We start from the raw sequence: 60,948 nt of genomic DNA, 5'->3' as shown, positions 1-60,948 counted from the left end.
AGTTGCTTATTTAGGTTATCTTATTTCTAATTTTGATTTTTCTCATAATTTATTTTCTTTAAGTATACTTTCTTTTGTTAGATTTGCTGGTTCTATATGATTTATACCTTTTCTTTCAACTAAGTTTATTAGATATATTCCTTTAAAAATAGGTTATTATTCATCTAAGTCATTTGATTATGGTTGAGGTGAATTACTTGGTGGTCAAGGTTTATATAGATTATTTATTTATTTAATTGGTTATATTCAAGGTTGATATGATTCTAATTTCAAGATTTATCTTTTAACTTTTATTTTTTGAATATTTATTTTGGTAATATTGTTTTTCGTTTACTTAAATAGCTTATAATTAGAGCGTGACACTGAAGATGTTAAGGAAGTATTTTTACTTTTAAGTATTTATAAATATAGATATATTATTTTTACAGTTAAAATGAAATGTTTTATTTAAACTATATAAATTTTAGAAATGTTAACGGAGTTTAACCGCTAATATAAAAAGTTAGCAGCTTTCATATTGGCTTTACATTTCCTTAATTGGAACTATTATAGTTCAATTATATTATTAACAGTAATACGCCTCTTTTTGGCTTCAATTAATAAGAATAAGGGTAGTACATACCAATCTTCCAGGTCGAAACTGACTGCAATATTTCGCTTCTTATTCTATTTAAGGTTGATTGATAATATCAATACTTTTTGAATGCAACCCAAATGTTATATTTAACTACAACCCTTTATTCTGCTCATTGTAATGCTCCTTGGTTTCATTCATGGTATAGTCCTCCTAATAGAACTAGAATAAAAAATATTGTTGATACTGTTCAGATTATAATGTCTGAAGTTTTAAAAATAATTACAATTGGTAGAATTAGTGCAATTTCTACATCAAAAATTAAAAAGATTACTGCGATTAGGAAGAATCGTATTGAGAATGGTATTCGTGCTGATCTTTTTGGATCAAACCCACATTCAAATGGTGATCTTTTTTCTCGATCATTAATTAATTTTTTTGATAGTGTTGTTGCCAGGATTATAACAATTATTGGAATAATAAATCTAATGAAAACTCTTGTTGATAGAATTAGAATTGTTTTTCTTGATTTATATCAAGCTTTCTGATTGGAAGTCAAATGTACTATTTATACTAGAAAAACAATTATCTACCTCATCAATAAATAGAGATATATAAGAATAATCATACTACATCTACGAAGTGTCAGTATCATGCTGCTGCTTCAAATCCAAAGTGATGTCTTGGTGAAAATTGATTTATTGAGTGTCGAAGTAGACATGTTGATAAAAAGATTGTTCCAATAATTACGTGTAAACCATGGAATCCTGTTGCAACAAAGAATGTTGATCCATAAACTGCATCTGCAATGGTAAAAGGTGCTTCTCAATATTCATATGCTTGAAGTATTGTAAAGTATAGTCCTAATAACACTGTGAAGAATAATCCTTGTAGTGCTTGAGTATGATTAGATTCCATTAAACTATGATGTGCTCATGTTACTGTTACTCCTGATGCTAAAAGAATAGCTGTATTAAGTAATGGAATTTGTATAGGGTTAAAGGGTTGAATTCCTATTGGATATAAATAATTATATTAATTATAATATTTTATATTTAAATTAATAATTTTATTTATTATATCCAATTATAATAATATTAAATATCAAATTACATATTATTATATATATTATATTATAATAACCTATTTTAAGCTAAAAACATAACTAGCTATAATCCTAGGTAAATAATTGCATTAAAATAATCAATTGATAATGGTAAGATGAACTTATAATACTTTAATTTCAATTAAATGTAATATATTAATATAAATTATTTATTATATATATATATATATATATATAAATAAAATAAAATGAGCAGGATAAATTAATCCTAATTAAACAAAATAATACATAAAAGAATTTCAAAAAAAAAAATTTCGATTTATATATTAAATAAATGAAGTGCCTGATTAAAGGGTTACCTTGATAGGGTAAATAAAGTAAATAAAATTACCTTCATTAAAATTACATAAGATAGAATTAAACTACCTCCTTTAGTATCAAAAACTAACGTGCATCATACACCTTAATGTAAAAAGGTAAGCTAAACAAGCTAATGGGTTCATACCCCATTTATAGAGGTATCAATCCTCTCCTTTTTAATGACCAACAACTCTACAAAACTTCTCTTCCTATCAACATTAATGATAGGAACGATCCTGTCCATTTCATCAAATTCCTGATTTGGGGTTTGAATAGGACTTGAGATCAACTTACTTTCATTTATTCTGCTCCTAACAAGAAATAAAAATATAATAATAAATGAATCATCAATTAAATATTTTATTGTCCAAGCAATAGCATCGACAATATTATTATTTTCAATTTTGCTGATTCAAATAAAATATCCCATGGGATGGGAAACAGAAATTATCCCATCAATAATAATTAGATCTAGACTATTATTAAAGATTGGAGCTGCACCTTTCCATTTCTGATTTCCTGAAGTTATAGGAGCATCAAGATGAAATAATTGTTTAACATTAATAACATGACAAAAAATCGCCCCAATAATGGTCTTATCTTATTGTATTCAATTAAGAACTTTTATTTGAACAATTATTATCTTAAGAATTATTATTGGGGCAATAGGAGGTTTAAATCAAACATCCTTACGACAACTTTTAGCATATTCATCAATCAGACATCTAGGTTGAATAATTAGATCATTAACAGTCAGAGAAAACATCTGAGAACTATACTTCATTATTTACTCACTATTAAGATTAATTATAGTTTTATTATTTAAGCAAATAAATTTATTTTTCATAAATCAAATTTATTCAGCCAGAAATATAAAAACCGAAATTAAATTCATAATATTCTTATCTTTATTATCTTTAGGTGGACTACCACCATTCCTTGGATTCTTACCAAAATGAATTGTAATACAATCATTAATAGAAAACAATATAACAACTATTATAACTATTATAGTTGTATTAACTACAATTACACTCTACTACTATATACGTATTAGATTCTCAGCTCTAATTATATCATACACAGAAAATTCGTGATCTATAAAGATAAAGTCCCAAAAATCAAGAATCATTCTTCCTATAACAGTAATAATTTCAACAATAGGATTGATTTCAACATCAACCTTAATTTCATTATACTAAGGACTTAAGTTAATCAAACTAATAACCTTCAAAGTTATAATTAAAAGAATAATCTTTTAGGCCTTAGTAAAATTTTACACCTCTAGAATTGCAGTCTAGAATCATAATTGAATATAAGACCTAAATATGATAAGAGAGAAAACATCTCATAAGTAGATTTACAGTCTACCACCTAAAATTCAGCCATCTTACCGCAAAAATGATTATTCTCAACAAACCATAAGGACATTGGTACTTTATACTTAATATTTGGAGCATGAGCAGGAATAGTAGGAACATCAATAAGAATACTTATTCGTGCTGAACTTGGCCAACCCGGATCTCTAATTGGGGATGACCAGATTTATAATGTTATTATTACAGCTCACGCATTCGTAATAATTTTCTTTATAGTAATACCTATTATAATTGGTGGATTTGGTAATTGACTTGTTCCACTAATAATTGGTGCACCAGATATAGCATTTCCACGAATAAATAATATAAGTTTTTGATTACTACCACCTTCACTTACCCTTCTTCTTACATCTTCTATAGTAGATAATGGTGCTGGTACAGGATGAACAGTTTACCCTCCTCTAGCAGGAGCTATTGCACACGGGGGTGCATCTGTAGATCTAGCTATTTTTTCACTGCACTTAGCAGGTGTATCATCTATTCTTGGTGCAGTGAATTTCATTACAACAGCAATTAATATACGATCAGAAAGTATAACTTTAGATCAAACACCTTTATTTGTATGATCTGTAGCTATTACAGCGTTACTTCTCCTTCTTTCACTTCCAGTTTTAGCAGGAGCTATTACTATATTATTAACAGATCGAAATTTAAATACATCATTCTTTGACCCTGCAGGAGGGGGTGACCCAATTCTATATCAACATCTATTTTGATTCTTTGGACACCCAGAAGTTTATATTTTAATTCTACCGGGGTTCGGAATTATTTCACATATTGTATGTCAAGAAAGAGGAAAAATTGAATCATTTGGAACATTAGGTATAATTTATGCTATACTATCAATTGGACTAATAGGATTTATTGTATGAGCACATCATATATTTACAGTAGGAATGGATGTTGACACACGAGCATATTTTACATCAGCAACAATAATTATTGCTGTACCTACAGGAATTAAGGTATTTAGATGATTAGCTACATTATATGGAACTAAATTCAAGTTCAATCCACCATTATTATGAGCTCTAGGATTTATTTTCCTATTTACAATTGGTGGATTAACAGGATTAGTATTAGCAAATTCATCACTTGATATTGTATTACATGATACATATTATGTAGTAGCCCTCTTTCATTATGTATTATCTATAGGAGCAGTATTTGCAATTATAGGAGGTGTCATTCAATGATATCCACTATTTACAGGATTAACTATAAATAATACATGATTAAAAATCCAATTTACAATTATATTCATTGGAGTAAATTTAACATTCTTTCCTCAACACTTCCTAGGATTAGCAGGAATACCTCGACGATACTCTGACTACCCAGACGCATATACATCATGAAACGTAGTATCAAGAATTGGGTCTACAATTTCTATTGTAGGAATCATTATATTCATTGTAATTATATGAGAAAGAATGATTACAAACCGAGCAATTATATTTAGAGCTAACATAAGAAGATCAACAGAATGACTACAAAATAACCCTCCTGCAGAACATAGTTACTCAGAATTACCATTAATCTCTAGATTCTAATATGGCAGATTAGTGCAGTAGATTTAAGCTCTACAAATAAAGGTTTGACCTTTTATTAGAAAATATTTATTAATGGCAACATGATAAAATTTATCTCTTCAAGATGGAGCTTCACCATTAATGGAGCAATTATCATTCTTTCATGATCATACTATGGTGGTATTATTATTAATTACAGTAATTGTAGGTTATGCCCTAAGTTATATATTATTTATTGCCTATACTAACCGTAATATACTTCATGGACATTTAATTGAAACAATCTGAACAGCTTTACCAGCAATTACATTAATTTTTATTGCCCTTCCATCATTACGACTATTATATTTACTTGATGATTCAGTAGATGCAATAATTACAATTAAAACCATTGGACGACAATGATATTGAAGATAGGAATATTCAGACTTCATAGACGTAGAATTTGACACTTATATAACACCAGAACAAGACCTAGAAAATGATGGATTCCGACTACTAGATGTAGATAACCGAACAATCCTACCAATAAATACAGAAGTACGAGTATTAACAAGAGCATCAGATGTTCTACACTCATGAGCAGTTCCTGCATTAGGGGTTAAAATTGATGCAACGCCAGGTCGGTTAAATCAAGGAACATTCACAATAAATCGACCTGGATTATTCTTTGGACAATGCTCAGAAATCTGTGGAGCAAACCACAGATTTATACCAATTGTAATTGAAAGAACTTCAGTAAATTTATTTATTAAGTGATTATCTAAGATAATTTAAGGAGTTAGTTAAAATAAATAACATTAGAGTGTCAATCTAAAGTAACTAAAAAAAATTAGTACACCTTGAAATTCATCAGATGACTGAAAGTAAGTAATGGTCTCTTAAACCAAATAATAGTAAATTAACGACTACTTCTGATGGGGAAATTATATCCAAATCCCTCAAATATCCCCTCTTATATGATTCTCACTATTCATTATATTTTCAGCTACATTAATCTTGTTTAATCAAATAAACTTCTTCTCATTTAAACCTAACCTTATTAAAAGAGCAGAAAAAGGAACAATTGAAATAAAAAACTTAAATTGAAAATGATAACAAATCTATTCTCAACATTTGACCCATCAACTAACATCTTTAATTTATCATTAAATTGAACTAGAACATTTCTAGGACTATTATTAATCCCATCACTATTTTGACTTACACCATCACGAATTAACATTATCTGAAATAAACTAAATTTAACCTTACATAATGAATTTAAAACACTTCTTGGACCAAAATCATTTAATGGAACAACATTCATTTTCATCTCAATTTTTATTATAATATTATTTAACAATTTCATAGGATTATTCCCTTATATTTTTACTAGAACAAGACATTTAGCATTAACATTTGCAATTGCCCTACCTATATGGCTAAGATTTATTCCACTTAGTAGACTATAGACCTTGACCATTAACAGGAGCAATTGGAGCAATAGTCCTAGTATCAGGACTAGCAAAATGATTCCACCTATTTAATATTAACTTATTCATAATTGGATTTGGAATTACCCTACTAACTATAATTCAATGATGACGAGATGTAGTACGAGAAGGAACATATCAAGGATTACATACAGGATTTGTATCAATTGGATTACGATGAGGAATAATTTTATTTATTGCATCAGAGGTATTATTTTTCGTTTCTTTTTTTTGAGCATTCTTTAGAAGAAGATTAGCACCAACAATTGAACTAGGAATACTATGACCTCCAATTGGAATTCAACCCTTTAACCCTATACAAATTCCATTACTTAATACAGCTATTCTTTTAGCATCAGGAGTAACAGTAACATGAGCACATCATAGTTTAATGGAATCTAATCATACTCAAGCACTACAAGGATTATTCTTCACAGTGTTATTAGGACTATACTTTACAATACTTCAAGCATATGAATATTGAGAAGCACCTTTTACCATTGCAGATGCAGTTTATGGATCAACATTCTTTGTTGCAACAGGATTCCATGGTTTACACGTAATTATTGGAACAATCTTTTTATCAACATGTCTACTTCGACACTCAATAAATCAATTTTCACCAAGACATCACTTTGGATTTGAAGCAGCAGCTTGATACTGACACTTTGTAGACGTAGTATGATTATTCTTATATATCTCTATTTATTGATGAGGTAGATAATTGTTTTTCTAGTATAAATAGTACATTTGACTTCCAATCAGAAAGCTTGATATAAATCAAGAAAAGCAATTCTAATTCTATCAACAAGAGTTTTCATTAGATTTATTATTCCAATAATTGTTATAATCCTGGCAACAACACTATCAAAAAAATTAATTAATGATCGAGAATAAAGATCACCATTTGAATGTGGGTTTGATCCAAAAAGATCAGCACGAATACCATTCTCAATACGATTCTTCCTAATTGCAGTAATCTTTTTAATTTTTGATGTAGAAATTGCAAAGTTCTATTAGGAGGACTATACCATGAATGAAACCAAGGAGCATTACAATGAGCAGAATAGAGGGTTGTAGTTTAATATAACATTTGTGTTGCATTCAAAAAGTATTGATATTATCAATCAACCTTAAATAGAATAAGAAGCGAAATATTGCAGTCAGTTTCGACCTGGAAGATTGGTATGTACTACCCTTATTCTTATTAATTGAAGCCAAAAAGAGGCGTATTACTGTTAATAATATAATTGAACTATAATAGTTCCAATTAAGGAAATGTAAAGCCAATATGAAAGCTGCTAACTTTTTATATTAGCGGTTAAACTCCGTTAACATTTCTAAAATTTATAGAGTTTAAATAAAACATTACATTTTCACTGTAAAAATAATATATCTATATTTATAAATACTTAAAAGTAAAAATACTTCCTTAACATCTTCAGTGTCACGCTCTAATTATAAGCTATTTAAGTAAACGAAAAACAATATTACCAAAATAAATATTCAAAAAATAAAAGTTAAAAGATAAAATTTGAAATTAGAATCATATCAACCTTGAATATAACCAATTAAATAAATAAATAATCTATATAAACCTTGACCACCAAGTAATTCACCTCAACCATAATCAAATGACTTAGATGAATAATAACCTATTTTTAAAGGAATATATCTAATAAACTTAGTTGAAAGAAAAGGTATAAATCATATAGAACCAGCAAATCTAACAAAAGAAAGTATACTTAAAGAAAATAAATTATGAGAAAAATCAAAATTAGAAATAAGATAACCTAAATAAGCACCTAAAATAACAACTGTAATAGTTAAAAACTTTAAATAATAAGGTAAAGCAATCACATGAGGAATAGGAAAAATTAATCAAGATAAAAGACTACCACCAAAAACAGCAACAAACAATAGACCAATTATTCCAAATGAAATATAATAACCCTTATCATCAAAAGAAAATCTAGAATAAAAATTATTATCACCAGATATTGAATAATAAAACAAACGAAAAGAATAAGAAGCAGTTAAACCAGTAGAAAAAAAATAAAGAAAAAAATTAAACAATTAATTCATCTTAAACAAACCATCTCAAGAATTAAATCCTTTGAATAAAATCCCGCTAAAAAAGGTATTCCACACAAAGATAAACTAGAAACATTAAAACAAACTGAAGTTAAAGGTATGAAATTAACAATTGATCCTATAAAACGAATATCCTGAGAATCCTTCAAATTATGAATTATTGAACCTGCATATATAAATAATAATGCCTTAAATAAAGCATGAGCCAATAAATGAAAAAATGCAAGCTTTGGATAACCTATAGCCAAAATTCTTATTATTAAACCAAGTTGTCTTAAAGTAGAAAGAGCAATAATCTTCTTTAAATCAAACTCAAAATTAGCGCCCAATCTATAATAAATCTATAATAAATAACCAAAGAAGAAATATATATAACAAAAGATATAAAAATAAGAGATATTCAATCCAAAATTAAAGCTATAACAACTATAGAATCATTTAAATTGAAAAGCTCTCACTCAACAAAAACTCTATAATCAATTATTAAATAATAAATACCTAAAATAAAAATTATAGTTCTCGAAATAAACAAAGAAAAAAACTCAAAGAACAAATAGAAAATAAATATACGGCCTAAGATGAAAAACTTCATATCATTGATTGCACAAAACAATATTTTTAATTAAAATACTTAAGCAAACTAAACAAAGAAATATTCACCCTGTAAACAGAGAATATTTAAAGGCAATCAATGTAAAAGTAAAAGATGATATTCACGAAAATAACCAAGAGAACAAGTATAAACACCAGAATAATAATTCCCATGCTGAGAATAAGAATATATATACAAAGTATAAACAGCTCTAAAAAAAAGATAAAAAAATCAAAGCAAAGAATCTAAAAGAAGATCAAGATATAATTCTATTTAATAATCTAATTTCACCTACCAAATTTAAAGAAGGAGGAGCAGCTATATTTGATGATCTTAAAAGAAATCATCATAAAGCCATTCTTGGCATCAAATTAATTATACCCTTGTTAATTAATAATCTTCGTCTACCTAAACGTTCATAAATAATATTAGATAAACAAAATAAACCAGAAGAACATAAACCATGACCAACCATTAGAGAAAGAGAACCTACACAACCTCATCAATTCATAGTCATCAATCCACCAATAACCATTCTTATATGAGCAACAGAAGAATATGCAATTAAAGACTTTAAATCAACCTGACGAAAACAAATAAATCTTACAATAACACCCCCAGATAAACCTAAAGACAATCAAAAGAATTATTCTACCTGAAATAGGGGCCTCTACATGAGCCTTAGGAAGTCATAAATGAACGAAAAACATAGGTATCTTAACTAAAAAAGCCAAAATTATAAATACATAAAACATAAAATAATAAGAACCAAAATCAACCAATAAAGGAAAATATAAAGTATTAGAAAAATCATAAACCTTAAATAAAACTAATAATAAAGGTAATCTAGCAACCAAAGTATAAAAAATTAAATAAACACCAGCCTGCAAACGCTCAGGTTGATAACCCCAACCCAAAATTAAAAGTAAAGTAGGAACTAATCTAGCCTCAAAAAAAATATAAAAAGAAAGAAGACTTAATCTAGCAAATGAACAATAAAGCATAATTATTATAATCAAAACCATAAAAACAAAAAAAATAGAATGATATGAACTTAAATAAACTGAACCTCTAGCAGTGATTATTAAAGAACAAATCCAAAAACTAAGTAAAATTAAACTAAAAGAAAAATAATCAATACCAAAATAATATCTAATTATATTCAAATCAGCATATGAATAAACACAAATTATAAAAACAAAACCCGACAGAAACATTAAAGAATGAACCAACCATCAACAATTATTTAATAAACAAAGAGGGATCAAAAAAATAGTTATAAATAAATACTTTAACATAAAGATAAACCAAAAGAATTAAAAAAATCATTACCATGAGAACGAATTATTGACACTAAAATAGAAAGACCTAAAGCACCCTCACAAACAGAAAAAACTAAAAAAATAACAGGAAAAAATAATCATAATCAAACTCAATAAGAAAACAATAACTAACATAAATAAAGAAAGAACAATATATTCTAATCTCAAAAGAACCATTAATAAATGTTTATGTTTAGAAGAAAAAACATAAACACCAGCAAAATAAATCAATAAAGAAGTAAAAATAGAGAATATAAACATTAGTTTTAATAGTTTAAAAAAAACGCCGGTCTTGTAAACCGGAAATAAGTCCAGCCCCCACTTTTAAAACTTCAGAGGTGGAAAAGCTTCCATCATCGGTCCCCAAAACCGGTATTTTAAATAAACTAACCCCTGAAATGATCAAAATAATAATTATATCATTATCAAATGTAATAAATATTAATTTTATTAAATTAAGACACCCAATATCAATAATGCTTTTTATTATCCTTCAAACCTTCCTAGTTGGATTAATAACAGGAACAATAATAGAAAGATATTGATTATCATATATTTTATTTTTAACATTTCTTGGTGGTATACTAGTATTATTTATTTACATTACAAGAATTGCATCAAACGAAATATTTCAGCCTAAATCAATCACTATAATTATTACATTAATAATGTGAGTATTTATCATATTAATATTAATTATTCTAGATATATCTATATTTATAGACATTTTCAAAAACACCGAAACTATAAATATTGATAATTCAATCAATTATCAAGAAATAACAATGTCTTTAGAAAAATTATATAATAGACCAACATTCATTATTACAATAATAATAATAATTTATTTATTTTTAGCACTACTAGCAGTTGTTAAAATCACCAATATTAATCAGGGACCTATTCGTAAAATAAGATAATTACTAATGAATAAACCCTTACGATTAAGACATCCTTTAATTAAAATTATTAATAACTCTTTAATTGACTTACCTGCCCCAACAAATATTTGATTTTGATGAAATTTTGGATCCCTATTAGGGTTATGTTTGGTAATTCAAATCGTAACTGGACTATTTTTAGCTATACATTATACATCAAATATTGAAATAGCATTCAGTAGTGTAGTACACATCTGCCGAGACGTAAATAATGGTTGAATTATCCGAACCTTACACGCAAATGGAGCATCTATATTTTTTATTTGTATTTACTTACATGTAGGACGGGGAATTTACTATGGATCTTATATATATATACATACCTGAATAATTGGTACAGTGATTTTATTTTTAGTTATAGCAACTGCATTTATAGGATATGTCTTACCCTGAGGCCAAATATCTTTTTGAGGTGCAACAGTAATTACTAATTTATTATCAGCAATCCCATACTTAGGAACAGATTTAGTCCAATGAGTATGAGGAGGATTCGCTGTTGATAATGCAACATTAAATCGATTCTTCACATTCCATATTGTATTACCATTTATTATTGCTGCTATAGCAGCAATTCATTTATTTTTTCTTCACCAAACAGGATCTAATAATCCTCTTGGACTAAATGGAGATATTGAAAAAATTCCATTCCATCCATACTTTACCTTTAAGGATTCTGTTACATTTGTAATAATAACATCATTATTAATTATACTATGTTTAATTAATCCTTACCTATTAGGAGATCCAGATAACTTTGTACCTGCCAACCCATTAGTAACACCAGTTCACATTCAACCAGAATGATATTTCCTATTTGCATATGCAATTCTACGATCTATCCCTAATAAGTTAGGAGGTGTTATTGCATTATTTTTATCAATTAGAATCTTAATAATTTTACCATTTTATAATAAAACACCATTCCGAGGCATTCAATTTTACCCTATTAATCAAATTTTATTCTGAATTATAGTAGTTGTTGTATGCTTACTAACGTGAATTGGTAAACGACCTGTTGAAGAACCTTATATTATAACAGGTCAAATCTTAACAATTATTTACTTCACATATTTCTTAATTAATGTCCATGTCGCAAACGCATGAGATTAATTAATTAAGGAATAAAGTTAATTAGCTTAGGAAAAGCATATGTTTTGAAAACATAAAATTAGAAGTTTAACTCTTCTATTAACTTTTCTCAAAAAATTTCACTAAACAAATGAGATAAATAAAATCTTTAAACCAACAAAGAAAATAAAAAAATTCAAAGATAAAGGTAAAAAACTTTTTCAAGCTAAGTACATTAATTTATCATAACGGAACCGTGGTAATGTTCCACGAACCCAAATAAAACCAAAAGATATAATAGCAAGCTTAATAAAAAATATAAAAGAATAAAAATCACCGCCCAAAAAAATTAAAGCCAATAACATTCTTATGAAGACAATTCTAGTATATTCAGCTAAAAAAATTAAAGTAAAACCACCCACACCATACTCAATATTAAATCCTGAAACTAACTCAGATTCCCCTTCAGCAAAATCAAAAGGAGTACGATTAGTTTCAGCTAAGCAAGAAGCAAAACAAGCTAAAGCTAAAGGAAAAGAAATAATAATAAATCAACAATAAAGCTGATAGTTTATAAAATCAAACATATTAAAACTACCAATTAAAATAATTAAAGACAATAAAATTAAAGCTAAACTAACTTCATAAGAAATTGTTTGAGCAACAGAACGAAGAGAACCTAATAATGAATAATTTGAATTAGAAGATCAACCAGCAATTATAACAGTATAAACACCTAATCTAGTACACCCTTAAAAAAAATAAAAATCCATAAGAAAAAGAACACACATAAGTTAAATAAGGAAAAATTACTCAAACGGCTAAAGAAATCATTAAATTAAAAACAGGGGAAAAATAATAAAGTAGGTAATAAGATATAATAGGAATTGGCTGCTCCTTACAAATTAACTTAATAGCATCTCTAAATGTCTGAGGAATTCCAACAAAACCTACCTTATTTGGACCCTTTCGAATCTGAATATAACCTAAAACCTTACGCTCTAATAAAGTTAAAAAGGCAACAGTAATTAAAACACAAATAACCAGTAAAAGAAAATTCAAAATAAATATAAATAAATCATAAAGTATCAATACTATTTGTAGAAAAAATCTACATAAATGAATTCTAAATTCAACACATTAATCTGTCAAATAGTAAATAAATTAATATTAATCAATATAACAAAAAATATTTTAACCATATGGTCCTTTCGTACTAATATGGATTAACAATCTTAGGATAGAAACCGACCTGGCTCACGCCGGTCTGAACTCAGATCATGTAAGAATTTAAAGGTCGAACAGACCTAATCATTGGGCTCCTGCACCCAAAATTTTTCTTAATCCAACATCGAGGTCGCAATCTGCTTTGTCGATATGAGCTCTCAAAAACAATTACGCTGTTATCCCTAAGGTAACTTAATCTTATGACCATAAATTATGGATCAAAATAACAAACATAAATAAATGATATAATAATGAAGAGTTTATCTATTCTTCATGTCACCCCAACAAAACATCATCATTAAATATAGAAAGACAAACAAAAAACTATATAAAAGTAAAATGTCAAGCTCTATAGGGTCTTCTCGTCCTAAAGAAGAATTTAAGCCTTTTGACTCAAAAGTTAAATTCAAAAATTTATTAAGAGACAGTTGATTTCTCGTCAAGCCATTCATTCCAGCCACTAATTAAGAGACTAATGATTATGCTACCTTTGCACAGTCAAAATACCGCGGCTCTTTAAAAATACGCTCAGTGAGCAGGCCAGACCTCAAAATATAAACAAGAGGACATGTTTTTGATAAACAGGCGGAAATCAATTTTGCCTAGTTCCTTATAATAAGTTCACAAGGTAAAAATTTCATACAAATAAATATACTAATTCTATCATTATTACAAAAATTTTAAAATTAAATTAATAATCTTAATAAAAAACCTAAAATATTTATAAAATCAAAATAAAAAATAATGAACTAAAACGTAATCTTAAAGATAGCTGGTTTAAAGCTTACTATTATATTTCTATAAAATAAATTATAGGTTATTAACTTCAAAGCTTATCCCTTAAAGAATAAATAAGTTAATATTTTTACTTAAAAAATTAAATAAAAACAAATAACTTTAAAAAATTAAATTTTTTCTTAAGAAACTAGATATCTTGGGAAACGATTAACATCTCATTTCTATAAATAATTTAATAATAATTATGATACATTAACTATAAATTATTTATAAATCAACCCAAATCGAGACAAGAAAAATAAATACTAAAATTTTGATAAACCCTGATACAAAAGGTACAATAAATAAAATCAACTTAAAAAAATTTAAAATAATATTTCATAAAACACTTACATTACCAATAAACTATAATTTAAAAAATCAATTCTATAAAATATACTAAGACAAAAATACAATAAAATTATTTATATTAAATAATTAAATAAACAAAAAATAAATATAATAAAACAAATAATCAAGATATCCTGATTTGCACAGAAAAATTTTCAGTGTAAATGAAACACTTTACTAATAAGTTATATCTTGAAACTCTTCCTAGATACACTTTCCAGTACATCTACTATGTTACGACTTATCTCATCTAAATTGAAGCTACATTAAAATAAAATAGAATAATCAATAATGAGAGCGACGGGCGATGTGTACACATCTCAGAGCCAATATCAGTTAAATTAAATAAATTAAATTACTATCAAATCCACCTTCATTAACAGTATTTCACTATCAAATCCGTTATAAACAAAAATCTATTGTAACCCACCTCCTCTTAACTATAAGCTGCACCTTGACCTGAAATATTTTATAATTATAAATCTTGAGAATTATAACTCTAAAAAGATTCTCTGATAACGGAGATATACAAACAAATAAATTAAGTAGAGTAAATCGTGTATTATCAATCATGGGGTAGGTTCCTCTGAATGGAATGAGATACCGCCAAATTCTTTGGGTTTAAAGACCTTAACTAATAGTACCCTGGTAAATATAATTAACATTTAAAATAATAGGGTATCTAATCCTAGTTTATTATTTAAATTTCACAGATTCATAAAAAGGGCCACAAATAAATTTTAACATTTCACCTTACAAATTTATATTTCAACCCTAATTATATAAACAACTGTTTTAACCAATAATATTCACTTGTATCAATCGTATAACCGCGGCTGCTGGCACGAATTATGCCGATACTAAATCAATTGCTAAATCCAAAATCACTTGATAATTAAATCAAATTACTGCAAAAAGAACATTTAGTCTAACAAAACTTACATATAATACAAAGAAAAAGTGAATAAACAAGCAAGAATGAAACTTTTAAAAATAAAAAATAAGAAAATTTTAAATCTATTAATTCAGGGAAAAATAAAAGATACAAATATTTAAAGAAAAAAAAAGAAAAAAACCACAAACATTAACAAAAAAAAAGAAACGCCCCTATGTATGACCACAACAACTTCTCTATTATATATAATTAAAGATTAATATGGAACATGTATAGCAATAAATGTATTATATTCTTTCTTATTTAATCTTTCTTTTCACTAATAAATAAAGAAAGATTAATTAATATAATAAATATATGATTAGTATGGTTAATTCATCCAAATAATATAAATCTTAGCCATATAGGTAGGGCAATTGCAAATGTTAATGCTAAATGTCTTGTTCTAGTAAAAATATAAGGGAATAATCCTATGAAATTGTTAAATAATATTATAATAAAAATTGAGATGAAAATGAATGTTGTTCTATTAAATGATTTTGGTCCAAGAAGTGTTTTAAATTCATTATGTAAGGTTAAATTTAGTTTATTTCAGATAATGTTAATTTGTGATGGTGTAAGTCAAAATAGTGATGGGATTAATAATAGTCCTAGAAATGTTCTAGTTCAATTTAATGATAAATTAAAGATGTTAGTTGATGGGTCAAATGTTGAGAATAGATTTGTTATCATTTTCAATTTAAGTTTTTTATTTCAATTGTTCCTTTTTCTGCTCTTTTAATAAGGTTAGGTTTAAATGAGAAGAAGTTTATTTGATTAAACAAGATTAATGTAGCTGAAAATATAATGAATAGTGAGAATCATATAAGAGGGGATATTTGAGGGATTTGGATATAATTTCCCCATCAGAAGTAGTCGTTAATTTACTATTATTTGGTTTAAGAGACCATTACTTACTTTCAGTCATCTGATGAATTTCAAGGTGTACTAATTTTTTTTAGTTACTTTAGATTGACACTCTAATGTTATTTATTTTAACTAACTCCTTAAATTATCTTAGATAATCACTTAATAAATAAATTTACTGAAGTTCTTTCAATTACAATTGGTATAAATCTGTGGTTTGCTCCACAGATTTCTGAGCATTGTCCAAAGAATAATCCAGGTCGATTTATTGTGAATGTTCCTTGATTTAACCGACCTGGCGTTGCATCAATTTTAACCCCTAATGCAGGAACTGCTCATGAGTGTAGAACATCTGATGCTCTTGTTAATACTCGTACTTCTGTATTTATTGGTAGGATTGTTCGGTTATCTACATCTAGTAGTCGGAATCCATCATTTTCTAGGTCTTGTTCTGGTGTTATATAAGTGTCAAATTCTACGTCTATGAAGTCTGAATATTCATATCTTCAGTATCATTGTCGTCCAATGGTTTTAATTGTAATTATTGCATCTACTGAATCATCAAGTAAATATAATAGTCGTAATGATGGAAGGGCAATAAAAATTAATGTAATTGCTGGTAAAGCTGTTCAGATTGTTTCAATTAAATGTCCATGAAGTATATTACGGTTAGTATAGGCAATAAATAATATATAACTTAGGGCATAACCTACAATTACTGTAATTAATAATAATACGACCATAGTATGATCATGAAAGAATGATAATTGCTCCATTAATGGTGAAGCTCCATCTTGAAGAGATAAATTTGATCATGTTGCCATTAATAAATATTTTCTAATAAAAGGTCAAACCTTTATTTGTAGAGCTTAAATCTACTGCACTAATCTGCCATATTAGAATCTAGAGATTAATGGTAATTCTGAGTAACTATGTTCTGCAGGAGGGTTATTTTGTAGTCATTCTGTTGATCTTCTTATGTTAGCTCTAAATATAATTGCTCGGTTTGTAATCATTCTTTCTCATATAATTACAAAGAATATAATGATTCCTACAATAGAAATTGTAGACCCAATTCTTGATACTACGTTTCATGATGTATATGCGTCTGGGTAGTCAGAGTATCGTCGAGTATTCCTGCTAATCCTAGGAAGTGTTGAGGAAAGAATGTTAAATTTACTCCAATGAATATAATTGTAAATTGGATTTTTAATCATGTATTATTTATAGTTAATCCTGTAAATAGTGGATATCATTGAATGACACCTCCTATAATTGCAAATACTGCTCCTATAGATAATACATAATATGTATCATGTAATACAATACCAAGTGATGAATTTGCTAATACTAATCCTGTTAATCCGCCAATTGTAAATAGGAAAATAAATCCTAGAGCTCATAATAATGGTGGATTGAACTTGAATTTAGTTCCATATAATGTAGCTAATCATCTAAATACCTTAATTCCTGTAGGTACAGCAATAATTATTGTTGCTGATGTAAAATATGCTCGTGTGTCAACATCCATTCCTACTGTAAATATATGATGTGCTCATACAATAAATCCTATTAGTCCAATTGATAGTATAGCATAAATTATACCTAATGTTCCAAATGATTCAATTTTTCCTCTTTCTTGACATACAATATGTGAAATAATTCCGAACCCCGGTAGAATTAAAATATAAACTTCTGGGTGTCCAAAGAATCAAAATAGATGTTGATATAGAATTGGGTCACCCCCTCCTGCAGGGTCAAAGAATGATGTATTTAAATTTCGATCTGTTAATAATATAGTAATAGCTCCTGCTAAAACTGGAAGGGAAAGAAGGAGAAGTAATGATGTAATAGCTACAGATCATACAAATAAAGGTGTTTGATCTAAAGTTATACTTTCTGATCGTATATTAATTGCTGTTGTAATGAAATTCACTGCACCAAGAATAGATGATACACCTGCTAAGTGCAGTGAAAAAATAGCTAGATCTACAGATGCACCCCCGTGTGCAATAGCTCCTGCTAGAGGAGGGTAAACTGTTCATCCTGTACCAGCACCATTATCTACTATAGAAGATGTAAGAAGAAGGGTTAGTGAAGGTGGTAGTAATCAAAAACTTATATTATTTATTCGTGGAAATGCTATATCTGGTGCACCAATTATTAGTGGAACAAGTCAATTACCAAATCCACCAATTATAATAGGTATTACTATAAAGAAAATTATTACAAATGCGTGAGCTGTAATAATAACATTATAAATCTGGTCATCCCCAATTAGAGATCCGGGTTGGCCAAGTTCAGCACGAATAAGTATTCTTATTGATGTTTCTACTATTCCTGCTCATGCTCCAAATATGAAGTATAAAGTACCAATGTCCTTATGGTTTGTTGAGAATAATCATTTTTGCGGTAAGATGGCTGAATTTTAGGTGGTAGACTGTAAATCTACTTATGAGATGTTTTCTCTCTTATCATATTTAGGTCTTATATTCAATTATGATTCTAGACTGCAATTCTAGAGGTGTAAAATTTTACTAAGGCCTAAAAGATTATTCTTTTAATTATAACTTTGAAGGTTATTAGTTTGATTAACTTAAGTCCTTAGTATAATGAAATTAAGGTTGATGTTGAAATCAATCCTATTGTTGAAATTATTACTGTTATAGGAAGAATGATTCTTGATTTTTGGGACTTTATCTTTATAGATCACGAATTTTCTGTGTATGATATAATTAGAGCTGAGAATCTAATACGTATATAGTAGTAGAGTGTAATTGTAGTTAATACAACTATAATAGTTATAATAGTTGTTATATTGTTTTCTATTAATGATTGTATTACAATTCATTTTGGTAAGAATCCAAGGAATGGTGGTAGTCCACCTAAAGATAATAAAGATAAGAATATTATGCATTTAATTTCGGTTTTTATATTTCTGGCTGAATAAATTTGATTTATGAAAAATAAATTTATTTGCTTAAATAATAAAACTATAATTAATCTTAATAGTGAGTAAATAATGAAGTATAGTTCTCAGATGTTTTCTCTGACTGTTAATGATCTAATTATTCAACCTAGATGTCTGATTGATGAATATGCTAAAAGTTGTCGTAAGGATGTTTGATTTAAACCTCCTATTGCCCCAATAATAATTCTTAAGATAATAATTGTTCAAATAAAAGTTCTTAATTGAATACAATAAGATAAGACCATTATTGGGGCGATTTTTTGTCATGTTATTAATGTTAAACAATTATTTCATCTTGATGCTCCTATAACTTCTGGAAATCCGAAATGGAAAGGTGCAGCTCCAAACTTTAATAATAGTCTAGATCTAATTATTATTGATGGGATAAATTCTGTTTCCCATCCCATGGGATATTTTATTTGAATCAGCAAAATTGAAAATAATAATATTGTCGATGCTATTGCTTGGACAATAAAATATTTAATTGATGATTCATTTATTATTATATTTTTATTTCTTGTTAGGAGCGGAATAAATGAAAGTAAGTTGATCTCAAGTCCTATTCAAACCCCAAATCAGGAATTTGATGAAATGGACAGGATCGTTCCTATCATTAATGTTGATAGGAAGAGAAGTTTTGTAGAGTTGTTGGTCATTAAAAAGGAGAGGATTGATACCTCTATAAATGGGGTATGAACCCATTAGCTTGTTTAGCTTACCTTTTTACATTAAGGTGTATGATGCACGTTAGTCTTTGATACTAAAGGAGGTAGTTTAATTCTATCTTATGTAATTTTAATGAAGGTAATTTTATTTACTTTATTTACCCTATCAAGGTAACCCTTTATTCAGGCACTTCATTTATTTAATATATAAATCGAAAGTTTTTTTTGAAATTCTTTTATGTATTATTTTGTTTCATTAGGATTAATTTATCCTGCTCATTTTATTTTTTTTATATATATATATAATAAATAATTTATATTAATTTATTACATTTAATTGAAATTAAAGTATTATAAGTTCATCTTACCATTATCAATTGATTATTTTAATGCAATTATTTACCTAGGATTATAGCTACTTATGTTTTTAGCTTAAAATAGGTTATTATAATATAATATATAAAATAATATGTAATTTAATATTTAATATTATTATAATTGGATATAATAAATAAAATTATTAATTTAAATATAAAATATTATAATTAATATAAATAATTATATTAATTATAATAATATAATTATGTAAATTATCTATAATTAGATTATTTAACTAATATATATGAAAGTTAACTTAATATAAAAAAAAGAATTCATATTAATAACATATTATATTAAATTACATAATTGTATAAAATATATTTATTATATTATTTAATCTTTCTTTATTTATTAGTGAAAAGAAAGATTAAATAAGAAAGAATATAATACATTTATTGCTATACATGTTCCATATTAATCTTTAATTATATATAATAGAGAAGTTGTTGTGGTCATACATAGGGGCGTTTCTTTTTTTTTGTTAATGTTTGTGGTTTTTTCTTTTTTTTTCTTTAAATATTTGAATCTTTTATTTTTTCCTGAATTAATAGATTTAAAATTTTCTTATTTTTTATTTTTAAAAGTTTTATTCTTGCTTGTTTATTCACTTTTTCTTTGTATTATATGTAAGTTTTGTTAGACTAAATGTTCTTTTTGCAGTAATTTGATTTAATTATCAAGTGATTTTGGATTTAGCAATTGATTTAGTATCGGCATAATTCGTGCCAGCAGCCGCGGTTATACGATTGATACAAGTGAATATTATTGGTTAAAACAGTTGTTTATATTATTAGGATTGAAATATAAATTTGTAGGGTGAAATGTTAAAATTTATTTGTGGCCCTTTTTATGAATCTGTGAAATTTAAATAATAAACTAGGATTAGATACCCTATTATTTTAAATGTTAATTATATTTACCAGGGTACTATTAGTTAAGGTCTTTAAACCCAAAGAATTTGGCGGTATCTCATTCCATTCAGAGGAACCTACCCCATGATTGATAATACACGATTTACTCTACTTAATTTATTTGTTTGTATATCTCCGTTATCAGAGAATCTTTTTAGAGTTATAATTCTCAAGATTTATAATTATAAAATATTTCAGGTCAAGGTGCAGCTTATAGTTAAGAGGAGGTGGGTTACAATAGATTTTTGTTTATAACGGATTTGATAGTGAAATACTGTTAATGAAGGTGGATTTGATAGTAATTTAATTTATTTAATTTAACTGATATTGGCTCTGAGATGTGTACACATCGCCCGTCGCTCTCGTTATTGATAATTCTATTTTATTTTAAAGTAGCTTCAATTTAGATGAGATAAGTCGTAACATAGTAGATGTACTGGAAAGTGTATCTAGGAAGAGTTTCAAGATATAACTTATTAGTAAAGTGTTTCATTTACACTGAAAATTTTTCTGTGCAAATCAGGATATCTTGATTATTTATTTTATTATATTTATTTTTTGTTTATTTAATTATTTAATATAAATAATTTTATTGTATTTTTGTCTTAGTATATTTTATAGAATTGATTTTTTAAATTATAGTTTATTGGTAATGTAAGTGTTTTATGAAATATTATTTTAAATTTTTTTAAGTAGATTTTATTTATTGTACCTTTTGTATCAGGGTTTATCAAAATTTTAGTATTTATTTTACTTGTCTCGATTTGGGTTGATTTATAAATAATTTATAGTTAATGTATCATAATTATTATTAAATTATTTATAGAAATGAGATGTTAATCGTTTCCCAAGATATCTAGTTTCTTAAGAAAAAATTAAATTTTTTAAAGTTATTTGTTTTTATTTAATTTTTTAAGTAAAAATATTAACTTATTTATTCTTTAAGGGATAAGCTTTGAAGTTAATAACCTATAATTTATTTTATAGAAATATAATAGTAAGCTTTAAACCAGCTATCTTTAAGATTACGTTTTAGTTCATTATTTTTTATTTTGATTTTATAAATATTTTAGGTTTTTTATTAAGATTATTAATTTAATTTTAAAATTTTTGTAATAATGATAGAATTAGTATATTTATTTGTATGAAATTTTTACCTTGTGAACTTATTATAAGGAACTAGGCAAAATTGATTTCCGCCTGTTTATCAAAAACATGTCCTCTTGTTTATATTTTGAGGTCTGGCCTGCTCACTGAGCGTATTTTTAAAGAGCCGCGATATTTTGACCGTGCAAAGGTAGCATAATCATTAGTCTCTTAATTAGTGGCTGGAATGAATGGCTTGACGAGAAATCAACTGTCTCTTAATAAATTTTTGAATTTAACTTTTGAGTCAAAAGGCTTAAATTCTTCTTTAGGACGAGAAGACCCTATAGAGCTTGACATTTTACTTTTATATAGTTTTTTGTTTGTCTTTCTATATTTAATGATGATGTTTTGTTGGGGTGACATGAAGAATAGATAAACTCTTCATTATTATATCATTTATTTATGTTTGTTATTTTGATCCATAATTTATGATCATAAGATTAAGTTACCTTAGGGATAACAGCGTAATTGTTTTTGAGAGCTCATATCGACAAAGCAGATTGCGACCTCGATGTTGGATTAAGAAAAATTTTGGGTGCAGGAGCCCAATGATTAGGTCTGTTCGACCTTTAAATTCTTACATGATCTGAGTTCAGACCGGCGTGAGCCAGGTCGGTTTCTATCCTAAGATTGTTAATCCATATTAGTACGAAAGGACCATATGGTTAAAATATTTTTTGTTATATTGATTAATATTAATTTATTTACTATTTTGACAGATTAATGTGTTGAATTTAGAATTCATTTATGTAGATTTTTTCTACAAATAGTATTGATACTTTATGATTTATTTATATTTATTTTGAATTTTCTTTTATTGGTTATTTGTGTTTTAATTAGTGTTGCCTTTTTAACTTTATTAGAGCGTAAGGTTTTAGGTTATATTCAGATTCGAAAGGGTCCAAATAAGGTAGGTTTTGTTGGAATTCCTCAGCCATTTAGAGATGCTATTAAGTTAATTTGTAAGGAGCAGCCAATTCCTATTATATCTAATTACCTACTTTATTATTTTTCCCCTGTTTTTAATTTAATGATTTCTTTAGCCGTTTGAGTAATTTTTCCTTATTTAACTTATATGTGTTCTTTTTCTTATGGATTTTTATTTTTTTATGTTGTACTAGATTAGGTGTTTATACTGTTATAATTGCTGGTTGATCTTCTAATTCAAATTATTCATTATTAGGTTCTCTTCGTTCTGTTGCTCAAACAATTTCTTATGAAGTTAGTTTAGCTTTAATTTTATTGTCTTTAATTATTTTAATTGGTAGTTTTAATATGTTTGATTTTATAAACTATCAGCTTTATTGTTGATTTATTATTATTTCTTTTCCTTTAGCTTTAGCTTGTTTTGCTTCTTGCTTAGCTGAAACTAATCGTACTCCTTTTGATTTTGCTGAAGGGGAATCTGAGTTAGTTTCAGGATTTAATATTGAGTATGGTGCGGGTGGTTTTACTTTAATTTTTTTAGCTGAATATACTAGAATTGTCTTCATAAGAATGTTATTGGCTTTAATTTTTTTGGGCGGTGATTTTTATTCTTTTATATTTTTTATTAAGCTTGCTATTATATCTTTTGGTTTTATTTGGGTTCGTGGAACATTACCACGGTTCCGTTATGATAAATTAATGTACTTAGCTTGAAAAAGTTTTTTACCTTTATCTTTGAATTTTTTTATTTTCTTTGTTGGTTTAAAGATTTTATTTATCTCATTTGTTTAGTGAAATTTTTTGAGAAAAGTTAATAGAAGAGTTAAACTTCTAATTTTATGTTTTCAAAACATATGCTTTTCCTAAGCTAATTAACTTTATTCCTTAATTAATTTATCTCATGCGTTTGTGACATGGACATTAATTAAGAAATATGTGAAGTAAATAATTGTTAAGATTTGACCTGTTATAATATAAGGTTCTTCAACAGGTCGTTTACCAATTCACGTTAGTAAGCATACAACAACTACTATAATTCAGAATAAAATTTGATTAATAGGGTAAAATTGAATGCCTCGGAATGGTGTTTTATTATAAAATGGTAAAATTATTAAGATTCTAATTGATAAAAATAATGCAATAACACCTCCTAACTTATTAGGGATAGATCGTAGAATTGCATATGCAAATAGGAAATATCATTCTGGTTGAATGTGAACTGGTGTTACTAATGGGTTGGCAGGTACAAAGTTATCTGGATCTCCTAATAGGTAAGGATTAATTAAACATAGTATAATTAATAATGATGTTATTATTACAAATGTAATAGAATCCTTAAAGGTAAAGTATGGATGGAATGGAATTTTTTCAATATCTCCATTTAGTCCAAGAGGATTATTAGATACTGTTTGGTGAAGAAAAATAAATGAATTGCTGCTATAGCAGCAATAATAAATGGTAATACAAAATGGAATGTGAAGAATCGATTTAATGTTGCATTATCAACAGCGAATCCTCCTCATACTCATTAGACTAAATCTGTTCCTAAGTATGGGATTGCTGATAATAAATTAGTAATTACTGTTGCACCTCAAAAAGATATTTGGCCTCAGGGTAAGACATATCCTATAAATGCAGTTGCTATAACTAAAAATAAAATCACTGTACCAATTATTCAGGTATGTATATATATATATAAGATCCATAGTAAATTCCCCATCCTACATGTAAGTAAATACAAATAAAAAATATAGATGCTCCATTTGCGTGTAAGGTTCGGATAATTCCACCATTATTTACGTCTCGGCAGATGTGTACTACACTACTGAATGCTATTTCAATATTTGATGTATAATGTATAGCTAAAAATAGTCCAGTTACGATTTGAATTACCAAACATAACCCTAATAGGGATCCAAAATTTCATCAAAATGAAATATTTGTTGGGGCAGGTAAGTCAATTAAAGAGTTATTAATAATTTTAATTAAAGGATGTCTTAATCGTAAGGGTTTATTCATTAGTAATTATCTTATTTTACGAATAGGTCCCTGATTAATATTGGTGATTTTAACAACTGCTAGTAGTGCTAAAAATAAATAAATTATTATTATTATTGTAATAATGAATGTTGGTCTATTATATAATTTTTCTAAAGATATTGTTATTTCTTGATAATTGATTGAATTATCAATATTTATAGTTTCGGTGTTTTTGAAAAAGTCTATAAATATAGATATATCTAGAATAATTAATATTAATATGATAAATACTCACATTATTAATGTAATAATTATAGTGATTGATTTAGGCTGAAATATTTCGTTTGATGCAATTCTTGTAATGTAAATAAATAATACTAGTATACCACCAAGAAATGTTAAAAATAAAATATATGATAATCAATATCTTTCTATTATTGTTCCTGTTATTAATCCAACTAGGAAGGTTTGAAGGATAATAAAAAGCATTATTGATATTGGGTGTCTTAATTTAATAAAATTAATATTTATTACATTTGATAATGATATAATTATTATTTTGATCATTTCAGGGGTTAGTTTATTTAAAATACCGGTTTTGGGGACCGATGATGGAAGCTTTTCCACCTCTGAAGTTTTAAAAGTGGGGGCTGGACTTATTTCCGGTTTACAAGACCGGCGTTTTTTTTAAACTATTAAAACTAATGTTTATATTCTCTATTTTTACTTCTTTATTGATTTATTTTGCTGGTGTTTATGTTTTTTCTTCTAAACATAAACATTTATTAATGGTTCTTTTGAGATTAGAATATATTGTTCTTTCTTTATTTATGTTAGTTATTGTTTTTCTTATTGAGTTTGATTATGATTATTTTTTTCCTGTTATTTTTTTAGTTTTTTCTGTTTGTGAGGGTGCTTTAGGTCTTTCTATTTTAGTTTCAATAATTCGTTCTCATGGTAATGATTTTTTTAATTCTTTTGGTTTATCTTTATGTTAAAGTATTTATTTATAACTATTTCTTTGATCCCTCTTTGTTTATTAAATAATTGTTGATGGTTGGTTCATTCTTTAATGTTTCTGTCGGGTTTTGTTTTTATAATTTGTGTTTATTCATATGCTGATTTGAATATAATTAGATATTATTTTGGTATTGATTATTTTTCTTTTAGTTTAATTTTACTTAGTTTTTGGATTTGTTCTTTAATAATCACTGCTAGAGGTTCAGTTTATTTAAGTTCATATCATTCTAATTTTTTTGTTTTTATGGTTTTGATTTTAATAATTATGCTTTATTGTTCATTTGCTAGATTAAGTCTTCTTTCTTTTTATATTTTTTTTGAGGCTAGATTAGTTCCTACTTTACTTTTAATTTTGGGTTGGGGTTATCAACCTGAGCGTTTGCAGGCTGGTGTTTATTTAATTTTTTATACTTTGGTTGCTAGATTACCTTTATTATTAGTTTTATTTAAGGTTTATGATTTTTCTAATACTTTATATTTTCCTTTATTGGTTGATTTTGGTTCTTATTATTTTATGTTTTATGTATTTATAATTTTGGCTTTTTTAGTTAAGATACCTATGTTTTTGGTTCATTTATGACTTCCTAAGGCTCATGTAGAGGCCCCTATTTCAGGTAGAATAATTCTTGCTGGTGTTTTATTAAAGTTAGGCGGTTATGGTATTTTTCGTGTTATAAAGGTTATTTCTTATTTGGGTTTAAAGTTTAATTATTTTTGATTGTCTTTAGGTTTATCTGGGGGTGTTATTGTAAGATTTATTTGTTCTCGTCAGGTTGATTTAAAGTCTTTAATTGCATATTCTTCTGTTGCTCATATAAGAATGGTTATTGGTGGATTGATGACTATGAATTGATGAGGTTGTGTAGGTTCTCTTTCTCTAATGGTTGGTCATGGTTTATGTTCTTCTGGTTTATTTTGTTTATCTAATATTATTTATGAACGTTTAGGTAGACGAAGATTATTAATTAACAAGGGTATAATTAATTTGATGCCAAGAATGGCTTTATGATGATTTCTTTTAAGATCATCAAATATGGCTGCTCCTCCTTCTTTAAATTTGGTAGGTGAAATTAGATTATTAAATTGAATTATATCTTGATCTTCTTTTAGATTCTTTGCTTTGATTTTTTTATCTTTTTTTAGAGCTGTTTATACTTTGTATATATATTCTTATTCTCAGCATGGGAATTATTATTCTGGTGTTTATACTTGTTCTCTTGGTTATTTTCGTGAATATCATCTTTTACTTTTACATTGATTGCCTTTAAATATTCTCTGTTTAAAGGGTGAATATTTCTTTGTTTAGTTTGCTTAAGTATTTTAATTAAAAATATTGTTTTGTGGAATCAATGATATGAAGTTTTTCATCTTAGGCCGTGAATTTATTTTCTATTTGTTCTTTGAGTTTTTTTTCTTTGTTTATGTCGAGAACTATAATGTTTATTTTAGGTATTTATTATTTAATAATTGATTATAGAGTTTTTGTTGAGTGAGAGCTTTTCAATTTAAATGGTTCTATAGTTGTTATGCCTTTAATTTTGGATTGAATATCTCTTATTTTTATATCTTTTGTTATATATATTTCTTCTTTGGTTATTTATTATAGAGAGGATTATATATCTGGTGAAAAGAATATAAATCGTTTTATTATTATTGTTTTAATATTTATTCTTTCTATAGGTTTTTTAATTATTAGTCCTAATTTAATTAGAATTTTATTAGGTTGAGATGGTTTAGGTTTAGTTTCTTATTGTTTAGTTATTTATTATCAAAATGTAAAATCTTATAGTGCTGGTATATTAACTGCACTTTCTAATCGTATTGGTGATGTTGCTATTTTAATTTCTATTGCATGAATGTTAAATTTTGGTGGTTGAAATTATATTTATTATTATGATTTTATTTCTAACTCTTTTCAAATAAAGCTCATTACTATATTAATTGTTTTAGCAGCTATAACTAAGAGAGCTCAGATTCCTTTCTCTTCATGACTTCCTGCTGCTATAGCAGCTCCTACTCCTGTTTCTGCTTTAGTTCATTCTTCTACTCTTGTTACTGCTGGTGTTTAATTATTAATTCGTTTCAGACCAATATTGGATACTTATAATTGTGGTTGATTTTTACTTTTAATTGGTTGTATAACTATATTTATGGCTGGATTGGGCGCTAATTTTGAGTTTGATTTAAAGAAGATTATTGCTCTTTCTACTTTAAGACAACTTGGTTTAATAATAAGAATTTTGGCTATAGGTTATCCAAAGCTTGCATTTTTTCATTTATTGGCTCATGCTTTATTTAAGGCATTATTATTTATATGTGCAGGTTCAATAATTCATAATTTGAAGGATTCTCAGGATATTCGTTTTATAGGAGCAATTGTTAATTTCATACCTTTAACTTCAGTTTGTTTTAATGTTTCTAGTTTATCTTTGTGTGGAATACCTTTTTTAGCGGGATTTTATTCAAAGGATTTAATTCTTGAGATGGTTTGTTTAAGATGAATTAATTGTTTAATTTTTTTCTTTATTTTTTTTCTACTGGTTTAACTGCTTCTTATTCTTTTCGTTTGTTTTATTATTCAATATCTGGTGATGATAATTTTTATTCTAGATTTTCTTTTGATGATAAGGGTTATTATATTTCATTTGGAATAATTGGTCTATTGTTTGTTGCTGTTTTTGGTGGTAGTCTTATATCTTGATTAATTTTTCCTATTCCTCATGTGATTGCTTTACCTTATTATTTAAAGTTTTTACCTATTACAGTTGTTATTTTAGGTGCTTATTTAGGTTATCTTATTTCTAATTTTGATTTTTCTCATAATTTATTTTCTTTAAGTATACTTTCTTTTGTTAGATTTGCTGGTTCTATATGATTTATACCTTTTCTTTCAACTAAGTTTATTAGATATATTCCTTTAAAAATAGGTTATTATTCATCTAAGTCATTTGATTATGGTTGAGGTGAATTACTTGGTGGTCAAGGTTTATATAGATTATTTATTTATTTAATTGGTTATATTCAAGGTTGATATGATTCTAATTTCAAGTTTTATCTTTTAACTTTTATTTTTTGAATATTTATTTTGGTAATATTGTTTTTCGTTTACTTAAATAGCTTATAATTAGAGCGTGACACTGAAGATGTTAAGGAAGTATTTTTACTTTTAAGTATTTATAAATATAGATATATTATTTTTACAGTGAAAATGTAATGTTTTATTTAAACTATATAAATTTTAGAAATGTTAACGGAGTTTAACCGCTAATATAAAAAGTTAGCAGCTTTCATATTGGCTTTACATTTCCTTAATTGGAACTATTATAGTTCAATTATATTATTAACAGTAATACGCCTCTTTTTGGCTTCAATTAATAAGAATAAGGGTAGTACATACCAATCTTCCAGGTCGAAACTGACTGCAATATTTCGCATCTTATTCTATTTAAGGTTGATTGATAATATCAATACTTTTTGAATGCAACCCAAATGTTATATTTAACTACAACCCTTTATTCTGCTCATTGTAATGCTCCTTGGTTTCATTCATGGTATAGTCCTCCTAATAGAACTAGAATAAAAAATATTGTTGATACTGTTCAGATTATAATGTCTGAAGTTTTAAAAACAATTACAATTGGTAGAATTAGTGCAATTTCTACATCAAAAATTAAAAAGATTACTGCGATTAGGAAGAATCGTATTGAGAATGGTATTCGTGCTGATCTTTTTGGATCAAACCCACATTCAAATGGTGATCTTTTTTCTCGATCATTAATTAATTTTTTTAATTGTGTTGTTGCCAGGATTATAACAATTATTGGAATAATAAATCTAATGAAAACTCTTGTTGATAGAATTAGAATTGTTTTTCTTGATTTATATCAAGCTTTCTGATTGGAAGTCAAATGTACTATTTATACTAGAAAAACAATTATCTACCTCATCAATAAATAGAGATATATAAGAATAATCATACTACGTCTACGAAGTGTCAGTATCATGCTGCTGCTTCAAATCCAAAGTGATGTCTTGGTGAAAATTGATTTATTGAGTGTCGAAGTAGACATGTTGATAAAAAGATTGTTCCAATAATTACGTGTAAACCATGGAATCCTGTTGCAACAAAGAATGTTGATCCATAAACTGCATCTGCAATGGTAAAAGGTGCTTCTCAATATTCATATGCTTGAAGTATTGTAAAGTATAGTCCTAATAACACTGTGAAGAATAATCCTTGTAGTGCTTGAGTATGATTAGATTCCATTAAACTATGATGTGCTCATGTTACTGTTACTCCTGATGCTAAAAGAATAGCTGTATTAAGTAATGGAATTTGTATAGGGTTAAAGGGTTGAATTACTATTGGAGGTCATAGTATTCCTAGTTCAATTGTTGGTGCTAATCTTCATCTAAAGAATGCTCAAAAAAAGAAACGAAAAATAATACCTCTGATGCAATAAATAAAATTATTCCTCATCGTAATCCAATTGATACAAATCCTGTATGTAATCCTTGATATGTTCCTTCTCGTACTACATCTCGTCATCATTGAATTATAGTTAGTAGGGTAATTCCAAATCCAATTATGAATAAGTTAATATTAAATAGGTGGAATCATTTTGCTAGTCCTGATACTAGGACTATTGCTCCAATTGCTCCTGTTAATGGTCAAGGTCTATAGTCTACTAAGTGGAATGGGTGGTTTGAGTGAGTTGTTAACATAGGTTTAATATACTTCTCTAGAATATAGAGTTCTTAGAATTGAGAAAACATAGGCTTGAATTATTGCTACTGCTGATTCTAGAATTAATAGAAGTATTTGTCCAATAATTAGTAATGAGATTAAGTTTATTGCTATAGATGGTCCTGTGTTTCCTAATAAGGTTAATAATAAGTGTCCTGCAATTATATTTGCTGCCAACCGTACTGCTAATGTACCTGGTCGAATAACATTACTAATTGTTTCAATTAGTACTATAAATGATACTAATGCAGGCGGTGTACCTTGTGGTACAAGGTGTGTAAATATATGATTAGTATGGTTAATTCATCCAAATAATATAAATCTTAGCCATATAGGTAGGGCAATTGCAAATGTTAATGCTAAATGTCTTGTTCTAGTAAAAATATAAGGGAATAATCCTATGAAATTGTTAAATAATATTATAATAAAAATTGAGATGAAAATGAATGTTGTTCCATTAAATGATTTTGGTCCAAGAAGTGTTTTAAATTCATTATGTAAGGTTAAATTTAGTTTATTTCAGATAATGTTAATTCGTGATGGTGTAAGTCAAAATAGTGATGGGATTAATAATAGTCCTAGAAATGTTCTAGTTCAATTTAATGATAAATTAAAGATGTTAGTTGATGGGTCAAATGTTGAGAATAGATTTGTTATCATTTTCAATTTAAGTTTTTTATTTCAATTGTTCCTTTTTCTGCTCTTTTAATAAGGTTAGGTTTAAATGAGAAGAAGTTTATTTGATTAAACAAGATTAATGTAGCTGAAAATATAATGAATAGTGAGAATCATATAAGAGGGGATATTTGAGGGATTTGGATATAATTTCCCCATCAGAAGTAGTCGTTAATTTACTATTATTTGGTTTAAGAGACCATTACTTACTTTCAGTCATCTGATGAATTTCAAGGTGTACTAATTTTTTTTAATTACTTTAGATTGACACTCTAATGTTATTTATTTTAACTAACTCCTTAAATTATCTTAGATAATCACTTAATAAATAAATTTACTGAAGTTCTTTCAATTACAATTGGTATAAATCTGTGGTTTTCTGAGCATTGTCCAAAGAATAATCCAGGTCGATTTATTGTGAATGTTCCTTGATTTAACCGACCTGGCGTTGCATCAATTTTAACCCCTAATGCAGGAACTGCTCATGAGTGTAGAACATCTGATGCTCTTGTTAATACTCGTACTTCTGTATTTATTGGTAGGATTGTTCGGTTATCTACATCTAGTAGTCGGAATCCATCATTTTCTAGGTCTTGTTCTGGTGTTATATAAGTGTCAAATTCTACGTCTATGAAGTCTGAATATTCATATCTTCAATATCATTGTCGTCCAATGGTTTTAATTGTAATTATTGCATCTACTGAATCATCAAGTAAATATAATAGTCGTAATGATGGAAGGGCAATAAAAATTAATGTAATTGCTGGTAAAGCTGTTCAGATTGTTTCAATTAAATGTCCATGAAGTATATTACGGTTAGTATAGGCAATAAATAATATATAACTTAGGGCATAACCTACAATTACTGTAATTAATAATAATACGACCATAGTATGATCATGAAAGAATGATAATTGCTCCATTAATGGTGAAGCTCCATCTTGAAGAGATAAATTTGATCATGTTGCCATTAATAAATATTTTCTAATAAAAGGTCAAACCTTTATTTGTAGAGCTTAAATCTACTGCACTAATCTGCCATATTAGAATCTAGAGATTAATGGTAATTCTGAGTAACTATGTTCTGCAGGAGGGTCATTTTGTAGTCATTCTGTTGATCTTCTTATGTTAGCTCTAAATATAATTGCTCGGTTTGTAATCATTCTTTCTCATATAATTACAATGAATATAATGATTCCTACAATAGAAATTGTAGACCCAATTCTTGATACTACGTTTCATGATGTATATGCGTCTGGGTAGTCAGAGTATCGTCGAGGTATTCCTGCTAATCCTAGGAAGTGTTGAGGAAAGAATGTTAAATTTACTCCAATGAATATAATTGTAAATTGGATTTTTAATCATGTATTATTTATAGTTAATCCTGTAAATAGTGGATATCATTGAATGACACCTCCTATAATTGCAAATACTGCTCCTATAGATAATACATAATGAAAGAGGGCTACTACATAATATGTATCATGTAATACAATATCAAGTGATGAATTTGCTAATACTAATCCTGTTAATCCACCAATTGTAAATAGGAAAATAAATCCTAGAGCTCATAATAATGGTGGATTGAACTTGAATTTAGTTCCATATAATGTAGCTAATCATCTAAATACCTTAATTCCTGTAGGTACAGCAATAATTATTGTTGCTGATGTAAAATATGCTCGTGTGTCAACATCCATTCCTACTGTAAATATATGATGTGCTCATACAATAAATCCTATTAGTCCAATTGATAGTATAGCATAAATTATACCTAATGTTCCAAATGATTCAATTTTTCCTCTTTCTTGACATACAATATGTGAAATAATTCCGAACCCCGGTAGAATTAAAATATAAACTTCTGGGTGTCCAAAGAATCAAAATAGATGTTGATATAGAATTGGGTCACCCCCTCCTGCAGGGTCAAAGAATGATGTATTTAAATTTCGATCTGTTAATAATATAGTAATAGCTCCTGCTAAAACTGGAAGTGAAAGAAGGAGAAGTAATGCTGTAATAGCTACAGATCATACAAATAAAGGTGTTTGATCTAAAGTTATACATTCTGATCGTATATTAATTGCTGTTGTAATGAAATTCACTGCACCAAGAATAGATGATACACCTGCTAAGTGCAGTGAAAAAATAGCTAGATCTACAGATGCACCCCCGTGTGCAATAGCTCCTGCTAGAGGAGGGTAAACTGTTCATCCTGTACCAGCACCATTATCTACTATAGAAGATGTAAGAAGAAGGGTAAGTGAAGGTGGTAGTAATCAAAAACTTATATTATTTATTCGTGGAAATGCTATATCTGGTGCACCAATTATTAGTGGAACAAGTCAATTACCAAATCCACCAATTATAATAGGTATTACTATAAAGAAAATTATTACGAATGCGTGAGCTGTAATAATAACATTATAAATCTGGTCATCCCCAATTAGAGATCCGGGTTGGCCAAGTTCAGCACGAATAAGTATTCTTATTGATGTTCCTACTATTCCTGCTCATGCTCCAAATATGAAGTATAAAGTACCAATGTCCTTATGGTTTGTTGAGAATAATCATTTTTGCGGTAAGATGGCTGAATTTTAGGTGGTAGACTGTAAATCTACTTATGAGATGTTTTCTCTCTTATCATATTTAGGTCTTATATTCAATTATGATTCTAGACTGCAATTCTAGAGGTGTAAAATTTTACTAAGGCCTAAAAGATTATTCTTTTAATTATAACTTTGAAGGTTATTAGTTTGATTAACTTAAGTCCTTAGTATAATGAAATTAAGGTTGATGTTGAAATCAATCCTATTGTTGAAATTATTACTGTTATAGGAAGAATGATTCTTGATTTTTGGGACTTTATCTTTATAGATCACGAATTTTCTGTGTATGATATAATTAGAGCTGAGAATCTAATACGTATATAGTAGTAGAGTGTAATTGTAGTTAATACAACTATAATAGTTATAATAGTTGTTATATTGTTTTCTATTAATGATTGTATTACAATTCATTTTGGTAAGAATCCAAGGAATGGTGGTAGTCCACCTAAAGATAATAAAGATAAGAATATTATGAATTTAATTTCGGTTTTTATATTTCTGGCTGAATAAATTTGATTTATGAAAAATAAATTTATTTGCTTAAATAATAAAACTATAATTAATCTTAATAGTGAGTAAATAATGAAGTATAGTTCTCAGATGTTTTCTCTGACTGTTAATGATCTAATTATTCAACCTAGATGTCTGATTGATGAATATGCTAAAAGTTGTCGTAAGGATGTTTGATTTAAACCTCCTATTGCCCCAATAATAATTCTTAAGATAATAATTGTTCAAATAAAAGTTCTTAATTGAATACAATAAGATAAGACCATTATTGGGGCGATTTTTTGTCATGTTATTAATGTTAAACAATTATTTCATCTTGATGCTCCTATAACTTCTGGAAATCAGAAATGGAAAGGTGCAGCTCCAATCTTTAATAATAGTCTAGATCTAATTATTATTGATGGGATAAATTCTGTTTCCCATCCCATGGGATATTTTATTTGAATCAGCAAAATTGAAAATAATAATATTGTCGATGCTATTGCTTGGACAATAAAATATTTAATTGATGATTCATTTATTATTATATTTTTATTTCTTGTTAGGAGCAGAATAAATGAAAGTAAGTTGATCTCAAGTCCTATTCAAACCCCAAATCAGGAATCTGATGAAATGGACAGGATCGTTCCTATCATTAATGTTGATAGGAAGAGAAGTTTTGTAGAGTTGTTGGTCATTAAAAAGGAGAGGATTGATACCTCTATAAATGGGGTATGAACCCATTAGCTTGTTTAGCTTACCTTTTTACATTAAGGTGTATGATGCACGTTAGTTTTTGATACTAAAGGAGGTAGTTTAATTCTATCTTATGTAATTTTAATGAAGGTAATTTTATTTACTTTATTTACCCTATCAAGGTAACCCTTTAATCAGGCACTTCATTTATTTAATATATAAATCGAAAGTTTTTTTTGAAATTCTTTTATGTATTATTTTGTTTAATTAGGATTAATTTATCCTGCTCATTTTATTTTTTTATATATATATATATAATAAATAATTTATATTAATATATTACATTTAATTGAAATTAAAGTATTATAAGTTCATCTTACCATTATCAATTGATTATTTTAATGCAATTATTTACCTAGGAATATAGCTACTTATGTTTTTAGCTTAAAATAGGTTATTATAATATAATATATATAATAATATGTAATTTAATATTTAATATTATTATAAATGGATATAATAAATAAAATTATTAATTTAAATATAAAATATTATAATTAATATAAATAATTATATTAATTATAATAATATAATTATGTAAATTATCTATAATTAGATTATTTAACTAATATATATGAAAGTTAACTTAATATAAAAAAAGAATTCATATTAATAACATATTATATTAAATTACATAATTGTATAAAATATATTTATTATAATATTTAATCTTTCTTTATTTATTAGTGAAAAGAAATATTAAATAAGAAAGAATATAATACATTTATTGCTATACATGTTCCATATTAATCTTTAATTATATATAATAGAGAAGTTGTTGTGGTCATACATAGGGGCGTTTCTTTTTTTTTGTTAATGTTTGTGGTTTTTTTCTTTTTTTTCTTTAAATATTTGAATCTTTTATTTTTTCCTGAATTAATAGATTTAAAATTTTCTTATTTTTTATTTTTAAAAGTTTTATTCTTGCTTGTTTATTCACTTTTTCTTTGTATTATATGTAAGTTTTGTTAGACTAAATGTTCTTTTTGCAGTAATTTGATTTAATTATCAAGTGATTTTGGATTTAGCAATTGATTTAGTATCGGCATAATTCGTGCCAGCAGCCGCGGTTATACGATTGATACAAGTGAATATTATTGGTTAAAACAGTTGTTTATATTATTAGGGTTGAAATATAAATTTGTAAGGTGAAATGTTAAAATTTATTTGTGGCCCTTTTTATGAATCTGTGAAATTTAAATAATAAACTAGGATTAGATACCCTATTATTTTAAATGTTAATTATATTTACCAGGGTACTATTAGTTAAGGTCTTTAAACCCAAAGAATTTGGCGGTATCTCATTCCATTCAGAGGAACCTACCCCATGATTGATAATACACGATTTACTCTACTTAATTTATTTGTTTGTATATCTCCGTTATCAGAGAATCTTTTTAGAGTTATAATTCTCAAGATTTATAATTATAAAATATTTCAGGTCAAGGTGCAGCTTATAGTTAAGAGGAGGTGGGTTACAATAGATTTTTGTTTATAACGGATTTGATAGTGAAATACTGTTAATGAAGGTGGATTTGATAGTAATTTAATTTATTTAATTTAACTGATATTGCTCTGAGATGTGTACACATCGCCCGTCGCTCTCATTATTGATTATTCTATTTTATTTTAAAGTAGCTTCAATTTAGATGAGATAAGTCGTAACATAGTAGATGTACTGGAAAGTGTATCTAGGAAGAGTTTCAAGATATAACTTATTAGTAAAGTGTTTCATTTACACTGAAAATTTTTCTGTGCAAATCAGGATATCTTGAATATTTATTTTATTATATTTATTTTTTGTTTATTTAATTATTTAATATAAATAATTTTATTGTATTTTTGTCTTAGTATATTTTATAGAATTGATTTTTTAAATTATAGTTTATTGGTAATGTAAGTGTTTTATGAAATATTATTTTAAATTTTTTTAAGTAGATTTTATTTATTGTACCTTTTGTATCAGGGTTTATCAAAATTTTAGTATTTATTTTACTTGTCTCGATTTGGGTTGATTTATAAATAATTTATAGTTAATGTATCATAATTATTATTAAATTATTTATAGAAATGAGATGTTAATCGTTTCCCAAGATATCTAGTTTCTTAAGAAAAAATTTAATTTTTTAAAGTTATTTGTTTTTATTTAATTTTTTAAGTAAAAATATTAACTTATTTATTCTTTAAGGGATAAGCTTTGAAGTTAATAACCTATAATTTATTTTATAGAAATATAATAGTAGGCTTTAAACCAGCTATCTTTAAGATTACGTTTTAGTTCATTATTTTTTATTTTGATTTTATAAATATTTTAGGTTTTTTATTAAGATTATTAATTTAATTTTAAAATTTTTGTAATAATGATAGAATTAGTATATTTATTTGTATGAAATTTTTACCTTGTGAACTTATTATAAGGAACTAGGCAAAATTGATTTCCGCCTGTTTATCAAAAACATGTCCTCTTGTTTATATTTTGAGGTCTGGCCTGCTCACTGAGCGTATTTTTAAAGAGCCGCGGTATTTTGACCGTGCAAAGGTAGCATAATCATTAGTCTCTTAATTAGTGGCTGGAATGAATGGCTTGACGAGAAATCAACTGTCTCTTAATAAATTTTGGAATTTAACTTTTGGGTCAAAAGGCTTAAATTCTTCTTTAGGACGAGAAGACCCTATAGAGCTTGACATTTTACTTTTATATAGTTTTTTGTTTGTCTTTCTATATTTAATGATGATGTTTTGTTGGGGTGACATGAAGAATAGATAAACTCTTCATTATTATATCATTTATTTATGTTTGTTATTTTGATCCATAATTTATGATCATAAGATTAAGTTACCTTAGGGATAACAGCGTAATTGTTTTTGAGAGCTCATATCGACAAAGCAGATTGCGACCTCGATGTTGGATTAAGAAAAATTTTGGGTGCAGGAGCGCAATGATTAGGTCTGTTCGACCTTTAAATTCTTACATGATCTGAGTTCAGACCGGCGTGAGCCAGGTCGGTTTTTATCCTAAGATTGTTAATCCATATTAGTACGAAAGGACCATATGGTTAAAATATTTTTTGTTATATTGATTAATATTAATTTATTTACTATTTTGACAGATTAATGTGTTGAATTTAGAATTCATTTATGTAGATTTTTTCTACAAATAGTATTGATACTTTATGATTTATTTATATTTATTTTGAATTTTCTTTTATTGGTTATTTGTGTTTTAATTAGTGTTGGCTTTTTAACTTTATTAGAGCGTAAGGTTTTAGGTTATATTCAGATTCGAAAGGGTCCAAATAAGGTAGGTTTTGTTGGAATTCCTCAGCCATTTAGAGATGCTATTAAGTTAATTTGTAAGGAGCAGCCAATTCCTATTATATCTAATTACCTACTTTATTATTTTTCCCCTGTTTTTAATTTAATGATTTCTTTAGCCGTTTGAGTAATTTTTCCTTATTTAACTTATATGTGTTCTTTTTCTTATGGATTTTTATTTTTTTTATGTTGTACTAGATTAGGTGTTTATACTGTTATAATTGCTGGTTGATCTTCTAATTCAAATTATTCATTATTAGGTTCTCTTCGTTCTGTTGCTCAAACAATTTCTTATGAAGTTAGTTTAGCTTTAATTTTATTGTCTTTAATTATTTTAATTGGTAGTTTTAATATGTTTGATTTTATAAACTATCAGCTTTATTGTTGATTTATTATTATTTCTTTTCCTTTAGCTTTAGCTTGTTTTGCTTCTTGCTTAGCTGAAACTAATCGTACTCCTTTTGATTTTGCTGAAGGGGAATCTGAGTTAGTTTCAGGATTTAATATTGAGTATGGTGCGGGTGGTTTTACTTTAATTTTTTTAGCTGAATATACTAGAATTGTCTTCATAAGAATGTTATTGGCTTTAATTTTTTTGGGCGGTGATTTTTATTCTTTTATATTTTTTATTAAGCTTGCTATTATATCTTTTGGTTTTATTTGGGTTCATGGAACATTACCACGGTTCCGTTATGATAAATTAATGTACTTAGCTTGAAAAAGTTTTTTACCTTTATCTTTGAATTTTTTTATTTTCTTTGTTGGTTTAAAGATTTTATTTATCTCATTTGTTTAGTGAAATTTTTTGAGAGAAGTTAATAGAAGAGTTAAACTTCTAATGTTATGTTTTCAAAACATATGCTTTTCCTAAGCTAATTAACTTTATTCCTTAATTAATTTATCTCATGCGTTTGTGACATGGACATTAATTAAGAAATATGTGAAGTAAATAATTGTTAAGATTTGACCTGTTATAATATAAGGTTCTTCAACAGGTCGTTTACCAATTCACGTTAGTAAGCATACAACAACTACTATAATTCAGAATAAAATTTGATTAATAGGGTAAAATTGAATGCCTCGGAATGGTGTTTTATTATAAAATGGTAAAATTATTAAGATTCTAATTGATAAAAATAATGCAATAACACCTCCTAACTTATTAGGGATAGATCGTAGAATTGCATATGCAAATAGGAAATATCATTCTGGTTGAATGTGAACTGGTGTTCTAATGGGTTGGCAGGTACAAAGTTATCTGGATCTCCTAATAGGTAAGGATTAATTAAACATAGTATAATTAATAATGATGTTATTATTACAAATGTAATAGAATCCTTAAAGGTAAAGTATGGATGGAATGGAATTTTTTCAATATCTCCATTTAGTCCAAGAGGATTATTAGATCCTGTTTGGTGAAGAAAAAATAAATGAATTGCTGCTATAGCAGCAATAATAAATGGTAATACAAAATGGAATGTGAAGAATCGATTTAATGTTGCATTATCAACAGCGAATCCTCCTCATACTCATTGGACTAAATCTGTTCCTAAGTATGGGATTGCTGATAATAAATTAGTAATTACTGTTGTACCTCAAAAAGATATTTGGCCTCAGGGTAAGACATATCCTATAAATGCAGTTGCTATAACTAAAAATAAAATCACTGTACCAATTATTCAGGTATGTATATATATATAAGATCCATAGTAAATTCCCCGTCCTACATGTAAGTAAATACAAATAAAAAATATAGATGCTCCATTTGCGTGTAAGGTTCGGATAATTCAACCATTATTTACGTCTCGGCAGATGTGTACTACACTACTGAATGCTATTTCAATATTTGATGTATAATGTATAGCTAAAAATAGTCCAGTTACGATTTGAATTACCAAACATAACCCTAATAGGGATCCAAAATTTCATCAAAATGAAATATTTGTTGGGGCAGGTAAGTCAATTAAAGAGTTATTAATAATTTTAATTAAAGGATGTCTTAATCGTAAGGGTTTATTCATTAGTAATTATCTTATTTTACGAATAGGTCCCTGATTAATATTGGTGATTTTAACAACTGCTAGTAGTGCTAAAAATAAATAAATTATTATTATTATTGTAATAATGAATGTTGGTCTATTATATAATTTTTCTAAAGATATTGTTATTTCTTGATAATTGATTGAATTATCAATATTTATAGTTTCGGTGTTTTTGAAAAAGTCTATAAATATAGATATATCTAGAATAATTAATATTAATATGATAAATACTCACATTATTAATGTAATAATTATAGTGATTGATTTAGGCTGAAATATTTCGTTTGATGCAATTCTTGTAATGTAAATAAATAATACTAGTATACCACCAAGAAATGTTAAAAATAAAATATATGATAATCAATATCTTTCTATTATTGTTCCTGTTATTAATCCAACTAGGAAGGTTTGAAGGATAATAAAAAGCATTATTGATATTGGGTGTCTTAATTTAATAAAATTAATATTTATTACATTTGATAATGATATAATTATTATTTTGATCATTTCAGGGGTTAGTTTATTTAAAATACCGGTTTTGGGGACCGATGATGGAAGCTTTTCCACCTCTGAAGTTTTAAAAGTGGGGGCTGGACTTATTTCCGGTTTACAAGACCGGCGTTATTTTTAAACTATTAAAACTAATGTTTATATTCTCTATTTTTACTTCTTTATTGATTTATTTTGCTGGTGTTTATGTTTTTTCTTCTAAACGTAAACATTTATTAATGGTTCTTTTGAGATTAGAATATATTGTTCTTTCTTTATTTATGTTAGTTATTGTTTTTCTTATTGAGTTTGATTATGATTATGATTTTATTTCTAATTCTTTTGAAATAAAGCTCATTACTATATTAATTGTTTTAGCAGCTATAACTAAGAGAGCTCAGATTCCTTTCTCTTCATGACTTCCTGCTGCTATAGCAGCTCCTACTCCTGTTTCTGCTTTAGTTCATTCTTCTACTCTTGTTACTGCTGGTGTTTATTTATTAATTCGTTTTAGACCAATATTGGATACTTATAATTGTGGTTGATTTTTACTTTTAATTGGTTGTATAACTATATTTATGGCTGGATTGGGCGCTAATTTTGAGTTTGATTTAAAGAAGATTATTGCTCTTTCTACTTTAAGACAACTTGGTTTAATAATAAGAATTTTGGCTATAGGTTATCCAAAGCTTGCATTTTTTCATTTATTGGCTCATGCTTTATTTAAGGCATTATTATTTATATGTGCAGGTTCAATAATTCATAATTTGAAGGATTCTCAGGATATTCGTTTTATAGGATCAATTGTTAATATCATACCTTTAACTTCAGTTTGTTTTAATGTTTCTAGTTTATCTTTGTGTGGAATACCTTTTTTAGCGGCATTTTATTCAATGGATTTAATTCTTGAGATGGTTTGTTTAAGATGAATTAATTGTTTAATTTTTTTTCTTTATTTTTTTTCTACTGGTTTAACTGCTTCTTATTCTTTTCGTTTGTTTTATTATTCAATATCTGGTGATAATAATTTTTATTCTAGATTTTCTTTTGATGATAAGGGTTATTATATTTCATTTGGAATAATTGGTCTATTGTTTGTTGCTGTTTTTGGTGGTAGTCTTTTATCTTGATTAATTTTTCCTATTCCTCATGTGATTGCTTTACCTTATTATTTAAAGTTTTTACCTATTACAGTTGTTATTTTAGGTGCTTATTTAGGTTATCTTATTTCTAATTTTGATTTTTCTCATAATTTATTTTCTTTAAGTATACTTTCTTTTGTTAGATTTGCTGGTTCTATATGATTTATACCTTTTCTTTCAACTAAGTTTATTAGATATATTCCTTTAAAAATAGGTTATTATTCATCTAAGTCATTTGATTATGGTTGAGGTGAATTACTTGGTGGTCAAGGTTTATATAGATTATTTATTTATTTAATTGGTTATATTCAAGGTTGATATGATTCTAATTTCAAGATTTATCTTTTAACTTTTATTTTTTGAATATTTATTTTGGTAATATTGTTTTTCGTTTACTTAAATAGCTTATAATTAGAGCGTGACACTGAAGATGTTAAGGAAGTATTTTTACTTTTAAGTATTTATAAATATAGATATATTATTTTTACAGTGAAAATGTAATGTTTTATTTAAACTATATAAATTTTAGAAATGTTAACGGAGTTTAACCGCTAATATAAAAAGTTAGCAGCTTTCATATTGGCTTTACATTTCCTTAATTGGAACTATTATAGTTCAATTATATTATTAACAGTAATACGCCTCTTTTTGGCTTCAATTAATAAGAATAAGGGTAGTACATACCAATCTTCCAGGTCGAAACTGACTGCAATATTTCGCTTCTTATTCTATTTAAGGTTGATTGATAATATCAATACTTTTTGAATGCAACCCAAATGTTATATTTAACTACAACCCTTTATTCTGCTCATTGTAATGCTCCTTGGTTTCATTCATGGTATAGTCCTCCTAATAGAACTAGAATAAAAAATATTGTTGATACTGTTCAGATTATAATGTCTGAAGTTTTAAAAATAATTACAATTGGTAGAATTAGTGCAATTTCTACATCAAAAATTAAAAAGATTACTGCAATTAGGAAGAATCGTATTGAGAATGGTACTCGTGCTGATCTTTTTGGATCAAACCCACATTCAAATGGTGATCTTTTTTCTCTATCATTAATTAATTTTTTTGATAGTGTTGTTGCCAGGATTATAACAATTATTGGAATAATAAATCTAATGAAAACTCTTGTTGATAGAATTAGAATTGTTTTTCTTGATTTATATCAAGCTTTCTGATTGGAAGTCAAATGTACTATTTATACTAGAAAAACAATTATCTACCTCATCAATAAATAGAGATATATAAGAATAATCATACTACGTCTACGAAGTGTCAGTATCATGCTGCTGCTTCAAATCCAAAGTGATGTCTTGGTGAAAATTGATTTATTGAGTGTCGAAGTAGACATGTTGATAAAAAGATTGTTCCAATAATTACGTGTAAACCATGGAATCCTGTTGCAACAAAGAATGTTGATCCATAAACTGCATCTGCAATGGTAAAAGGTGCTTCTCAATATTCATATGCTTGAAGTATTGTAAAGTATAGTCCTAATAACACTGTGAAGAATAATCCTTGTAGTGCTTGAGTATGATTAGATTCCATTAAACTATGATGTGCTCATGTTACTGTTACTCCTGATGCTAAAAGAATAGCTGTATTAAGTAATGGAATTTGTATAGGGTTAAAGGGTTGAATTCCTATTGGAGGTCATAGTATTCCTAGTTCAATTGTTGGTGCTAATCTTCTTCTAAAGAATGCTCAAAAAAAAGAAACGAAAGATAATACCTCTGATGCAATAAATAAAATTATTCCTCATCGTAATCCAATTGATACAAATCCTGTATGTAATCCTTGATATGTTCCTTCTCGTACTACATCTCGTCATCATTGAATTATAGTTAGTAGGGTAATTCCAAATCCAATTATGAATAAGTTAATATTAAATAGGTGGAATCATTTTGCTAGTCCTGATACTAGGACTATTGCTCCAATTGCTCCTGTTAATGGTCAAGGTCTATAGTCTACTAAGTGGAATGGGTGGTTTGAGTGAGTTGTTAACATAGGTTTAATATACTTCTCTAGAATATAGAGTTCTTAGAATTGAGAAAATTATTGCTACTGCTGATTCTAGAATTAATAGAAGTATTTGTCCAATAATTAGTAATGAGATTAAGTTTATTGCTATAGATGGTCCTGTGTTTCCTAATAAGGTTAATAATAAGTGTCCTGCAATTATATTTGCTGCCAACCGTACTGCTAATGTACCTGGTCGAATAACATTACTAATTGTTTCAATTAGTACTATAAATGATATTAATGCAGGCGGTGTACCTTGTGGTACAAGGTGTGTAAATATATGATTAGTATGGTTAATTCATCCAAATAATATAAATCTTAGCCATATAGGTAGGGCAATTGCAAATGTTAATGCTAAATGTCTTGTTCTAGTAAAAATATAAGGGAATAATCCTATGAAATTGTTATATAATATTATAATAAAAATTGAGATGAAAATGAATGTTGTTCCATTAAATGATTTTGGTCCAAGAAGTGTTTTAAATTCATTATGTAAGGTTAAATTTAGTTTATTTCAGATAATGTTAATTCGTGATGGTGTAAGTCAAAATAGTGATGGGATTAATAATAGTCCTAGAAATGTTCTAGTTCAATTTAATGATAAATTAAAGATGTTAGTTGATGGGTCAAATGTTGAGAATAGATTTGTTATCATTTTCAATTTAAGTTTTTTATTTCAATTGTTCCTTTTTCTGCTCTTTTAATAAGGTTAGGTTTAAATGAGAAGAAGTTTATTTGGTTAAACAAGATTAATGTAGCTGAAAATATAATGAATAGTGAGAATCATATAAGAGGGGATATTTGAGGGATTTGGATATAATTTCCCCATCAGAAGTAGTCGTTAATTTACTATTATTTGGTTTAAGAGACCATTACTTACTTTCAGTCATCTGATGAATTTCAAGGTGTACTAATTTTTTTTAGTTACTTTAGATTGACACTCTAATGTTATTTATTTTAACTAACTCCTTAAATTATCTTAGATAATCACTTAATAAATAAATTTACTGAAGTTCTTTCAATTACAATTGGTATAAATCTGTGGTTTGCTCCACAGATTTCTGAGCATTGTCCAAAGAATAATCCAGGTCGATTTATTGTGAATGTTCCTTGATTTAACCGACCTGGCGTTGCATCAATTTTAACCCCTAATGCAGGAACTGCTCATGAGTGTAGAACATCTGATGCTCTTGTTAATACTCGTACTTCTGTATTTATTGGTAGGATTGTTCGGTTATCTACATCTAGTAGTCGGAATCCATCATTTTCTAGGTCTTGTTCTGGTGTTATATAAGTGTCAAATTCTACGTCTATGAAGTCTGAATATTCATATCTTCAATATCATTGTCGTCCAATGGTTTTAATTGTAATTATTGCATCTACTGAATCATCAAGTAAATATAATAGTCGTAATGATGGAAGGGCAATAAAAATTAATGTAATTGCTGGTAAAGCTGTTCAGATTGTTTCAATTAAATGTCCATGAAGTATATTACGGTTAGTATAGGCAATAAATAATATATAACTTAGGGCATAACCTACAATTACTGTAATTAATAATAATACGACCATAGTATGATCATGAAAGAATGATAATTGCTCCATTAATGGTGAAGCTCCATCTTGAAGAGATAAATTTGATCATGTTGCCATTAATAAATATTTTCTAATAAAAGGTCAAACCTTTATTTGTAGAGCTTAAATCTACTGCACTAATCTGCCATATTAGAATCTAGAGATTAATGGTAATTCTGAGTAACTATGTTCTGCAGGAGGGTCATTTTGTAGTCATTCTGTTGATCTTCTTATGTTAGCTCTAAATATAATTGCTCGGTTTGTAATCATTCTTTCTCATATAATTACAATGAATATAATGATTCCTACAATAGAAATTGTAGACCCAATTCTTGATACTACGTTTCATGATGTATATGCGTCTGGGTAGTCAGAGTATCGTCGAGGTATTCCTGCTAATCCTAGGAAGTGTTGAGGAAAGAATGTTAAATTTACTCCAATGAATATAATTGTAAATTGGATTTTTAATCATGTATTATTTATAGTTAATCCTGTAAATAGTGGATATCATTGAATGACACCTCCTATAATTGCAAATACTGCTCCTATAGATAATACATAATGAAAGAGGGCTACTACATAATATGTATCATGTAATACAATATCAAGTGATGAATTTGCTAATACTAATCCTGTTAATCCACCAATTGTAAATAGGAAAATAAATCCTAGAGCTCATAATAATGGTGGATTGAACTTGAATTTAGTTCCATATAATGTAGCTAATCATCTAAATACCTTAATTCCTGTAGGTACAGCAATAATTATTGTTGCTGATGTAAAATATGCTCGTGTGTCAACATCCATTCCTACTGTAAATATATGATGTGCTCATACAATAAATCCTATTAGTCCAATTGATAGTATAGCATAAATTATACCTAATGTTCCAAATGATTCAATTTTTCCTCTTTCTTGACATACAATATGTGAAATAATTCCGAACCCCGGTAGAATTAAAATATAAACTTCTGGGTGTCCAAAGAATCAAAATAGATGTTGATATAGAATTGGGTCACCCCCTCCTGCAGGGTCAAAGAATGATGTATTTAAATTTCGATCTGTTAATAATATAGTAATAGCTCCTGCTAAAACTGGAAGTGAAAGAAGGAGAAGTAATGCTGTAATAGCTACAGATCATACAAATAAAGGTGTTTGATCTAAAGTTATACATTCTGATCGTATATTAATTGCTGTTGTAATGAAATTCACTGCACCAAGAATAGATGATACACCTGCTAAGTGCAGTGAAAAAATAGCTAGATCTACAGATGCACCCCCGTGTGCAATAGCTCCTGCTAGAGGAGGGTAAACTGTTCATCCTGTACCAGCACCATTATCTACTATAGAAGATGTAAGAAGAAGGGTAAGTGAAGGTGGTAGTAATCAAAAACTTATATTATTTATTCGTGGAAATGCTATATCTGGTGCACCAATTATTAGTGGAACAAGTCAATTACCAAATCCACCAATTATAATAGGTATTACTATAAAGAAAATTATTACGAATGCGTGAGCTGTAATAATAACATTATAAATCTGGTCATCCCCAATTAGAGATCCGGGTTGGCCAAGTTCAGCACGAATAAGTATTCTTATTGATGTTCCTACTATTCCTGCTCATGCTCCAAATATGAAGTATAAAGTACCAATGTCCTTATGGTTTGTTGAGAATAATCATTTTTGCGGTAAGATGGCTGAATTTTAGGTGGTAGACTGTAAATCTACTTATGAGATGTTTTCTCTCTTATCATATTTAGGTCTTATATTCAATTATGATTCTAGACTGCAATTCTAGAGGTGTAAAATTTTACTAAGGCCTAAAAGATTATTCTTTTAATTATAACTTTGAAGGTTATTAGTTTGATTAACTTAAGTCCTTAGTATAATGAAATTAAGGTTGATGTTGAAATCAATCCTATTGTTGAAATTATTACTGTTATAGGAAGAATGATTCTTGATTTTTGGGACTTTATCTTTATAGATCACGAATTTTCTGTGTATGATATAATTAGAGCTGAGAATCTAATACGTATATAGTAGTAGAGTGTAATTGTAGTTAATACAACTATAATAGTTATAATAGTTGTTATATTGTTTTCTATTAATGATTGTATTACAATTCATTTTGGTAAGAATCCAAGGAATGGTGGTAGTCCACCTAAAGATAATAAAGATAAGAATATTATGAATTTAATTTCGGTTTTTATATTTCTGGCTGAATAAATTTGATTTATGAAAAATAAATTTATTTGCTTAAATAATAAAACTATAATTAATCTTAATAGTGAGTAAATAATGAAGTATAGTTCTCAGATGTTTTCTCTGACTGTTAATGATCTAATTATTCAACCTAGATGTCTGATTGATGAATATGCTAAAAGTTGTCGTAAGGATGTTTGATTTAAACCTCCTATTGCCCCAATAATAATTCTTAAGATAATAATTGTTCAAATAAAAGTTCTTAATTGAATACAATAAGATAAGACCATTATTGGGGCGATTTTTTGTCATGTTATTAATGTTAAACAATTATTTCATCTTGATGCTCCTATAACTTCTGGAAATCAGAAATGGAAAGGTGCAGCTCCAATCTTTAATAATAGTCTAGATCTAATTATTATTGATGGGATAAATTCTGTTTCCCATCCCATGGGATATTTTATTTGAATCAGCAAAATTGAAAATAATAATATTGTCGATGCTATTGCTTGGACAATAAAATATTTAATTGATGATTCATTTATTATTATATTTTTATTTCTTGTTAGGAGCAGAATAAATGAAAGTAAGTTGATCTCAAGTCCTATTCAAACCCCAAATCAGGAATCTGATGAAATGGACAGGATCGTTCCTATCATTAATGTTGATAGGAAGAGAAGTTTTGTAGAGTTGTTGGTCATTAAAAAGGAGAGGATTGATACCTCTATAAATGGGGTATGAACCCATTAGCTTGTTTAGCTTACCTTTTTACATTAAGGTGTATGATGCACGTTAGTTTTTGATACTAAAGGAGGTAGTTTAATTCTATCTTATGTAATTTTAATGAAGGTAATTTTATTTACTTTATTTACCCTATCAAGGTAACCCTTTAATCAGGCACTTCATTTATTTAATATATAAATCGAAAGTTTTTTTTGAAATTCTTTTATGTATTATTTTGTTTAATTAGGATTAATTTATCCTGCTCATTTTATTTTTTTATATATATATATATAATAAATAATTTATATTAATATATTACATTTAATTGAAATTAAAGTATTATAAGTTCATCTTACCATTATCAATTGATTATTTTAATGCAATTATTTACCTAGGAATATAGCTACTTATGTTTTTAGCTTAAAATAGGTTATTATAATATAATATATATAATAATATGTAATTTAATATTTAATATTATTATAAATGGATATAATAAATAAAATTATTAATTTAAATATAAAATATTATAATTAATATAAATAATTATATTAATTATAATAATATAATTATGTAAATTATCTATAATTAGATTATTTAACTAATATATATGAAAGTTAACTTAATATAAAAAAAGAATTCATATTAATAACATATTATATTAAATTACATAATTGTATAAAATATATTTATTATAATATTTAATCTTTCTTTATTTATTAGTGAAAAGAAATATTAAATAAGAAAGAATATAATACATTTATTGCTATACATGTTCCATATTAATCTTTAATTATATATAATAGAGAAGTTGTTGTGGTCATACATAGGGGCGTTTCTTTTTTTTTGTTAATGTTTGTGGTTTTTTTCTTTTTTTTCTTTAAATATTTGAATCTTTTATTTTTTCCTGAATTAATAGATTTAAAATTTTCTTATTTTTTATTTTTAAAAGTTTTATTCTTGCTTGTTTATTCACTTTTTCTTTGTATTATATGTAAGTTTTGTTAGACTAAATGTTCTTTTTGCAGTAATTTGATTTAATTATCAAGTGATTTTGGATTTAGCAATTGATTTAGTATCGGCATAATTCGTGCCAGCAGCCGCGGTTATACGATTGATACAAGTGAATATTATTGGTTAAAACAGTTGTTTATATTATTAGGGTTGAAATATAAATTTGTAAGGTGAAATGTTAAAATTTATTTGTGGCCCTTTTTATGAATCTGTGAAATTTAAATAATAAACTAGGATTAGATACCCTATTATTTTAAATGTTAATTATATTTACCAGGGTACTATTAGTTAAGGTCTTTAAACCCAAAGAATTTGGCGGTATCTCATTCCATTCAGAGGAACCTACCCCATGATTGATAATACACGATTTACTCTACTTAATTTATTTGTTTGTATATCTCCGTTATCAGAGAATCTTTTTAGAGTTATAATTCTCAAGATTTATAATTATAAAATATTTCAGGTCAAGGTGCAGCTTATAGTTAAGAGGAGGTGGGTTACAATAGATTTTTGTTTATAACGGATTTGATAGTGAAATACTGTTAATGAAGGTGGATTTGATAGTAATTTAATTTATTTAATTTAACTGATATTGCTCTGAGATGTGTACACATCGCCCGTCGCTCTCATTATTGATTATTCTATTTTATTTTAAAGTAGCTTCAATTTAGATGAGATAAGTCGTAACATAGTAGATGTACTGGAAAGTGTATCTAGGAAGAGTTTCAAGATATAACTTATTAGTAAAGTGTTTCATTTACACTGAAAATTTTTCTGTGCAAATCAGGATATCTTGAATATTTATTTTATTATATTTATTTTTTGTTTATTTAATTATTTAATATAAATAATTTTATTGTATTTTTGTCTTAGTATATTTTATAGAATTGATTTTTTAAATTATAGTTTATTGGTAATGTAAGTGTTTTATGAAATATTATTTTAAATTTTTTTAAGTAGATTTTATTTATTGTACCTTTTGTATCAGGGTTTATCAAAATTTTAGTATTTATTTTACTTGTCTCGATTTGGGTTGATTTATAAATAATTTATAGTTAATGTATCATAATTATTATTAAATTATTTATAGAAATGAGATGTTAATCGTTTCCCAAGATATCTAGTTTCTTAAGAAAAAATTTAATTTTTTAAAGTTATTTGTTTTTATTTAATTTTTTAAGTAAAAATATTAACTTATTTATTCTTTAAGGGATAAGCTTTGAAGTTAATAACCTATAATTTATTTTATAGAAATATAATAGTAGGCTTTAAACCAGCTATCTTTAAGATTACGTTTTAGTTCATTATTTTTTATTTTGATTTTATAAATATTTTAGGTTTTTTATTAAGATTATTAATTTAATTTTAAAATTTTTGTAATAATGATAGAATTAGTATATTTATTTGTATGAAATTTTTACCTTGTGAACTTATTATAAGGAACTAGGCAAAATTGATTTCCGCCTGTTTATCAAAAACATGTCCTCTTGTTTATATTTTGAGGTCTGGCCTGCTCACTGAGCGTATTTTTAAAGAGCCGCGGTATTTTGACCGTGCAAAGGTAGCATAATCATTAGTCTCTTAATTAGTGGCTGGAATGAATGGCTTGACGAGAAATCAACTGTCTCTTAATAAATTTTGGAATTTAACTTTTGGGTCAAAAGGCTTAAATTCTTCTTTAGGACGAGAAGACCCTATAGAGCTTGACATTTTACTTTTATATAGTTTTTTGTTTGTCTTTCTATATTTAATGATGATGTTTTGTTGGGGTGACATGAAGAATAGATAAACTCTTCATTATTATATCATTTATTTATGTTTGTTATTTTGATCCATAATTTATGATCATAAGATTAAGTTACCTTAGGGATAACAGCGTAATTGTTTTTGAGAGCTCATATCGACAAAGCAGATTGCGACCTCGATGTTGGATTAAGAAAAATTTTGGGTGCAGGAGCGCAATGATTAGGTCTGTTCGACCTTTAAATTCTTACATGATCTGAGTTCAGACCGGCGTGAGCCAGGTCGGTTTTTATCCTAAGATTGTTAATCCATATTAGTACGAAAGGACCATATGGTTAAAATATTTTTTGTTATATTGATTAATATTAATTTATTTACTATTTTGACAGATTAATGTGTTGAATTTAGAATTCATTTATGTAGATTTTTTCTACAAATAGTATTGATACTTTATGATTTATTTATATTTATTTTGAATTTTCTTTTATTGGTTATTTGTGTTTTAATTAGTGTTGGCTTTTTAACTTTATTAGAGCGTAAGGTTTTAGGTTATATTCAGATTCGAAAGGGTCCAAATAAGGTAGGTTTTGTTGGAATTCCTCAGCCATTTAGAGATGCTATTAAGTTAATTTGTAAGGAGCAGCCAATTCCTATTATATCTAATTACCTACTTTATTATTTTTCCCCTGTTTTTAATTTAATGATTTCTTTAGCCGTTTGAGTAATTTTTCCTTATTTAACTTATATGTGTTCTTTTTCTTATGGATTTTTATTTTTTTTATGTTGTACTAGATTAGGTGTTTATACTGTTATAATTGCTGGTTGATCTTCTAATTCAAATTATTCATTATTAGGTTCTCTTCGTTCTGTTGCTCAAACAATTTCTTATGAAGTTAGTTTAGCTTTAATTTTATTGTCTTTAATTATTTTAATTGGTAGTTTTAATATGTTTGATTTTATAAACTATCAGCTTTATTGTTGATTTATTATTATTTCTTTTCCTTTAGCTTTAGCTTGTTTTGCTTCTTGCTTAGCTGAAACTAATCGTACTCCTTTTGATTTTGCTGAAGGGGAATCTGAGTTAGTTTCAGGATTTAATATTGAGTATGGTGCGGGTGGTTTTACTTTAATTTTTTTAGCTGAATATACTAGAATTGTCTTCATAAGAATGTTATTGGCTTTAATTTTTTTGGGCGGTGATTTTTATTCTTTTATATTTTTTATTAAGCTTGCTATTATATCTTTTGGTTTTATTTGGGTTCATGGAACATTACCACGGTTCCGTTATGATAAATTAATGTACTTAGCTTGAAAAAGTTTTTTACCTTTATCTTTGAATTTTTTTATTTTCTTTGTTGGTTTAAAGATTTTATTTATCTCATTTGTTTAGTGAAATTTTTTGAGAGAAGTTAATAGAAGAGTTAAACTTCTAATGTTATGTTTTCAAAACATATGCTTTTCCTAAGCTAATTAACTTTATTCCTTAATTAATTTATCTCATGCGTTTGTGACATGGACATTAATTAAGAAATATGTGAAGTAAATAATTGTTAAGATTTGACCTGTTATAATATAAGGTTCTTCAACAGGTCGTTTACCAATTCACGTTAGTAAGCATACAACAACTACTATAATTCAGAATAAAATTTGATTAATAGGGTAAAATTGAATGCCTCGGAATGGTGTTTTATTATAAAATGGTAAAATTATTAAGATTCTAATTGATAAAAATAATGCAATAACACCTCCTAACTTATTAGGGATAGATCGTAGAATTGCATATGCAAATAGGAAATATCATTCTGGTTGAATGTGAACTGGTGTTCTAATGGGTTGGCAGGTACAAAGTTATCTGGATCTCCTAATAGGTAAGGATTAATTAAACATAGTATAATTAATAATGATGTTATTATTACAAATGTAATAGAATCCTTAAAGGTAAAGTATGGATGGAATGGAATTTTTTCAATATCTCCATTTAGTCCAAGAGGATTATTAGATCCTGTTTGGTGAAGAAAAAATAAATGAATTGCTGCTATAGCAGCAATAATAAATGGTAATACAAAATGGAATGTGAAGAATCGATTTAATGTTGCATTATCAACAGCGAATCCTCCTCATACTCATTGGACTAAATCTGTTCCTAAGTATGGGATTGCTGATAATAAATTAGTAATTACTGTTGTACCTCAAAAAGATATTTGGCCTCAGGGTAAGACATATCCTATAAATGCAGTTGCTATAACTAAAAATAAAATCACTGTACCAATTATTCAGGTATGTATATATATATAAGATCCATAGTAAATTCCCCGTCCTACATGTAAGTAAATACAAATAAAAAATATAGATGGTCCATTTGCGTGTAAGGTTCGGATAATTCAACCATTATTTACGTCTCGGCAGATGTGTACTACACTACTGAATGCTATTTCAATATTTGATGTATAATGTATAGCTAAAAATAGTCCAGTTACGATTTGAATTACCAAACATAACCCTAATAGGGATCCAAAATTTCATCAAAATGAAATATTTGTTGGGGCAGGTAAGTCAATTAAAGAGTTATTAATAATTTTAATTAAAGGATGTCTTAATCGTAAGGGTTTATTCATTAGTAATTATCTTATTTTACGAATAGGTCCCTGATTAATATTGGTGATTTTAACAACTGCTAGTAGTGCTAAAAATAAATAAATTATTATTATTATTGTAATAATGAATGTTGGTCTATTATATAATTTTTCTAAAGATATTGTTATTTCTTGATAATTGATTGAATTATCAATATTTATAGTTTCGGTGTTTTTGAAAAAGTCTATAAATATAGATATATCTAGAATAATTAATATTAATATGATAAATACTCACATTATTAATGTAATAATTATAGTGATTGATTTAGGCTGAAATATTTCGTTTGATGCAATTCTTGTAATGTAAATAAATAATACTAGTATACCACCAAGAAATGTTAAAAATAAAATATATGATAATCAATATCTTTCTATTATTGTTCCTGTTATTAATCCAACTAGGAAGGTTTGAAGGATAATAAAAAGCATTATTGATATTGGGTGTCTTAATTTAATAAAATTAATATTTATTACATTTGATAATGATATAATTATTATTTTGATCATTTCAGGGGTTAGTTTATTTAAAATACCGGTTTTGGGGACCGATGATGGAAGCTTTTCCACCTCTGAAGTTTTAAAAGTGGGGGCTGGACTTATTTCCGGTTTACAAGACCGGCGTTATTTTTAAACTATTAAAACTAATGTTTATATTCTCTATTTTTACTTCTTTATTGATTTATTTTGCTGGTGTTTATGTTTTTTCTTCTAAACGTAAACATTTATTAATGGTTCTTTTGAGATTAGAATATATTGTTCTTTCTTTATTTATGTTAGTTATTGTTTTTCTTATTGAGTTTGATTATGATTATGATTTTATTTCTAATTCTTTTGAAATAAAGCTCATTACTATATTAATTGTTTTAGCAGCTATAACTAAGAGAGCTCAGATTCCTTTCTCTTCATGACTTCCTGCTGCTATAGCAGCTCCTACTCCTGTTTCTGCTTTAGTTCATTCTTCTACTCTTGTTACTGCTGGTGTTTATTTATTAATTCGTTTTAGACCAATATTGGATACTTATAATTGTGGTTGATTTTTACTTTTAATTGGTTGTATAACTATATTTATGGCTGGATTGGGCGCTAATTTTGAGTTTGATTTAAAGAAGATTATTGCTCTTTCTACTTTAAGACAACTTGGTTTAATAATAAGAATTTTGGCTATAGGTTATCCAAAGCTTGCATTTTTTCATTTATTGGCTCATGCTTTATTTAAGGCATTATTATTTATATGTGCAGGTTCAATAATTCATAATTTGAAGGATTCTCAGGATATTCGTTTTATAGGATCAATTGTTAATATCATACCTTTAACTTCAGTTTGTTTTAATGTTTCTAGTTTATCTTTGTGTGGAATACCTTTTTTAGCGGCATTTTATTCAATGGATTTAATTCTTGAGATGGTTTGTTTAAGATGAATTAATTGTTTAATTTTTTTTCTTTATTTTTTTTCTACTGGTTTAACTGCTTCTTATTCTTTTCGTTTGTTTTATTATTCAATATCTGGTGATAATAATTTTTATTCTAGATTTTCTTTTGATGATAAGGGTTATTATATTTCATTTGGAATAATTGGTCTATTGTTTGTTGCTGTTTTTGGTGGTAGTCTTTTATCTTGATTAATTTTTCCTATTCCTCATGTGATTGCTTTACCTTATTATTTAAAGTTTTTACCTATTACAGTTGTTATTTTAGGTGCTTATTTAGGTTATCTTATTTCTAATTTTGATTTTTCTCATAATTTATTTTCTTTAAGTATACTTTCTTTTGTTAGATTTGCTGGTTCTATATGATTTATACCTTTTCTTTCAACTAAGTTTATTAGATATATTCCTTTAAAAATAGGTTATTATTCATCTAAGTCATTTGATTATGGTTGAGGTGAATTACTTGGTGGTCAAGGTTTATATAGATTATTTATTTATTTAATTGGTTATATTCAAGGTTGATATGATTCTAATTTCAAGATTTATCTTTTAACTTTTATTTTTTGAATATTTATTTTGGTAATATTGTTTTTCGTTTACTTAAATAGCTTATAATTAGAGCGTGACACTGAAGATGTTAAGGAAGTATTTTTACTTTTAAGTATTTATAAATATAGATATATTATTTTTACAGTGAAAATGTAATGTTTTATTTAAACTATATAAATTTTAGAAATGTTAACGGAGTTTAACCGCTAATATAAAAAGTTAGCAGCTTTCATATTGGCTTTACATTTCCTTAATTGGAACTATTATAGTTCAATTATATTATTAACAGTAATACGCCTCTTTTTGGCTTCAATTAATAAGAATAAGGGTAGTACATACCAATCTTCCAGGTCGAAACTGACTGCAATATTTCGCTTCTTATTCTATTTAAGGTTGATTGATAATATCAATACTTTTTGAATGCAACCCAAATGTTATATTTAACTACAACCCTTTATTCTGCTCATTGTAATGCTCCTTGGTTTCATTCATGGTATAGTCCTCCTAATAGAACTAGAATAAAAAATATTGTTGATACTGTTCAGATTATAATGTCTGAAGTTTTAAAAATAATTACAATTGGTAGAATTAGTGCAATTTCTACATCAAAAATTAAAAAGATTACTGCAATTAGGAAGAATCGTATTGAGAATGGTACTCGTGCTGATCTTTTTGGATCAAACCCACATTCAAATGGTGATCTTTTTTCTCTATCATTAATTAATTTTTTTGATAGTGTTGTTGCCAGGATTATAACAATTATTGGAATAATAAATCTAATGAAAACTCTTGTTGATAGAATTAGAATTGTTTTTCTTGATTTATATCAAGCTTTCTGATTGGAAGTCAAATGTACTATTTATACTAGAAAAACAATTATCTACCTCATCAATAAATAGAGATATATAAGAATAATCATACTACGTCTACGAAGTGTCAGTATCATGCTGCTGCTTCAAATCCAAAGTGATGTCTTGGTGAAAATTGATTTATTGAGTGTCGAAGTAGACATGTTGATAAAAAGATTGTTCCAATAATTACGTGTAAACCATGGAATCCTGTTGCAACAAAGAATGTTGATCCATAAACTGCATCTGCAATGGTAAAAGGTGCTTCTCAATATTCATATGCTTGAAGTATTGTAAAGTATAGTCCTAATAACACTGTGAAGAATAATCCTTGTAGTGCTTGAGTATGATTAGATTCCATTAAACTATGATGTGCTCATGTTACTGTTACTCCTGATGCTAAAAGAATAGCTGTATTAAGTAATGGAATTTGTATAGGGTTAAAGGGTTGAATTCCTATTGGAGGTCATAGTATTCCTAGTTCAATTGTTGGTGCTAATCTTCTTCTAAAGAATGCTCAAAAAAAAGAAACGAAAGATAATACCTCTGATGCAATAAATAAAATTATTCCTCATCGTAATCCAATTGATACAAATCCTGTATGTAATCCTTGATATGTTCCTTCTCGTACTACATCTCGTCATCATTGAATTATAGTTAGTAGGGTAATTCCAAATCCAATTATGAATAAGTTAATATTAAATAGGTGGAATCATTTTGCTAGTCCTGATACTAGGACTATTGCTCCAATTGCTCCTGTTAATGGTCAAGGTCTATAGTCTACTAAGTGGAATGGGTGGTTTGAGTGAGTTGTTAACATAGGTTTAATATACTTCTCTAGAATATAGAGTTCTTAGAATTGAGAAAATTATTGCTACTGCTGATTCTAGAATTAATAGAAGTATTTGTCCAATAATTAGTAATGAGATTAAGTTTATTGCTATAGATGGTCCTGTGTTTCCTAATAAGGTTAATAATAAGTGTCCTGCAATTATATTTGCTGCCAACCGTACTGCTAATGTACCTGGTCGAATAACATTACTAATTGTTTCAATTAGTACTATAAATGATATTAATGCAGGCGGTGTACCTTGTGGTACAAGGTGTGTAAATATATGATTAGTATGGTTAATTCATCCAAATAATATAAATCTTAGCCATATAGGTAGGGCAATTGCAAATGTTAATGCTAAATGTCTTGTTCTAGTAAAAATATAAGGGAATAATCCTATGAAATTGTTATATAATATTATAATAAAAATTGAGATGAAAATGAATGTTGTTCCATTAAATGATTTTGGTCCAAGAAGTGTTTTAAATTCATTATGTAAGGTTAAATTTAGTTTATTTCAGATAATGTTAATTCGTGATGGTGTAAGTCAAAATAGTGATGGGATTAATAATAGTCCTAGAAATGTTCTAGTTCAATTTAATGATAAATTAAAGATGTTAGTTGATGGGTCAAATGTTGAGAATAGATTTGTTATCATTTTCAATTTAAGTTTTTTATTTCAATTGTTCCTTTTTCTGCTCTTTTAATAAGGTTAGGTTTAAATGAGAAGAAGTTTATTTGGTTAAACAAGATTAATGTAGCTGAAAATATAATGAATAGTGAGAATCATATAAGAGGGGATATTTGAGGGATTTGGATATAATTTCCCCATCAGAAGTAGTCGTTAATTTACTATTATTTGGTTTAAGAGACCATTACTTACTTTCAGTCATCTGATGAATTTCAAGGTGTACTAATTTTTTTTAGTTACTTTAGATTGACACTCTAATGTTATTTATTTTAACTAACTCCTTAAATTATCTTAGATAATCACTTAATAAATAAATTTACTGAAGTTCTTTCAATTACAATTGGTATAAATCTGTGGTTTGCTCCACAGATTTCTGAGCATTGTCCAAAGAATAATCCAGGTCGATTTATTGTGAATGTTCCTTGATTTAACCGACCTGGCGTTGCATCAATTTTAACCCCTAATGCAGGAACTGCTCATGAGTGTAGAACATCTGATGCTCTTGTTAATACTCGTACTTCTGTATTTATTGGTAGGATTGTTCGGTTATCTACATCTAGTAGTCGGAATCCATCATTTTCTAGGTCTTGATCTGGTGTTATATAAGTGTCAAATTCTACGTCTATGAAGTCTGAATATTCATATCTTCAATATCATTGTCGTCCAATGGTTTTAATTGTAATTATTGCATCTACTGAATCATCAAGTAAATATAATAGTCGTAATGATGGAAGGGCAATAAAAATTAATGTAATTGCTGGTAAAGCTGTTCAGATTGTTTCAATTAAATGTCCATGAAGTATATTACGGTTAGTATAGGCAATAAATAATATATAACTTAGGGCATAACCTACAATTACTGTAATTAATAATAATACGACCATAGTATGATCATGAAAGAATGATAATTGCTCCATTAATGGTGAAGCTCCATCTTGAAGAGATAAATTTGATCATGTTGCCATTAATAAATATTTTCTAATAAAAGGTCAAACCTTTATTTGTAGAGCTTAAATCTACTGCACTAATCTGCCATATTAGAATCTAGAGATTAATGGTAATTCTGAGTAACTATGTTCTGCAGGAGGGTTATTTTGTAGTCATTCTGTTGATCTTCTTATGTTAGCTCTAAATATAATTGCTCGGTGTGTAATCATTCTTTCTCATATAATTACAATGAATATAATGATTCCTACAATAGAAATTGTAGACCCAATTCTTGATACTACGTTTCATGATGTATATGCGTCTGGGTAGTCAGAGTATCGTCGAGGTATTCCTGCTAATGCTAGGAAGTGTTGAGGAAAGAATGTTAAATTTACTCCAATGAATATAATTGTAAATTGGATTTTTAATCATGTATTATTTACAGTTAATCCTGTAAATAGTGGATATCATTGAATGACACCTCCTATAATTGCAAATACTGCTCCTATAGATAATACATAATATTAGATAAACAAAATAAACCAGAAGAACATAAACCATGACCAACCATTAGAGAAAGAGAACCTACACAACCTCATCAATTCATAGTCATCAATCCACCAATAACCATTCTTATATGAGCAACAGAAGAATATGCAATTAAAGACTTTAAATCAACCTGACGAAAACAAATAAATCTTACAATAACACCCCCAGATAAACCTAAAGACAATCAAAAATAATTAAACTTTAAACCCAAATAAGAAATAACCTTTATAACACGAAAAATACCATAACCACCTAACTTTAATAAAACACCAGCAAGAATTATTCTACCTGAAATAGGGGCCTCTACATGAGCCTTAGGAAGTCATAAATGAACCAAAAACATAGGTATCTTAACTAAAAAAGCCAAAATTATAAAT

At 27.0% G+C, this 60,948-nt stretch overlaps 1 long non-coding RNA gene across 1 annotated transcript; it reads right to left on the bottom strand.

Annotated features, from left to right (window-relative positions):
• Positions 1–1,241: 1,241 nt before the first annotated feature.
• On the bottom strand, positions 1,242–32,175 carry LOC126336229 (uncharacterized). Its single transcript, XR_007564927.1, has 2 exons — positions 30,927–32,175; positions 1,242–1,587 (listed from the first exon to the last, which is right to left on the bottom strand). It is a non-coding gene; the product is annotated as an uncharacterized LOC126336229 (long non-coding RNA).
• Positions 32,176–60,948: the final 28,773 nt, after the last annotated feature.

This window comes from Schistocerca gregaria, chromosome 2 (assembly GCF_023897955.1).
Source record: "Schistocerca gregaria isolate iqSchGreg1 chromosome 2, iqSchGreg1.2, whole genome shotgun sequence".
NCBI classification, from domain to species: domain Eukaryota; kingdom Metazoa; phylum Arthropoda; class Insecta; order Orthoptera; family Acrididae; genus Schistocerca; species Schistocerca gregaria.
The sequence above is the reverse complement of the archived record's forward strand: the minus strand, read 5'-3'. Positions and strand labels throughout refer to the sequence as shown.